Here is a 72,089-nt window from a genome sequence, read left to right on the forward strand (position 1 = left end):
ACCACTCTTCCAGAACGGGTGCAAGTAAACAGACAACTAAGAAGGATAGTGTGACATCTTGTGGACAATCAGAGACTTACACGTGAGAACGAAAGAGAAGGCCATCCAAAGAATAAGGCCCAATCTAACCCGTCTCACCAAGCGGAACCCGGCCCACGAAGGCCTGGGCCCAACAGAGATACGAAGACCTTCAACACGTAAATACATACATTACTTCTTACCCATAAGAGGATATTTCCTGATATGAGGAAATTATTTATTAATGACTGGTATGATATCTATATATTCTTGAGTTAATTCTGGACGGTAACTCATTAAACAAACTTTTCCCGTGGTGCCCCAAATTCCTAATGAGTTAATTGTTACATGAGTAATAATTAAACGTAGTAGGTAATTATTCGATAAATAGCAGTCATCACATTAATGATAGTCATGTCACGGCAACAGTAATTTAATACTGAATCTGAAAGTAAGTTTTCATTGTATGACTACGAACATAAAATCATGCCCTATTTTCTATTACCATGTGGTTGTACAGTATATCTTCCCATTCTGTCCCCAGAGAACAGAGCACTGTAGAGCAGAGCTTACCAGTAAATTGGATTTGAGTAAAAGTTTTTGTATACAGTAAATACAGAATATACAATTTCTATGAATGGTAATATTAATGACGTTGTTTGCAAACCATGTAGCAGTGCTGGCTTGGATCCACTCTAAACTAGGCTTTCAAAATGGATGATGCACATTAGGAATCAACTTCTGTTTGGCATCCAGTCCCCGGGCTTGGCTCAAAAAGCGGCCGCCGTTGTTCGGGAGACTAATGATAAATTATGCACATTTCCTCTTTGTGGCTCTGCCTAAAAGCATTTTTTGCTGTTTTCTTACTTCTCGAGACTGAATCTTTTTTTCCGGCAACGACTTGGAACAGGATCAAAATAAGAATTGGCACAGGAAGTGAAGCAGCAGGCTATTTTACAATTACCTCAATCTTTTGTAGTACAAAAGGGCTGGCAAATATATACTACCATTCAAAAGTTTGGGGTCACTAAGAAATGTCCTTGTTTTTGAAAAAAAAGAATTGTCCATTAAGATAACATCAAATTGATCAGAAATACAATGTAGACATTGTTAATTTTGTAAATGACTTTTGTAACTGGAAACAGCACATTTTTTATGGAATATCATCATAGGCGTACAGAGGCCCATTATCAGCAACCATCATTCCTGTGTTCCAATAGTACGTTGTGTTAGCTAATCTGTCACAAGCGTCGAAAGGATTAGACCAAGGCACAGCGTGTATAGTGCTCATCTTCATTTATTTTGAGAGAACACTTAAACAAAATAACCAAACGACAAACAGTTCCGTAAGGTACACAGACTATACGGAAAACAAACACCCACAAAACCCAAAGAAAAACAGGCTGCCTAAGTATGGCTTCCAATCAGAGACAACGAAAGACACCTGCCTCTGATTGGGAACCATACTCGGCCACACATGGAAAATGAAACATAGAAACAGAAAACTGGAACAAATCCCCTAGAAACAAACCAACCCCAAAACACACAAAACAACCCCCCCTGCCACGCTCTGACCATACTACTATGGCAAAATGACCCTTCTAACTGGTCAGGACGTGACATAATCCAAGTTTATCATTTTAAAAGGCTAATTGATCATTAGAAAACCCTTTTGCAATTATGTTGGCACAGCTGAAAACTGTAGTTCTGATTAAAGAAGTAATAAAACTGGCCTTCTTTAGACTAGTTGAGTATCTGGAGCATCAGCATTTGTGGGTTCGATTACAGGCTCAAAACGGCCAGAAACAAAGAACTTTCTTCTGAAACTCATCAGACTATTCTTGTTCTGAGAAAATAAGTATATTCCATGCGAGAAATTGCCAAGAAACTGAAGATCTCGTACAACGCTGTGTACCACTCCCTTCACAGTACAGCGCAAACTGGCACTAACCAGAATAGAAAGAGGAGTGGGAGGCCCCAGTGCCCTATCGAGCAAGAGGACAAGTACATTAGTGTCTAATTTGAGAAACAGACGCCTCAAGTCCTCAACTGGCAGCTTCATTAAATAGTACACGCAAAACACCAGTCTCAACGTCAACAATCAATCAAATTACAATCAAATGTATTTATAAAGCCCTTTTTACATCAGCCGGTGTCAAAGTGCTGTACAGAAACCCAGCCTAAAACCCCAAAAAGCAAGCAATGCAGATGTAGAAGCACGGTGGCTAGGAAAAACTCCCTAGAAATGCAGGAACCTAGGAAAAAACCTAGAGAGGAACCAGGCTCTGAGGGCTGGCCAGTCCTCTTCTGGCTGTGCCGGGTGGAGATTATAATAGTACATTGCCAAGATGTTCAAATGTTCATAGATGACCAGCAGGGTCAACAGTGGTTGTAGAGGGTGCAACAGGTCAGCACCTCAGGAGTAAAATTAATTTGACTTTTCATAGAAGTTGGCTTTTCAGTGAAGAGATGATTCCGGAATGCTGGCCTTCTAGGCAGAGTTGCAAAGAAAAAAAAACATCTCAGACTGGCCAATAAAAAGAAAAGATTTAGATTGGCAAAAGAACACAGACACTGGACGGAGGACGATTGGAAAAAAGTGCTATGGACAGCCAAATCTAAGTTTGAGGTGTTCGCATCACAAAGAAGAACATTCATGAGACGCAGAAAAAATGAAAAGCTGCTGGAGGAGTGCTTGACGCCATTTGTCAAGCATGTTGGAGGCAATGTGATGGTCTAGGGTTGCTTTGGTGGTGGAAAAGTGGGAGATTTGTACAAGGTAAAAGGGATCTTGAAGAAGGAAGGCTATCACTCCATTTTGCAACGCCATGCCATACCCCGTGGACGGTGCTTAATTGGAGCCAATTTTCTCCTACAAAAACCTGTTTTCACTTTGTCATGATGGGGTTGTGTGTATTGTAGATTGTTGAGAGAAAAAAATATGTAATCCAATTTAGAATAAGGCTCTAACGTAACAAAATGTGGAAAAAGTCAAAGGGTCTGAATACTTTCCGAATGCCCTGTAGATATGACATTTCAGATTTAGATATAATTTTTCATAAGGTAATTTTATGTAATCATCTACTTTTTCAAAGCAACTTTAGTTAATTAATTCAACTATATTTCTCTTTAAGATCGTTTTATAAGTAGTTTTTTTTTGTCATGACTGACAGGGGTTCAATGTAAAAGTTACCATGGTTTTATCATACATTTTCCTTGTCATTTACAGTTGAAGTCGAAAGTTTACATACACCTTAGCCAAATACATTTAAACTCAATTCTTCACAATTCCTGACATTTAATCCTCGTAAAAATTCCATGTCTTAGGTCAGTTAGGATCACCACTTTATTTTAAGAATGTGTAATGTCAGAATAATAGTAGAGAGAACGATTTATTTCAGCTTTTATTTTTTCATCACATTCCCAGTGGATCAGAAGTTTACATACACTCAATTAGTATTTGGGTGCATTGCCTTTAATTGTTTAACTTAGGTCAAACATTTCGGGTAGCCTTCCACAAGCTTCCCACAATAAGTTGGGTGAATTTTGGCCCATTCCTCCTGACAGGGCTGGTGTAACTGAGTCAGGTTTGTAGGCCTCCTTGCTCGCACATGCTTTTTCAGTTCTGCCCACAAACTTTCTATAGGTTTGAGGTCAGGGCTTTGTGATGGCCACTCCAATACCTTGACTTTGTTGTCCTTAAGCCATTTTGCCACAACTTTGGAAGTATGCTTGGGGTCATTGTCCATTTGGAAGACCCATTTGCGACCAAGATTTAACTTCCTGACTGATGTCTTGAGATGTTGCTTCAATATATCCACATAGATGCCATCATGAAGCAGGAAAGTTATTTTGTGACGTGCACAAAGCACTCCCACAACATGATGCTGCCACCCCCGTGCTTCACAGTTGGGGTGGTGTTCTTTGGCTTGCAAGGCTCCCCATTTTTCCTCCAAACATAACGATGGTCATTATGGCTAAACAGTTCTATTTTTGTTTCATCAGACCAGAGAACATTTCTCCAAAAAGTACGATCTTTGTCCCCATGTGCAGTTGCAAACCGTAGTCTGGCTTTTTCATGGCAGTTTTGGAGCAGTGGCTTCTTCCTTGCTGAGCGGCCTTTCAGGTTATGACGATATAGGACTCGTTTTACTGTGGATATAGGTACTTTTGTACCTGTTTCCTCCTGCATCTTCACAAGATCCTTTGCTGTTGTTCTGGGATTGATTTGCAGTTTTCGCACCAAAGTACGTTAATCTCTAGGATACAGAATGCGTCTCCTTCCTGAGTGGTATGACGGCTGCATGGTCCCATGGTGTTTATACTTGCATACTATTGTTTGTACAGATGAACGGGGGTACCTTCAGGCATTTGGAAATTGCTCCCAAGGATGAACCAGACTTGTGGAGGTCTACAATTTTTTCTCTGAGGTCTTGGCTGATTTATTTAGATTTTCCCATGATGTCAAGCAAAGAGGCACTGAGTTTGACAGTAGGCCTTGAAATACATCCACAGGTACACCTCCTATTGACTCAAATGATGTCCATTAGCCTATCAGAAGCTGCTAAAGCCATGACATAATTTTCTGGAATTTTCCAAGCTGTTTAAAGGCACAGGCAACTTAGTGTATGTAAACTTCTGACCCACTGGAATAGTGATACTGTGAATTATAAGTGAAAGAATCTGTCTGTAAACAATTGTTGGAAAAATTACTTGTGTCATGCACAAAGTAGATATCCTAACCGACTTGCTAAACTATAGTTTGTTAACAAGAAGTTTGTGGAGTGGTTGAAAAAACAAGTTTTAATGACTTCAACCTAAGTGTATGTAAACTTCCGACTTCAACTGTACATTCCTCAAAGGGACGTAACTAAACATAATATTGGTAACCAATATTATCTAATCTCAATAATTTACGGTGATGGTTCATCCATTGAGCTATAGGGTTCATCAGATGTAATGTAGACCTTTACTGCCACCTGTAAGTGCTGTCTGGGAACTTGAATGACAATGAATATTGAAAGGAAAGAGCAATGATATATTCCAATATTGGCCAATGCTAAAAATACATTTGAAACTTTTAGGCATCTTATGTGTCAGGTATGCCAACTTGACTATAGTCATATTCTAGCCAGTGGCTGTCTCTATTGAGAGCTAATCATGGTAATTCCTTTTTAAATTATTTTCTCCATTTAAAGGTCATGGTAATTGGGAACACATGTAAATATCAATGAAATCTGTGAAGCACAGTCTTAAAAAAATATATATATTATTTGTTTTTCTATTACATTTTAGTTTTTTTGGTTTATTTTTTACCTTAATTTACCCCTCTCTGCTGGTCACCCTCTTCAGATTTCTACGCACCATATATCTTTCAACTATGCTGTGATGTTTAACATACAATTGAAATCTATCTAATCGAATTCACTGATTGTGAGTTGTAGAAAAATAGTTTTGCTAAGAGTATTAATATATTATAGATTGACAAGGTCTCTCAATCTCCCAACAATGCTATTTTATGGGTTAATTTTAAATTAGTGTTATGCTTTTTTCAGCCATTCCTGAAGACCAGAAGCAGCCTACCTGAGGGCAATACCAAAACAAATGGTCTATTGATTCTGTATCCTCACAACAAAATCTGCAGCTGCGATGGCTGTATGCCCCAACTATTCAACATTCTGTTGGTGGCAAGAATTCTGTCCAATAATTTGAGCTGAAAAGCACAAAGTGTTGAATCTTGCATAATTTTATATATCTGCTCACCCTATTCCATGGAATCGGTACATCAAAAATCTCTTCCAGCTATTTTGCAATCTGTATGGCACAGCTGTCAACATCCTGGTCCTAAAATTAAACTGGTATACTTTCCTATTTATGCAACTTTCATTCCTCTGCCAGTTTTGATCCTTTATATTGGGCAGACAGACCAGTTCCCTGCCTCCCACTGCCACTTGCCTCCTCCATTTTTGGGGTAGTGCTATAATCAATTGGTTGTAATCTTGGATTGAGCAGACCTTATACATTTCCGATAGCTCCATGTAAGACATAACTCCACCATTCAAATTTACAATATAATTTTTTTGTAATACCCTTCTCAAACATATTTCCCATAAATACAGGTATTTTATCAACCACTACATTTGAATTCCACCATAATATTGGTTGTAATATTTGTTCTGTCTTTTCTGGGGGATGACATTTAAATTGTAACCAGCTCTGTATTTCCTGTTTGAGAAAAAGAGATACTTTGAACAAGGTTTTATTTTCAATTAACCAAAAATGAGAAGTGGCAATCTGCATAAAGGCAACAACGGATGGGCTTTTCTTAGTAATCTCCTTGAGAACCATTTTCTGTTTAATTAAAACTGTGCAGCTTTTCGTGAGAGGCTTAGTGCTTTAATATTTAGTAATCTCAGCCCACCCAGTTCAAATTCATTATATAGATAGGCACGCTTTTTCTTGTCTGGCTTAGCGTCCCAGATAAAGTGAAATATTTTTGGCTCATATGATTTGAAAAAGTAGTCATCAGGGGTAGGCAGCGCCATAAGTAAGTGAGTAAACTCAGATATTACTATTAGTTATTAGTGTAATTTTTCCATAAATGGACAGGTATTTACCTCTCCATGGTTGCAGGATCTGGTCTTTTTTTAATGTTCTATTGAAATTTATTTTGGAGAGCTCATTTATATATTTTGCGATACCAATACCAATACCATATGAATATATGTCTCCTTCACCATCAGCCCATTGTATAGGTAAATTGCAGGGTAATGTACAAGTTCTGCCTTTTAAAGATCCAATACGTAATATTGTACACTAATTGGGTTTTAGTCCAGAGAGGCCAGAAAAGTTATTTAGATCTTCAATGAGACATAATTGGTCGTCCAATTATATTCCTGCTGACCACAGTGGCCTCTCCTAAGCCCCGCTGAATACCCCTTTTGATTGCAGTTGCAGAAAACCCTGCACTGACCAATAAGCAATGACAATGGCCCAGCTGCCAGACAACATGCCCAGTAAGCTCTTTGTTTATGTGTTTGGTATGCACTCTATGGCATGCCAGGAGGGTACAACGACACAGACTGAACACATTCTCCTGCCAGATCCATCAGTTTGTTGATTGGCAAACCTGATAAAAAAAGTGTCTAGAATGTGGTTAAGTTACACTTTCAATGTCCATTTTAATGCTGTTAAAAGTTTATAAGCTATTACTTGGTTACAGTTGATACTACAATAACAACATCAACAAAACATGACTATGATATTCTAACAATAATAGCAATAGTAATAATTATATGACATATGGATAGCTGAATTTAATTATTATTATTGTTAATTATTACCAACTAGATGATAACTTTACAAGTAAAGTTGTGGGGCTTGCTAAAGCACTTTAAAATATTTTTTGTGGTAGTAGAAAAAGTTTAAATAGTTTGACTTTAATTATATTTTTCGAATAGTTAAATAATTTCAAATGCCCATCCCTAGTCTGTAGTTTTGGTCAGTCGTAGTGGTCAGTAGTTGTGTGGTTCAGTAGTTGTGGTCAGTAGTTGATTGGTTGTGGTCAGTAGTTGTGTGGTTGTGGTCAGTTGGTTAGGTCAGTAGTTGTGTGGTCAGTGGTTGTGGTCAGGAGTTATGTCTTTGTGGTCAGTAGTTGTGGTCAGTATTTGTGTGGTTGTAGTCATGAGTTGCGTGGTTCAGTAGTTGTGTGGTCAGTAGTTGTGGTTAGTAGTTGTGGTCAGTAGTTGTGGTCAGTAATTGTTGTCAGAAGTGTTGTGGTCAGTTGTTGTGGTCAGTAGTTGTCTGGTTGTGGTCAGGTGTTGTGTTCAGTAGTTGGCCAATAGTTGTGTTTGTGGTCAGTAGTTGTGGTCAGTAGTTTTTTGGTCAGTAGTTGTGTGGTTGTAGTCAGGAGTTGTGTTCAGTAGTTTTGTTCAGTAGTTGTGTGGTTGTGGTCAGGAGTTGTGTTCAGTAAATCAAATCAAATCAAATTTATTTTTATATAGCCCTTCGTACATCAGCTGATATCTCAAAGTGCTGTACAGAAACCCAGCCTAAAACCCCAAACAGCAAGCAAAGCATGTGAAAGAAGCACGGTGGCTAGGAAAAACTCCCTAGGAAAAACTCCCTAGAAAGGCCAAAAACCTAGGAAGAAACCTAGAGAGGAACCAGGCTATGAGGGGTGGCCAGTCCTCTTCTGGCTGTGCAGGGTGGATATTATAACAGAACATGGTCAAGATGTTAAAATGTTAAAATGTTCATAAATGACCAGCATGGTCAAATAATAATAATCATAGTAGTTGTCGAGGGTGCAACAAGCACGTCCGGTGAACAGGTCAGGGTTCCATAGCCGCAGGCAGAACAGTTGAAACTGGAGCAGCAGCACGGCCAGGTGGACTGGGGACAGCAAGGAGTCATCATACCAGGTAGTCCTGAGTCATGGTCCTAGGGCTCAGGTCCTCCGAGAGAAAGACAGAAAGAGAGAATTAGAGAGAGCATATTTAAATTCACACAGGACACCGGATAAGACAAGAGAAATACTCCAGATGTAACAGACTGACCCTAGCCCCCCGACACATAAACTACTGCAGCATAAATACTGGAGGCTGAGACAGGAGGGATCAGAAGACACTGTGGCCCCATCCGATGATACCCCCGGACAGGGCCAAACAGGCAGGATATAACCCCACCCACTTTGCCAAAGCACAGCCCCCACACCACTAGAGGGATGTCTCCAACCACCAACTTACCGTCCTAAGACAAGGCCGAGTATAGCCCACAACGATCTCCGCCATTGCACAACACAAGGGGGGGCGCCAACCCAGACAGGAAGACCACGTCAGTGACTCAACCCACTCAAGTGACGCACCCCTCCCATGGACGGCATGGAAGAACACCAGTAAGCCAGTGACTCAGCCCCTGTAAAAGGGTTAGAGGCAGAGAATCCCAGTGGAAAGAGGGGAACCGGCAAGGCAGAGACAGCAAGGGCGGTTCGTTGCTCCAGCCTTTCCGTTCACCTTCACACTCCTGGGCCAGACTATACTTAATCATAGGACCTACTGAAGAGATAAGTCTTCAGTAAAGACTTAAAAGGTTGAGACTGACTTGGTTGAGGTTGAGACCTTGAAATCAGCCCTTGCCTTAACAGGAAGCCAGTATAGGGAGGCTAGCACTGGAGTAATATGATCAAATTTTTTGGTTCTAGTCAGGATTCTAGCAGCCGTATTTAGCACTAACTGAAGTTTATTTAGTGCTTTATCCGGGTAGCCTGAAAGTAGAGCATTGCAGTAGTCCAGCCTAGAAGTAACAAAAGCATTGTGCTTAGGTCTGCATAATGAGGAAGTAAGGAAATTGGTGCCACGGTGCTCAATAGAACTAGTAGGAGCTGGCAGGGTGAAAAATGCCCTAAAATAAGGCCTGTTTTTTCGTGATTACTTCAAAACTATCGCAAGCAGCTGGGACATATGGTAATATTATGAAACTGGGCTCCACAGTGGATGCAATGAACTAGTTTTTATCAGAAAAAAAAGCATTGTTAAAAATGTCATGTGTCCAGGCTACTATAAAGAGAAAAGTTGATGGCTACTAAAATATCTCTATCTATGTATTGGTAAAAGCTATTCCTACATTTGAAAAGCAGAGAAGGAGATGAAGATTTTATATGCTCTAAGTTTTTGTCTGACTTGTTCGGGGATTGTTAAAAATGGCAGGAAAATGTGTTAATGCAGATACTAAAACAGCTGTATCGTTAGATCAGTAGCGGATATTTTTGTTCCGTGAAACAGATTAGAATAACAAAGACGTAGATGAAGTTCTGATACCCTCTAACTTCTATCTAACTTGTTTCGGGTAAATAGTCAGTAGTTTATAAAAAGTTAGAGAAAATGTTGTTGATGCAGTTACTAAAACAGCTGTAAGTTTTTAGCAGAACAGTGCCTTCGGAAAGTATTCAGACCCCTTGACTATTTCCAAATTTTGTTACGTTACGGCCTAATTCTAAAATGGATTAAATAATTTTTTCCCTCATCAATCTACACACAATATCCCACAATGACAAAGCAAAAACAGGTTTTTAGAAATGTTTGCAAATGTATTAAAAATAGTTTTGGGGGAGTTTATCCCATTCTTCTCTGCATATCCTCTCAAGCTCTGTCAGGTTGGATGGGGAGAGTCACTGCTCAGCTATTTTCAGGTCTCTCCAGAGATGTTCGATTGGGTTCAAGTTCGGGCTCTGGCTGGGCCACTCAAGAACATTCAGAGATTTGTTTTCCGAAGCTACTCCTGTGTTGTCTTGGCTGTGTGATCAGGGTCATTGTCCTGTTGGAAGGTGAACCTTCGCCCCAGTCTCTGTACTTTGCGCTGTTCATCTTTCCCTCGATCCTGACTAGTCTCCCTGCCGCTGAAAAACATCCCCCCAGCATGATGCTGTCAACACCATGCTTCACCGTAGGGATGGTGCCAGGTTTCCTCCAGACTTGATGCTTGGCATTCAGGCCAAAGAGTTCAATCTTGGTTTCATCAGAGCAGTGAATCTTGTTTCTCATGGTCTGAGAGTCCTTTAGGTGCCTTTTGGCAAACTCGAAGCGGGCTGTCATGTGCCTTTTGCTGAGGAGTGGCTTTTGTCTGGTCACTCTACCATAAAGGCCTGATTGATGGAGTGCTGCAGAGATGGTTGTCCTGGTAGGTTCTCCCATCTCCAAAGAGGAACTCTGGGGCTCTGTCATGGTGACCATTGGGTTCTTGGTCACCTCCCTGACCAAGGCCCTTCTCTCCTGATTGCTCAGTTTGGCCGGGTGGCCAGCTCTAGGAAGAGTCTTGGTGGTTCCAAACTTCTTCCATTTAAGAATGATGGAGGCCACTGTGTTCTTGGGGACCTTCAATGCTGCAGACAGTTTTTGGTACCCTTCCCCAGATCTGTGCCTCGACACAATCCTGTCTCAGAGCTCTACGGACAATTCCTTTGACCTCATGGCTTGTTTTTTGGTGTTTGTTTTTTACATGCACTGTCAACTGTGGGACCTTATATAAACAGGTGTGTGCCTTTCCAAATCATGTCTAATCAATTGAATATACCACAGGTGGACTCCAACCAGGTTGTAGAAACATCTCAAGGATGATCAATGGAAACAGGATGCACCTGAGCTCAATTTTGAGTCTCATAGCAAAGGGTCTGAATACTTATGTTTTTTATTTGTAATAAGTTTGCTAACATTTCTAAAAAACAGTTTTTTTGTCATTATGTCATTATGGGGTATTGTGTATAGATTGATGAGAAAAATGTTTTATTTAATCCATTTTAGAATAAGGCCTGAATACTTTCTGAAGGCACTGTGCTGTATTTTTGTTTAGCAGTCAGATTTGAAAAGCAGAGGAAGATTTCATACGCTCTAACTTTGTCTAAGTTGTTAACATTGTGGTCAAAGTATCTGATTTTGTCAAAAGTTGAATTTTTGTATTTACAATGAATGGAATGTTGGAAGTGATGATGTCACATTGGGGCCTTTAAGAATCTTGAGGAAATGTCATGAAAATGAATGAACATGGGCAAAAATAAGCCAAAAAAGTTGAATAGTTTAAGAAGTATAAAATATATAAAAAAGTTGAATACAAGCAACTCAATCCAGACCAGTCTACACGTTTTAAAGTTTGAATGGCATTTTTAGCTTAAACAGTGTAATAGGAGTTGAGTGCTAAATAATAATAATAATAAGTATTTGGAAGATTTAGGTGGGGGCTCTTGCTTCGCAAGTCCCACAATAACAATAAGTAAATTAATCTATCCACATGCATTGTAATACGTCAGATAGCGCGTTGATTCCACCTTGTACTGATCGGTCTCGTAAAGGGTAATGGGATAACTCGAAAGTAGTTTGGCTACAATTTGCTGTCTAACATTCAAACATGTTACGGAGGTGACATTGTCTGCTGAACCCCATTTCTGCCTCAAAACTTAATCTAAACTAAAACAATAAATATGTCAATAATGTTTTTTTCTTTTGGTGAGGAACCTTAGTCGCCCCATTTTATATACACCTAGCAAAGGATTATTGGGCTTCAATGAGCAGTCTTTCTGTAGATTGACTTTGGGCACAAAAGCTAACATAAATTTGTCCAAGCTGAGCCTGTCACTGAAATCATCTTTGAATTAAAGGAAAGTTCACACATTTTGAATGGTATATTGTTTTTGTGCATCTCTGAGTGATGTTCTATTGATTCCCTGGGTCATTCAATGTTTTCATGTATCTGAGTTATTGGCGTTCAAGCAGGCAGAAATCCGGTCAGTATGATTTAGTACCGTGATAAAGTCACTCTCTGGAAGTTAATATGAACACAACATTTAGATCCAGAAAACTTATTTCATACGTCAGATTTCACTACTGGACGATGTCATAACTCGGGATAATGTCTTCTCTCGAATGAGCATATTTTTGTGATATTCCTACCTCGAGAAATGTATAATTTAACAGAGGGGCTAACACATTTTTCCTATTTGTCTAATTCTTTAGTCCAGGGTGCATTGCATTGTGCCGTTGCCAGAGATATTATAGAAAGGAGATAGGAATCCAATGAATGAAGGGACGTATAACGCTCCACCCAGCAGACGTTTTTATTTAATTTTAATTTTAATTGTACCTTTATTTAACTAGGCAAGTCAGTTAAGAACAAACAGCTCGGGGATTAGATCCGATCCAGCAAGCTATTTTCCTCGAAAGTGTGTAATGTCACGATTCCAAAGCAACAACTAAAAAAATCTATATATACGATACTACAGAGAGCAAGTTAATTATCTCACATCTCAGAAAGGATTTGTATTGTTGTACGAAATTCGTGCTAATGTTGGGTCTTTGAGCTAGCGCCCAAGAGTCCCGAATATCCCAGAATACACCACGCAAACCATTGCCGTAGCATGGACAACGTTTCCCCATCTCCTCAAAAGTATATCTGCCGTTGCGAATGTAGATTCCACTCTGTGAGGCACATTATTTTGCAGGTTGAACATGGTGAGATTGTAGACTCCTAAATTGATAGTGCAGTTTGTTTAGGTGATTTTACAGCTAACTAGCTATGTTACAGGCTGATATTGTCTTTGGTATTACTGTGTGTAGCTACGTTTGCTAGCTAGCTACCCCATAGAGAGAGCATTGTATTGTGGATTTTGTAGTCTACTTGAGCTGCAAACTTTCGAGAACGATTTTCCATGGTGCTTCCAACTTTATTATAATGCCAAAATTAAATATTTGTTCACAAAAAATATTGTTCTCACATATTAGTAATTACTATTTAACACTGTAAATTACCGGAATGAGTGGTTTGGGGTGGATTTTCCCTTTAAACGATGCCGCTAACCAACAAGCTAGCTACTTAGTGCTGCACACACAATGTTGAATCTTCCAACAAAAGCTAGCAAGCAAGCTACAGTAGCTAATAGTGCTAATGCTTAAATTATTATGAGTTTTCATGAAGCAGCTGTTCTTCTGTCACGAGTCAGCTGCTGTGCACAGCTGACCCAATGATACGATTGCAGAGAAACAATCTGATCTACGGATTGATTTGAGATAAGTCAGTTCCTCTTAATTGTGGGGCTGCATGTCTAAAACTTCAGGTTAATTTAAACAGAATAAGCAAGATTTTTATGTCAGTGAAAGAGCTATATCCATCTGGCTATGTCAGTAAGCTAGCTAGCTACAACATTTAGCTACACAGTTGATCAAATCACTGCACTGCACAGAATTTGTGCAGGACATAGCCACCGTTTTGTGTTTATTTTCACACAATTGCAAACTATTATATAACTGTCACAACATTTGTGATAATTTAGCCTTCTAGTTATTCTGTCTCTTTCACGAAAAATAATACGTGAGCGCAGTGATAACAAATGAGGAATTATGTTAAACAATTTTGAATTGAGGATGCTCAAAATTTTAATTTGAATATGAGTTCCATGTCCTACAAGACAGATCTGTTGAGGGCGGAGGAGTAACGCCATCTGACATGAAACATGATCCACATGTTTAAATAACAGCCTATTAAATGTGTTATAAGTGTTATAATATATTAGGCATATAATAAGATGTTTATTCAATGGTTTAACTCTGAAATTGATTAATGAACTCGTTTTTATTATTTCATTATTGATTAGGTGCCACGCCCCTCCCAGTCCAATCACATGCCTTGTCCAGGTGCACTCAGTACCAGGCTTGAGCACACTTGAAAGTACATGCTGTACTGGATAAACCATGTTTACAATGAGCAGAATTGTTATTTATTTATTTAACTAGGCAAGTCAGTTAATTAAGAACGAATTCTCATTTACAATGACGCCTACCAAAAGGCAAAAGACCTGCGGGGAGGGGGGTTGGGCACACATCACGACAAGAGAGACACCACTACATAAAGAGAGACCTAAGACAACATAGCAAGGCAATGGGATGGCGAGAAAGAAAGAAATATGGCCAAATACACAAGATAAATGCAATAAGCACTATGATTTTATGAGAACGTGTTTTTAAACCTCCAAGTTGAATATAAAATCTGTTTTATTGTGGGAATATACTGACGTCCTCTAAAGTTCCACCTACGACCATAGTTATCTCTCCCTCATTTGCATATCAATGGTACCGCGCTAACTTAAAAGTGTATTACTTATGTTATTGTATGTGTACGTTATTATTACATTACATATTTGACTTTAAAAGTTATTCATAACGTGTGATATAATGGGTTAGTATGATCATTGTTTACGTTAAATGTTGAGTAACAGCGGAGAATTATAACTTAGTCGCGGTCGTCTTACCTGCTTATCTGTCAGATGGACCAATCAGATGGACCAATCAGATGGACCAATCCCATCTCCTTTTATACATTGGAGGCTATGCAGACAGTGGTTAATTCATCACATTTCTTTTAGAGCGGCGTCATGGGGTCATTAGCCAGCTAAACAGATTTACAGTAGTTGAAGATAGGGAGGGTTATCTAACGGTTAATCTATAACAATTACGCGTCATAAGTTTGTTTGATTGTTATTGTCAAATAAGTCATGGATATATGCAACGGGAGGAGGCGAAAGATAAGAACCCCAAGGAGTCTGAGGGCTTACAAAAGGCTGGTTGAAGCACAGAACGCTACCGCCAACATGACGAAACGGGAGGTGAAACGAGAGGTGTGCAAAGTCCTGAGGTCGCTAGCGGTAGAGAACAACAACGTGGACATCGATGGCCCCATGGAGGAGCACTGTTTCTCTATGAACTTTAGTAAGAACGAAAACCTCGAGGAGCATGCTATGGTTATGGCACCACGCTACAGTCTGTTGCGAGAGGTCGGAAGGGGCAGCTATGGGGTAGTGTTCGAAGCAATTGCACGGAGGACAGGGGCAAGGGTAGCGGTTAAAAAACTCCAATGTAACGCACCTGAAAATGTGGAACTCGCTCTGTCAGAATTCTGGGCTTTGGCAAGCCTGGAGAAGAAGCACGAGAATGTGGTGCAACTCGAGGAATGTGTGCTACAAAGGAATGGAATGGCCCAGAAAATGAGTCATGGAAATAAAAGGTCAAAACAATACCTGTGGTTGGTGGAGACTTCACTGAAAGGTACCTTTTAGCTCATTTTTACCTCGATGAAATCCACTGCCTGATTGGTTCTTGTTGTCACTCTTTAGTAGCTACTATAACTACCTAGATTGAAACAATAAAATTGCTTGCTAAATTAGCTCGCTCTGATCAGTACAGAGCAGGCCAATCAAAACAACATTTGTCCTTATTAACTTTGCTGCTAACTCGGTGTTTGATCCATTGATTGCAAAAAGGAGGCACATTTTTCGAAGTTGCTGATCAGCACATACAAACGAGGTAGATAAGCGAAATAAACCTAAACTTTTTTTTAACCAAATGTAGCATTGTGTAACATGTTATGTTACCTATTGTTTCTTTTTGGTTACTTTGAATGGCAAACAGAATAGATGGGCAGTTATTAGATTCGTTTTAATAGTCACATGTACAGGGTTGCAGACGTAATTATAGGGTACAGTGAAATTGTTGCACTCTGAGCTCTGGCAATGCAGGACAAAGTGAACAAAACAATGGAAATAATATATACATATGAACAGCTGTGGCAATGATACATGTCAATTGGGGGCAGGGTAAATGTCTGGGGGGGGGGGCACACAATGTACAGTCATAATGCTATATTTTGCTTTATTTTCCAGGTTGCTCAGTCTCATACATTTGTTTTTAGGAACAAGATTTCGAAATGCCCATGTGCCACGTATAGGTTAACTGCCATAATGCGCTGTAGGCACAGTGTGCTATTCCCAGCACTTGAGAACATTGTTCTAGTTGGCCATCAATAAACCCTTTCCTGGTTGGCTGCAAATTTGCATACATGACTGAATCAAGCAATCAATATTTTTTGCAATTGATGGTATTAACCCAAGCTATTGCCTCTTATTTATTATTATATTTTCTATTAGTATGAAATGTACGTCACTTGACCTTTTTTTCCCTAGTCAAGCTTATTTGAGCTAAATGTGAAATATGCCAATATTAATTAGGATTAGATTGTTGTTTTGTTTTGAGGCCCACAGATACTGCTGAATCTTGCTTTTAATCTCTAGGCTCACTGTTCAGAGCAGTTAGCCTCAGTACTGCCTTTGCTGGCCATCTTTTTATAATTAGTTATGTAAGTGTCATCATTTCAGGCCATTTCTTTTGTCAACAAATTAATTATTAATCTTGACTTGACATCATTTTAGCCAATATCCATCATTTTTTAAAAAACTAAAGGAGCTTCTCTAGGCTATACAGTCAACATTTTGATTAACATTTAATCATCAATATTTGTCACTTTTTGCACAGCTTTGAAAGCATGGTGTTTTGAAGCCTAGAATGAATATACTGTATGGTGATCATCCTAAACTCAGCAAAAAAAGAAACGTCCTCTCACTGTCAACGGCGTTTATTTTCGGCAAACTTAACATGTGTAAATATTTGTATGAACATAAGATTCAACAACTGAGACATAAACTGAACAAGTTCCACAGAAATTGAATAATGTTTCCCTGAATAAAGAGGGGGTCAAAATCAAAAGTAAGTCCGTATCTGGTGTGGCCACCAGCTGCATTACGTACTGCAGTGCGTCTCCTCCTCGTGGACTGCACCAGATTTGCTAGTTCTTGCTGTGAGATGTTACCCTACTCTTCTGCCAAGGCACCTGCGAGTTCCCGGACATTTCTGGGGGGAATTGGCCCTAGCCCTCACCCTCTGATCCAACAGGTCCCAGACGTGCTCAATGGGATTGAAATCTGGGCTCTTCGCTGGCCATGGCAGAACACTGACATTCCTGTCTTGCAGGAAATCACGCACAGAACGAGCAGTGTGACAGTGTCATGCTGGAGGGTCATGTCAGGATGAGCCTGCAGGAAGGGTACCACATGAGGGAGGAGGATGTCTTCCCTGTAATGCACAGCATTGAGATTGCCTGCAATGACAACAAGCTCAGTCCGATGATGCTGTGACACCACCCCAGACCATGACGGACCTTCCACTTCCAAATCCATCCCGCTCCAGAGTACAGGCTTCGGTGTAACGCTGATTCCTTCGACAATAAACGCAAATCTGACCATCTCCCCTGGTGAGACACAACCGCGACTCGTCAGTAAAGAGCACTTTTTGCCAGTCCCGTCTGGTCCAGCGACAGTGGGTTTGTGCCCATAGGCGACGTTATTGCCGGTAATGTCTGGTGAGGACCTGCCTTACAACAGGCCTACAAGCCCCTCAGTCCAGCCGCTCTCAGCCTATTGCGGACAGTCTGAGCACTGATAGAGGGATTATGTGTTCCTGGTGTATCTCGGGCAGTTGTTGTTGCCATCCTGTACCTGTCCAACAGGTGTAATGTTCAGATGTACCGATCCTGTGCAGGTGTTGTTACACGTAGTCTGCCACTGCAAGGACGATCAGCTGTCCGTCCTGTCTCCCTGTAGCTCTGTCTTGGGCGTCTCACAGTACGGACTTTGCAATTTATTGCCCTGGCCACATCTGCAGTCCTCATGCCTCCTTGCAGCATGCCTAAGGCACGTTCACGCAGATGAGCAGGGACCCTGGGCATCTTTCTTTTGGTGTTTTTCAGAGTCAGTAGAAAGACCTCTTTACTGTCCTAAATTTTCATAACTGTGACCATAATTGCCTACCGTCTGTAAGCAGTTAGTGTCTTAACGGTCATTCCACAGGTGCATGTTCATTAATTGTTTATGGTTCATTGAACAAGCATGGAAACAGTGTTTAAACCCTTTACAATGAAGATCTGAAGTTATTTGGATTTTTATGAATTATCTTTGAAAGACAGGTCCCTTTTTCAGGACCCTTTTTTGTTTATCTGTGAAAGTTTGTTGGACAATAATGCTCAGTTAACACTTCAGCACTGTCTTAACTTGTCTAGGCCAGTGGTTCCCAAATTAGGTGTCGGCATGGGGGTCGTGCCCACCCAGTATTTTTTTTAAGTTTCTCTTGAAAGTTGTAATAGTAGAATGCACAAGGTGCAATTAAGAAATTGGGTAGTGTATCATCAGTTCCTCTTTCCATGTTAGTCATTACATACAGTGGGGGAGAAAAGTATTTGATCCACTGCTGATTTTGTAGGTTTGCCCACTGACAAAGAAAGGCTCAGTCTATCATTTTAATGGTAGGTTTATTTGAACAGTGAGAGACAGAATAACAACAAAAATATCCAGAAAAACGCATGTCAAAAATGTTATAAATTGATTGAGAAGGAGCCAGAGATCAATATAGCCTAACCAGAAGAAAAATAACCCTGTTCCGGACCCTCCTGCGCCAGTTGCTCTCTGCTGCTGGCCTTTGCAGATTCTGCCAGTACGCTCCTGAAGTTGCAGGTAATGGACTACACCAGCGGTCGGCAACTTTTTCAATTTAGAGTGAGAAGTTATCCTACCATTTCTAGTGATCTGCGTGCCAGTTATGATTTTCATATGCACATTTTTGTGGAACAGTTTAATTGATAGTCTTCATATCTCAATCAATGTCATGTGGTTAATCTAAATGAAAATGTTATTTCTATTGCCATTGCCAATATGTAAAAATAGCCTACATAAAGCCAACAAATAAAAACATTGCAGCCTGCAGGTAGAAAATATCCTGAGGAAAATAAATATCCTATAAATCACATTGGCTATGCATGGCCTGTCTGCAAGGAACTTGAAACATTGTATGGACTATTGCATTAACTTGGTCCGACCCGAAGCTCGTGCTAGAAAACGTATAAGTTTGTATAAAATATTCTGCGGCGTTAGTTTCCCCTGCCATTGAGCTCCATAAAGACACAGCTGTAGGCTATTTTGCACAGGGGCTAAGAAGTAATCAGGTAGGCCTATTTTATCACGATTCCACTGGATCAGAGCATTACATTTTTTTCTTCCCCCTTTCATGCTGAGTGGTAATCGAAACAAAGAAAGCTGGGAAGATTTTTCAAATTGACAATAGTTCCTCAATATAGCCTTTCTCAATTGATGTTTACTTGCTGTTTGAGGCGAAGAAACATTTTTCTTTAAGAAGCTCAACAGAGACGGTGAGTTACGATTTCTGATTGTCTTATCAGATCCCCAAATGGGCACACTTATAGACCTACATTTTCCCGAAGGCCTGGTAGACTAGTCCTACTTCTATATGCGTAATCAGGTGAGTGTTCTTACTCAAGATTGACAGGCGCGCTCCAAACAGAAGACAATGAATAAATTGACAACTAGTAAATGGAATGAAATAAACCAACTTGTTTTTTCTCACAAGTGTAGCCTAGGTTGTGAGCTCTGCAAACGTGTCCAACTACTACGATGACAACAGTAAGACCGTCGTAGTAGTAATAATGTTTTCAATAATATTATTATTATTATTATTATTATTATAATTAACAGAAATGACCCTAACCAAACAAACATTGTAGATGAGAAATTCTGGGAACATTGTGGGGCACAGACAGATTAGCTGTGCTCTTTGGACACAGTCCCAGAGACCCTAGCCAAGATCTGTGCATTGATGATTAGGCTGTGTGCAACAGCGCAATGTTCATGTGTGTAGATTGCCACAGTTTATTTGAGAAACAAGTCCCGTTTGTTTTCATAGCCATCATTGCACATGATGTGGAAACCCCCTTTCCACATCATGTGCAATGATGGCTATGAAAACAAACGGGACTCCTATATTCTTTGCCGACTGTCCAAAATATATACTTACATTTTTTTTATTTTTTTTTATTGTGCAAACTTAAACGACTAAAACCTGATATAAAGTATGTAGAAAAGATAAAGGAGCTAGACAGAATCTAAAATTAAAAACATGGCAATGGGCCTCCATTGATTTTATAATGTTTGAGGCACTCAGATGGCATAAGTCATGGCAAAATGCGTAGAATTGCAGGAAATTGGCTTTAAAACATCCAGATTTAGTCTGCGGCCAAGATGACAGCCTTTAAGATTGGCGAGGTTCCATTGGTTTTGCCACTCTTAAATGCTGTTTTGTCTGTCTCTTTCCCTAGGTGAGCGAATTCTGGGCTACCCGGAGGAGCCGTGCTACCTGTGGTTCATCATGGAGTTCTGCGAGGGCGGGGACCTGAACCAGTACATCCTTTCGCGACGGCCCGATCCGCGCACCAACAAGAGCTTCATGCGCCAGCTGACCAGTGCCGTGGCCTTCCTGCACCAGAACAACATTGTGCACCGTGACCTCAAGCCCGACAACATCCTCATCTCCCAGAAGTCAGGGTTGCCTGTGCTCAAAGTGGCTGACTTCGGCCTCAGCAAGGTCTGCGCAGGCTTGGGCAAAGACGGCAATGAGCACCCCAAAGCTGGAGGCGGCGGAAACAACGTGAACAAGTTCTGGTTGTCGTCAACATGTGGCTCAGACTTTTTCATGGCACCTGAGGTGTGGGAGGGCCACTACACGGCCAAGGCAGACATCTTTGCCCTGGGCATCATCATCTGGGCCATGCTGGAGCGGATCACCTTCATCGATGCCGAGTCCAAGCGCGAGCTGCTGGGCACCTACGTGCGTCGGGGCACTGAGATTGTGCCAGTGGGTGAGGCGCTCCTGGGGAACCCCAAGATGGTGCTCCACATCCCGCAGAAGACACGCAGCACCATGTCTGAGGGGGTGAAGAAGCTTCTGCAGGACATGCTTGCGGTCAACCCCCTGGACCGGCCCGACGCCTTCCAACTGGAGGTGCTGGTGAACCTAGTCACGTGTGCAGCGTGACACCGCTCCCCTCCCATTCCCCTTTCCAAACCATGGCCAGTAAGAGAAGGGTCTGCTTTTTTACCAGGTAGGTTTTCCTCACATGGACGACATGGGTTGTTCCATATGATTTCAATCACTTTCTGACTGGACCCCTTTTGATTTGAACAAGACCTTTCATACATGTTTGCTAGGGCTGTGACGATACCAGTATCACTTTTTTTTTCTCCCCATGGCAAATATGAAACCACGACGGAGACAAGTCTTTGGACTTTTTAAAAACCTGCTGTATGTAAAACATGTGCTATAGCCTGGAAAATGAATGCATAAATCTAATCAAATTGTATTGGTCAGTGCAGTAATATCTAACAAGTAATCTAACAATTCCCCAACAACTACTGAATCCACAAAAATCTAAAGGGATGGAATAAGAATATGTACATATAAATATATGGATGAGCGATGGCCGAGTGGCATAGGCAAGATGCAATAGATGGTATAAGGTGCAGTATATACAGTTGAAGTCGGAAGTTTACATACACTCAATTAGTATTTGGTAGCTTTGCCTTTAAATTGTTTAACTTGGATCAAACGTTTCGGGTAGCCTTCCACAAGCTTTCTACAATAAGTTGGGTGAATTTTGGCCAATTTCTCCTGACAGGGCTGGTGCAACTGAGTCAGGATTGTAGGCCTCCTTGCTTGCACATGCTTTCACTTCTGCCCACAAATTTTCGATAGGTTTGAGGTCAGGGCTTTGTGATGACCACTCCAATACCTTGACTTTGTTGTCCTTAAGCCATTTTGCCACAACTTTGGAAGTATGCTTGGGGTCATTGTTCATTTGGAAGACCCATTTGCGACCAAGCTTTAACTTCCTGACTGATGTCTTGAGATGTTGCTTCAATATATCCACCTAATTTTCATGCCTCATGATGCCATCTATTTTGTGAAGTGCACCAGTCTCCTGCAGCAAAGCACCCCCACAGCATGATGCTGCCCCCTCTGTACTTCACGGTTGGGATGATGTTCCTCGGCTTGCAAGCCTCCCCCTTTTTCCTCAACATAACGATGGTCATTATGACCAAACAGTTCTATTTTTGTTTCATCAGACCAGAGGACATTTCTCCAAAAAGTACGATCTTTGTCCCCATGTGCAGTTGCAAACCGTAGTCTGGCTTTTTTATGGCGGTTTTGGAGCAGTGGCTTCTTCCTTGCTGAGCGGCCTTTCAGGTTATGTCGATATAGGACTCATTTTACTGTGGATATAGATACGTTTGTACCTGTTTCCTCCAGCATCTTCACAAGGTCCTTTGCTGTTGTTCTGGGATTGATTTGCGCTTTTCGCACCAAAGTACGTTAATCTCTAGGAGACAGAACGTGTCGCCTTCCTGAGCGGTATGACGGCTGTGTGGTCCCATGGTGTTTATACTTGCTTACAGATGAGTGTGATACCTCCAGGCGTTTGGAAAAAGCTCCCAAGGATGAACCATTTTTTTTCTGAGGTCTTGGCTGATTTCTTTTTGATTTTCCCATGATGTCAAGTAAAGCGGCACTAAGTTTGAAGGTAGGCCTTGAAATACATCCACAGGTACACCTCCAATAGGCTAATTTACATAATTTGAGTCAATCAGAAGCTTCTAAAGCCATGACATGATTTCCCAAGCTGTTTAAAGGCACAGTCAACTTAGTGTATGTAAACTTCTGACCCACTGGAATTGTGATGCAGTGAAATAATCTGTCTGTAAACAATTGTTGGACAAATCACTTGTGTCATGCACAAAGTAGATGTCCTCTTCGACTTGCCAAAACTAGAGTTTGTTAACAAGAAATTTGGAGTGGTTGTAAAACAAGTTTTAATGACTCCAACCCCTAAGTGTATGGAAACTTCTAACTTCAACTGTACGTATGAGATGAATAATGTAAGATATGTAAACATTATTAAAGTGTTTAGTTCAAACTGACTAGTGAGTCTCTGTGTAGGCAGCAGCTTCTCTGAGTTAGTGATTGCTGTTTAGCAGTCTGATGGCCTTGAGATTGAAAAACAGATTCTGTCTCTCTGTCTCAGCTTTGCTACACCTGTACTGACCTCGCCTTCTGGATGGTAGTGGGGTGAACAGGCAGTGACTCAGGTGGTTGTTGTCCTTGATGATCTTTTTGGTCTTCCTGTGACATCGGGTGCTGTAGGTGTCCTGTAGGGCAGGTAGTTTGTCCCAGGTGATGCGTTGTGCAGACCGCACCACCCTCTGGCGAGCCTTGCAGTTGAGGGCGGTGCAGTTGCTGTACTAGACGGTGATACAGCCCGACAGGATGCTCTCAATTGTGCATCTGTAAAAGTTTGTCAGGGTTTTAGGTGACAAGCCCATTTTCTTCAGCCTCCTGAGATTGAAGATGTGCTGTTGGTTCTTCACCACACTGTCTTTGTGGGTGGACCATTTCAGTTTGTCTGTGACGTGTATGCCGAGGAACTTAAAACCACTAGCTCCACTACTGTCCCTTCGATGTGTGTGTAGGGGGGTGCTCCCTCTGCTGTTTCCTGAAGTCCACGATCATCTCCTTTGTTTTGTTGACGTTGAGTGAGAGGTTGTTTTCCTGACACCACGCCTCCTCCCTGTAGGCTGTCTCGTCGTTGTTGGTAATCAAGCCCACTAATGTTGTGTCGTCTGCCAACTTGATGATTGAGTTGGAGGCGTGCTTGGCCACGCAGTCATGGGTGAACAGGGAGTACAAGAGGGGGCTGAGCACGCACCCTTGTAGGGCCCCACTTTTGAGGTATTGTTTCCTACCTTCACCACCTGGGGTCGGCCCTTCAGAAAGTCCAGGACTCAATTGCACAGGGTGGGGTTGGGACCCAGGACCTCCAGCTTTTAATGATGAGCTTGGAGGGTACTATGGTGTTAAATTCTGAGCTGTAGTCAATGAACAGCATTCTTACGTAGGTATTCCTCTTGTCCAGATGGGACAGGGGGCAGTGTGTTGGTGATTGCATCGTCTGTGGACCTGTTGAGGCAGTATGCAAACGGAAGTGGGTCTAGGGTGGCAGGTAAGGTGGAGGTGATATGATCCTTGACTAGTCTCTCAAAGCACTTTATGATGACAGAAGTGAGTGCTACGGGGCATTAGTTATTTAGTTCAGTTACCTTTGTCTTGGTGGCCATCTTGAAGCATGTGGGGACAGCAGACTGGGATAGGGAGCGATTTGAATATGTCTGTAAACACAGCAGCCAGCTGGTCTGCGCGTGCTCTGAGGACGCGGTTAGGGATGCCGTTTTGGCCGGCAGCCTTGCAAGGGTTAGGTCGTTTAACTGTCATGCTCACGTCGGCCACGGAGAAGGAGAGGGGGGGGGGGCCCCGTGGTCCTTGTTAGCGGGCCGTGTCGGTGGCACTGTATTATCCTCAAAGCGGGCAAAGGTGTTTCGTTTGTCTGGAAGCAATACGTCTGTCCGTGACGTGGCTGGTTTTCTTTTTTGTAGTCCGTAATTGCCTGTAAACCCAGCCGCATATGTTTCGTGTCTGAGCCGTTGAATTGCAACTCCACTTTGTCCCTATACCGACATTTCGCTTGTTTAATTGCCTTGCGGCGGGAATAACTACACTGTGTATTCGGCCATATTCCCAATCCTCTTTCCATGGTTAACCTGTTATGGCTAGGGGGCAGTATTTTCACGGATGGATAAAAAACGTACCCGATTTAATCTGATTAGTACTCCTGCCCAGAAACTAGAATATGCATATAATTATTAGCTTTGGATAGAAAACACTCCAAAGTTTCTAAAACTGTTTGAATGGTGTCTGTGAGTATAACATAACTCATTTGGCAGGCCAAAACCTGAGAAGATTCTGTACAGGAAGTACCCTGTCTGACCATTTCTTGGCCTTGTTGATTATCTCTATCAATTACAGGGGATCTCTGCTCTTACGTGACACTTTCTACGGCTCACATGGACTCTCAGAAGGCGGCAAAATGCTGAATCGTGGCTTTGCAGGCTCTGGTTGAAACAAAGTAGCGCGTTTGGGTAGTGGCTGGTTACAGTACTGTGAGACTCAGGCTCGTGCCCGCGTCGACCGAAAGCTTTGTTTACTTTCCTCTGTTTAGCTAAACGGAGATTCCCGGTCGGAATATTATCGCTTTTTTTACGAGAAAAATGGCATAAAAATGGATTTTAAACAGCGGTTGACATGCTTCGAAGTACGGTAATGGAATATTTAGAAATCTTTTGTCACGAATTGCGCCATGCTCGCGACCCTGATTTACCATTTCGGATAGTGTCTGGAACGCACGAACAAAACGCCGCTATTCGTATATAACGATGGATTATTTTGGACCAAACCAACATTTGTTATTGAAGTAGCAGTCCTGGGAGTGCATTCTGACGAAGACAACAAAGGTAATGAAACTTTTGTAATAGTAAATCGGAGTTTGATCAGGGCTAAACTTGGTCGGTGTCTAAATGGCTAGCCGTGATGGCTGGGCTATCTACTGAGAATATTGCAAAATGTGCTTTCACCGAAAAGCTATTTTAAAATCGGACATATCGAGTGCATAGAGGAGTTCTGTATCTATAATTCTTAAAATAATTGTTATGTTTTTTGTGAACGTTTATCGTGAGTAATTTAGTAAATTCACCGGATGTTTGCGGGGGTATGCTAGTTCTGAACGTCACATGCTAATGTAAAAAGCTGTTTTTTGATATAAATATGAACTTGATTGAACAAAACATGCATGCATTGTATAACATAATGTCCTAGGGTTGTCATCTGATGAAGATCATCAAAGGTTAGTGCTGCATTTAGCTGTGGTTTTGTTTTTTGTGACATTATATGCTAGCTTGAAAAATGGGTGTCTGATTATTTCTGGCTGGGTACTCTGCTGACATAATCTAATGTTTTGCTTTCGCTGTAAAGCCTTTTTGAAATCGGACAGTGTGGTTAGATTAACGAGAGTCTTGTCTTTAAAATGCTGTAAAATAGTCATATGTTTGAAAAATGGAAGTTTTCGGATTTTAGAGGAATTTGTAATTCGCGCCACGCCCATCATTGGATATTGGAGCAGGTGTTCCGCTAGTGGAACGTCTAGATGTAAGAGGTTAAATGCGGTGGTTCGCACTTTAATTTTTGTGCGAATGCCGCCATCTGTGGTTTTTGGTCTGGGTATGTTTTATTAGTCACAGTGGGTACAACATCTCCAATGCACTTCCTTATAAACTCACTCATTGAGTCAGCATACATCGATTCTCTGAAGCTTCCTGGAACATTTCCCAGTCCGTGTGATTAAAAAAATCTTGAAGCGAGGATTCAGATTGGTCAGACCAGCGAGGATTCAGATTGGTCAGACCAGCGTTGAATGGTTATAGTCACGTGTACATCCTGTTTGAGTTTTGCCTATAGGACGGTAGTAGCGAGATGGAGTAGTGGTCGGATTTGCCGATGGGAGGGCGAGGGAATGCCGCGTATCCGTCGCGGAAGTTAGAGTAGCAGTGGTCCAGTATATTGCCCATGTTGCAATCAATATGCTGATAGAATTTAGGTAGCCTTGTTCTCAAATTTGCTTTGTTAAAATCTCCAGCTACAATAAATGCTGCCTCAGGATATATGGTTTCCAGTTTACATAGAGTCCAGTGAATTTCCTTGAGGGCCGTCAGGGTATCTGCTTGAGGGGGTATATACACAGCTGTGACGATAACTGAAGAGAATTCTCTTGGGAGATAATATGGTCGGCATTTGATTAAGTAATTCTAGGTCAGGTGAACAGAAGGACTTCAGTTCCTGTATGTTATGGTTACACCATGAGTCGTTAATCATGAAGCATACTCCCCCATAAATGTGACTCTCGATAACAACATACTGATGTTTATAACATTAGGGCTGTTGTCCTGAAGAAGTTAAATTCGCTCCGTGTTTTGTTTCCTTGCCATGATACTAACGAGTATCGCGATACTGGTCTCACCTGGCCCTAATGTTTGCCCAAGTAACTTTTTGGACCTGAATGCCAAAACATAGAGGTGCTTGAAGTTGACCCATTTTCCATACCACACGCTACCATGACACATCCATGTCTTCATCACTGAAATTGATAAATGTAGAATTTTATATACTTTGAAAGCTTGCAAACAGGGTTGTCAAACTATTCTATGATTTCATGAAATAAAGTTAAGTTCAACGTCATTGATCTTAAAATGCGTAAACTCATATTTGTCTCATTTTCACAAATGTTGTAGTTTAGACCCTATTTTACATAATCTGAAGTGTTTGTTGTGCCCGTCATCGGTTGAGACATGCTATACTCTTGAATTCAGGGTGGGTGTCATTCTGATCATAGAAATATAATTTATAGGATGGACCTATCCCTTCAGACCCTTGCAATTTAGCTGGTACACATCAGATTATTGTTCTTCAATAAAACAGTTTGACAACCCTGTTTGTAAACTTTCAAATGTATATCAAACTCAACCGTTTATCTATTTCAGTGATGAAGACCTGGATGTCTCATGGTAGGGTAGGGAATGCAAAATGGGTAAAGTTGGAGAACCTCAAGCTCCTGAATGTTTTGGCATTCAAGTCTAAAAAGTCACTTTCTGAGAACTTCTACCATGGGAAAACATGAGCTATTCTCCTCACTGCCAGATTGACTTTAATCTGAGGTAAACTGTTTTTGACTCAGTAGAGGCTTTGGCCTCCCTTCTCTGTTCAGTCAGCCAGCACAGCAACACAGGAGTAGGAGAGGGACTAGTAGGCTGGTAATGCCTTGATGCGCTGTCTGCCGTTTTCAAATACGAACATGCAGAGTCCAGACAGGTAACTAGAGACCCCTAGCTCAGTCTCTTACCACTCGTTGTTTGTCTGCTTATTCAGCCAACCCCTCACCCTCTTTCTCGCTCTCTTTTGCTCTCTGGCTTTAATCAAAACCATGCTACTTGCCCAAGGGCCAAAATGTACCCTGTAAAGTTGCCAGTACCCGTCCAAACTCCACCCCTCCCCCCTCTCTCTCTGGCCCACTTTTCATTCTTTCATAACACTCTCCTACTCTGACAGATCATCACCGCAGGGGCCTTTAGTTTAGCACTTTGTATGCCTGTAGATGAGCAGATCAGCTGGGCTCATCACCTTTCCCAAGGCAAACCCAGCCCAGCCAAACCCAGCCCTTCCTCCTCCTCTGTGAGAGAGATGGTATCTGTAAACAAGCCCTATTATTCCTGGGCTAAATTGAGTGACAGACGCCCTTTGCCTTACCTGTCAGGTACACTACATCACACCCCACCCATGTTCACTTTTTCAACACCACGGGTTGGCCTGAACTCATTGCCCTGCGGACTATACCTTGTTCCTTCCTTAAATCCTGTTTTTTTTTATCATGACATATGGTCATTTCCTGGTAGGCTGATTAATTCCTCGTAGGGCATTGTGCCATGTCAGTCTTTGGGCCGGGGTTGTCCTCACCTTGTTTCTCTAAGAGACTATTAAGACTTGTTATATCTCAGTGGATGACTCCCAGTGACTGTGTGGTTGGGCATAAGGCACCAGTGTTCAAATAGTTGCTTTTTTGTCTTCTTTAAAATACTTGATCTGTGCCCACTCAAACTGACATTTACTCCTGAGGTGCTGTTGCACCCTCTATAACCACTGCTTATTATTTGACCCTGCTGGTCATCTATGATGATCTATGAACGTTTGAAGATCTTGAACGATCTGGCCTTAATGCCCATGTACTCTTATCTCCATCCGGCACAGCCAGAAGAGGACTGGCCACCCCTCAGAGCCTGGCCCCTATCTAGATTTCTTCCTAGGTTCCTGCCTTTTTGTAAAGTTTTTCCTAGCCACCGTGCTTTTACATCTGCACCGTCCAATCTGTCGCTCTGAACCAGAGGGGGTGAAAATGGGGGGTTAATCCTGTGTTAAATACTAATCCTTTCACTGCTCTCAAGTTAGTGCAAGAGGATTATGCAGAACTGAAGGTGAGATCATCATCTCAGTCCAGTACCAACTCCACCAACCACTGCTGTGGGCATCCTCCATCGCTGTTGTTGTGTACACACACACACACTACACTTGCGCACTCTGAGAGCAGTCCATGGTTAGTGTTAGCGTCCCCCACCCTCCCACCTCTGGATAGCAGCACAGACTTCAGCTGCCAGTCTGATGCAGGGTTCAGGAGCCCTCCACTCTCCATTCTCCCTCCCTCGCTCCACCACCCCTCTCCCACTGGTAGACAATGAGGCTGCTGCTCCTTCTCGGTGGGGGCTTACTGAGGCTCACGTTTGGAACATTTTGTCCTCTGTGTCTCTACCTGCCTGCCAGCCTGTGTGTCTGTCTGCCTCTGTACCCAGATAAACCAGACCAATGCGCATTAGCTTTTTAAATAATGTTTTGACGATGTAAATACTGTAGTAGGATTTTGTATGAACTGGGGGATTTAGAGTGTACTGCACATGGTGCAAAGTGACATGTCACGTAAAAGGCTTGTCTAATGAATGTGTTTTAACTAAGTCCGTGACATCAACAAGGAGCACTGACTCTAGTGCTTTACATAAGTATTTTTATGTGCGGTGTATGGGTCCCATACAGAGTCTAGTTCAAAACTTGCCCAGGGCACACAGTACACTTTAGGCGAGCAGAAGAACGTGTTGAAACTTGAACTCGCTCACACACTTTACTATGGTCTCTATGGAAATAGTTTTAACGCAGTGGTTTGGCTGTATGGTACAGTATGTACTATATGTGTTCTGTGGGCGTGTCTTACTCTATGGATAGAGGCTTGCTATCAGGGGAAACTGGTCAGGGAGTGGGAGGGTGGGGATGACTGAAGTCAGCAAAAGCTAAACACAATATTAGAGTTGACTGAGAAATGCCAGCAGGAGGGCACTTTTTTTTTTATATCGGATTTTGGGTGAGAAAAGGGTGGGTGTTGAAGAATGAGAGCATTTTGGATTAGTTATGTAACGGGGTGTGTTGAACTGAGTAATAGGGGTTGTAAAAATGATTAAAGACCCTTGTAATGAAAGGGTCTTTAAGGAAACCTGCCTGAAACTTGGGTTAACAACCCAAAGATAAATTTGTTGTGAGCTTCACAGGTCGTATGGAAAGTCAGGTTTCCATGAAAGCTGATAGTCGAATCACCTGGTTGTGCTAGTAATACTAGGAACTATTTTATTTTTTTTATTTTATTTTTTTGTGCACATCCACACCTCGGCATTGTTCTTTGGCTACACCCCCCACCCCCTTTGCTGTGTCACTGTAATAACTGGAGGGCCTTTGCCTTTCTGCTCCTCTGCCCCCAGTCAAACAGCACGGTTGGCTGGTGATGTAATTGACTCTAATGGATCTGCTTTTGTACGCACCCCTCAGGGTCTAGTCTCGTGTTGCCTTAGACTCTGTCTATATCACTGTCTGGTCGCCAGTGCTATGGCAGTGCTAGGGTTCTGCGTAGGCATAGAGTAGTGAGTCTCAACCATATCAGTGCTCTTTGGTGCCATGTTTGGTTTAAATCACTTTATTTTGTCAAACACTTATTTCTGAAGCTCTGTCTTTCAGCGTTGTTCTGCTGATTATGGTTGGAGCCTTTTAAACTCTAATTGATGGATGAGAGATGCATGATCAGTTAATGTTGTCGCGAAAAGCAGTTGAGCTTGCTCTCAAGGATGTTTTCCACTATGATCATTTTAGATAAGTGTCACTGCGGTAGCTTCACTGAGAGTCTCAAAGATCCACACACTTTGCCAACCTCAACCAAGCCATAAACCACCACCACCTTCCCACAAATCCTCAACTCACGCTAGTATTTAATCACTTAAGATGAGTGAATTACTTGAGATGAATTCCTCCCAAACCTGAAATCAAACACACAGGCACAGCTAACCTCGGTGTCAGTTTGGGCATTGCATAAGTGTGTCAGTTTCTCTGTTGCGCTTTCCATTCCTTAAGCTCTATTTAATGCTTTTCTATGGTGCGGTTGTGGTTTGTACAAAGCTAGTTATAACCGGTTTTGGTGAGGACCAGACTCCCCTCCTGGTTTTAATTGCTATGCTGAACGAGGCCTGCCTGCATTTTTCTCTCTATCCCCCTCTCTTTTTCTCTGGAGAGGGTAAAGGCATCTGTATGCTTCCCAGCCGAAAGAGTTTGTGCATACATTATGACATTTTGTGACGTTTTTGTTCGTTTTGGGCTTCAGTAAGTTTTTTTTTTTTTCGGCTGTTTGGGGGCACATTTTTTCATCATGCTAACCGAGGTCTACGCCCTTTCGCCAGTGGTTGGTCAACAGTAGGGATACTTCAGTAAAGTCTTTCAGTCAACGGGAGACGACTTGTTTTCATGCAAAAAAAAATCATTTAGAAATACTGCACCAAACATCTTAATTGTGCTTTTTTACATCCAACTAAGATCTCCTTGGCAAAAACGTCCAAATGAATGACAGATTTCTCGAGTTATTTCTTGGAGAAAGTGTATACTTGCTGCGGCATCTCAGAATGGACGAACAGTACTATTTCTTCTTTTTTCTCGTTTTTCAAGAGAATGTCCTTTTAAGTGAGTATGCGACCACACTCGTTCGGGTAGCCGCCAGCCTAACTGAACCATACTGACGCCGTAAGAGTGAAATGTTATCTGTCACGCCTTGTTGTCATATAATTACTGAACTTGTCTGGCAGTGGTGGGTGGACTCAGGCTTTTCAGCCTTTTCAAATGCAGGAGCATGAATAATTCCAATTAGTTGAGTATCTAAAGAGAAGCTTAAATGAGACGGGAACTTACTGGTTTATTAGGAAGTGACTCCTTTGATTTCCCATGTAATTCTATGGTGTAAAATGTAGCGGTCAACCTGTTGCTTACAGCCCCGTTATTCGGCATAGACCCATGTTGGCATCTGCATTCTTAGGCCTACTTGCATAAATCATCGTATCAATCTTTAATAGAGTACAAGTGAAGTGCTTTCTGTGTAAAAGCTACACGAATTGTTCAGTGCTACCAAACCAAATTTACCACTGTTTTTCAACTCTATTCACACCCAGCCAGCGAGGGTCATGCATGGGTTTGGTTAACACAACCACTCGTAAAAATATGAATGTTATTTTCCTAAACTCGAATGGTAAAGAGTTGCATGTATCCCGGACTTAGAGGAAGCCCTCTTCCCCCACGTCTCCACTGAAGATACCAGTCTCTACTGGTTTTAACAAGGTAGCCCTTTTGGGGGAGCATGTTACGCAACACGTAGTGGGATGGTTGAAGAATTACAATGTGGCTCAGTTTCACCCTGCAGCCCCTCTTGTTCATGTGATGTTTGCCTCGGGTTCTAGCAAACTGTGCACCCCTTTTTCCAGACCAACAACAATCAAACCAACAATAGGTTAGCTAATTTAAAACATTAGACTTTGGATTTGTTTGATTCAATTTGACACTTAGTGTAAAAAAGGGGGGGGGGGGGGGTTCAATTGGGTGCCTAAAATGGCAAAAGGTTGCAAGAGTCTTTGTAGTTATGCAATCTTACATGTTTGAGTGGCGGTATGGGAAGCATGCTAGTGGCATGGGGGAGGTTGTTTCAGCAGTCTTTAAATGGCCCTGTGCTCAGAGTAGGTGTCTCCCACCCAGAGTCTGGACAGGACCTTTCAGCTGGCTCGTGTTCATTCGGCTCTAAACAGAAGAAACCGCACAGGAACTGGTGTAACTTGTTCAATAAGAAACGCACTTCTGTTTTTTTGTTGAAAAACATTTGAAAGCATTTTCTGTTGCTTGTCCTAAGGACCGTGACCCTGGTTCATGGCAGCGTGCATCCTCCTCAACAAGCCTGCACATGACTTAGAGTGGGAGGTGAAGTCGGCCACCACCGCCGAGCTTAAGAGCAATCAATAATGGCTGGCATTTAGCCTGTCCTTGTCAGCTGCTGTAGGGCCCTTACAGCAGCTGAGAGCAGGGTTAACGAAGGAAAGGGGCCCTTTTGCTTGAGGAACCTCAGGCGCTGCAGTGGTTGCTGCATAAGAGGGGCGATTTAATGGGGTTGTGTAGACTGCCCCAGTGGAGACCACCGTAAAGAATTTGTTGTAGTGAACCTGAGGGTATTTATACCATGAAACAATCCGTGACATCAGACATGCCAGTCGGGGTCGCATAATGAATCCCACCAATCATGCACATCTGAAAGGTCTTGCATATTGGCACAATTCTATAGGCTTCATTTTGTATGCACAGATATTGTTTGCTGGTTCAGTGAAATGCACTGGAGTTCCACACTACACTAATAGCACTGCCTAAAGAAAAATGATACTAATAACCTGTAAGCCTCTAATTTCATATTGGCTGACATTCAACCATCTTATTTTCTCCCCTCTCTCCAGATGTTTACGAACTCAATGTGGGACCCCAAGTCTATACAGAGGTGGAAAAAGGGACTCTGATCATCTCTGAACTGTAAAACCTCTGTGATTGAGGTCCGCACTTCAAAAATCAGGACACCATCATAGGAGAAGCTATGCAATCAAGTCGTATGGAAAGTCAGGTTCTCTCCCCGCATCTTCTATTTTAAATTTGGAAGGTTGTCACCAAAAAGCCCGAAAGACATTCACCAATGTATGATGGTCAGCTATGCCAGAACAGTGCTCCCTTGCACACCTGGTTTGAAATGGCCCGAAGGAGTAATCATTAAGTTATATTTATATTTGATATGCTGGTCTTCAAAATACATTTTTTTCTCAATGTTTTTGTTTTTTCTTTGGTCCGGTTATGGACGGGTTCTTCCTTCTCCTCCAATGTTGACGTGTTGTTGGATGGGGCCACAGGCTAGTATGAATGGATAATCTGTCATGTATGGACTGGAGAGGCTAACATGTTGCGCTGTGGACCCTCTATCCAAGAGGTTTAAAAAGTATTCCTAAAATGACCGATGATAATAATGTAGAAGAAGGGACTTAGAATTAGTACTAGGATGGACATGAACCTTATAATGGGATAAATGTCATACATTTTGGTCAGGGAGTTGGTTAACCATGGATTGCCAGTACTATGATACGATATTCTGAAAATAGAATTTAACTGTACTGCTGACAAACATACAGTGCCGATACAATAACGTATCTGCACTGTCTGTTTATTAGCTAGCCAGCCAGATTTAGACCCATTTTTTTAAAAACATTTCTGGAATAATTTAACTGCCAATAGTCTGAATCTATTCATGTAATAATAAGGAATTACCCTCGACCACGCCCCACAAACATCCTTCTCCAACCCCCCCCAGTGTAAAGGAGCAAACTTTGTTTTTCCTATGGCCGAAAAGCTGCTGTGTTGTTCAATGTACATGTAACCAGATCTGAAATCCCGGCCTACGGTTAGTAACGCTCCCACGTAGGGAAATGGAGCCCTGAGGCTTCAGGCTATTCGGCGTGGGAAATGTGGGGACCCAGTGTCCAGGTAGGCTACATGTATCTGTGTGTGGAAAACATTTCATCACAGGTAAGACATTGAACTTGTTCAGTATAGTCTGTTTAGCACCACTCACTACTTGTAGCTGTATCGTCTGTTTGTTTGTGTTGTTGGTCTTGGCTAGCTTAATGTTCCAGTCGGTAGCTACCTAGCGCTCACTCTATTTATGTAACCTTTATATTATCACGGAGTCATACTGAGACACGGGTCTCTTTACAGATGAGCCCTGAATTACATAAGTTACAGAAAATACACATCAAAATGCGAGCAGAAAGACAGTCATTAAAAAACAAACACATTCATCAGTAATGAAGCCCTCCTGCAAGGTAATTATGTAATGACATAAGGTCATGTGGCTGCTAGCATCGTCATGAAAAGGGGCTTGCGGGAAGCCCTACAATATTAAGTAGTGAGAACACTCAGGAGCAGGCAATGTTGAAAAGTCATCTTTAGATGTGTACTTTGCTTAAATGTAATTGACTGAAGCTAGCAGACAAAAATAAAATTGTGTTTGGAAAAGGCCAAGTATTTGCTGTGAGCCAATGGGGTAACCACAGGTTGTTTTCCCCTCAGGCGGGCTGGGTTGTGATGGGCTGGGTTCTAATAACAATTGGGTCTATTTTAGCAATAAGGCTCGAAGAGGTGAGGTATATGGCCAATATACCACGACTAAGGGCTGCTCTTAGTCACAACGCAACGCGAAGTGCCTGGACACATCCCTTAGCCATGATATATTGGCCATGTACCACAAACCCCTGAGGTACCTTATTGCTATTATACACTGGTTACCAATGTAATTAGAGCATTAAAAATGTAAGTTTTGTTGTACCCGTGGTTTACCGTCTGATATACCACGGCTGTCAGTCAATCAGCATTCAGGGCTCGAACTACCCAGTTTATAAACGCCGATATTCCATTCATACAATGCAGTCAATCCACAGCCATACACTGGCTGAAATTGATGATAGGACTCAGACAAGTTGTAAATGCAACAGGTATTGACTGATATCGTATCATATAATAGCACTCCCAGCTTTCCAAGAAAACTTATGGTCTGTTTTTAAAGGCTATTGATACAGAAAATTGCTATTAAACCTAAATGGCATTTATAATTATGACTATATTTTACGTTGACAAGTCTATTACACAATTTCTGATATGCAGGAAGATAAAAGCCATTTGATAAGTAAAATCAGGATTATTCCTCTACTGCCATCCATTCCAATTAGACTGGTTTGGCCAATATGGTTGCTATTTTCACCCCATTCTGTAACTTTGAGAGTTTATGACATAGCCCCGCTAGTAATTTAATAGGATCTCTATGACTTGTATACTGGGAATGGGAATTAAATTCAATACAACTTTATTATACAGACAATTAAGAATGGTGGGTTAGGCCCTTTTTATTGGGTGGTTGGGTAAGCAGTTCCCCATCCTCAATGTGGACTCAGACCTAGTATCAACCAAGCTGCATCAACACCCCTGTTTTCCTCCCTCTACACCCTTGTGCCTTATTTTACCTTCATCAAATGGAGGGGTAACTCATTTGATTCACAAAAAAAAAACATATTTTTATAAAAAAAACTGTTTTGATGCAGAATATAATTTGTCCCTGGTAGCAGGCCTATATCAGTTGATAATATGTTGTGCATTTGAAGACAGAACTGTTTGTCTCTCTATATATGAGATTATAAAATGGTTTTAGGGGCATTGCTTTAACCAAATTGTCCCAAGAGTTTTGGACACTGGTGTCACAATGTAATATTGGGCTAAATCTAAATTGATTATATTATTAACTCCCAACTTTTGACTGGGTAGCTAGTAATTACTATGAAGTCTTAGACGTGTATATTGTATGTCACGTACCATTGTTTTTGAACTTGACAGTCATATTTTCTACAAGAATTTATTAAAGTGAGCATTTTATGGTTTCAATGTGAGATGTGCATGAAGATTCAGGACCCTAACCAAGTGAATTGTATTCTAGCTACTCAGACTCACTTTGCAGTCTAATGCCAGTTAAGGGAAAAGCGGGAACCTTTTGAGTGCTTTTTTTAAAACTCATTTACTTATTTGACTTTGGATACTGTTAGAATAAAATTAGCCATTAAATTGTGTAAATAATGCTATGGAATGGGATCGAAAGGACAGTTGGAATCAATATCATCTGATCTTTGTGATTTGAGTGGTTATTGAATATCTGTTGTGGAGGTACTTCCGTTTAGGAAGTCTGTATGGGATTGGTAATAGTTCCCCAAGTAAGACCAAGACGAGGTTAGAAACACCTTTCCAAAATGGGTCCACTTTAGCCCACCAGAACTGCCTAGCTGAAACCTCTTCTCTTAATGAAAGTGTCTCCAAACTGGCAGAATGTCATGTTCAGTACACAGTAATGCTCTGTATTACATGTTGAGCCATCAGTTGGTTTCCTGTCTGTGTTCTTGCCCATTTGTGTCATGTAACTTTTCAGTGAATAATGCATGGTGCCATGTTCCTTGCTTACCATTGAGTCGGTTTTAGTTGTTTCACTTCACACGGTAAACAAGAGGTGTGTGTGTGTGTGTGTGTGTGTGGGTGGGTGGGTGGGTGGGTGGGTGGGTGGGAATCGCAGTTGAATGGACAGGTATTATACACCCCAGATGTACACAACCCCCCCCCTCAGATAGTTGTCGTCAACGTTTCTCAAACACTACACTTTGAGGAGGCTACCTTCTGGATTATGAAGTCTCTTTCATTTTTTTCTTCTTTTTACCCCCTCAGGTAATGGTTGACGGTCTAAAACCAGGGCTGGATCATTACAAAAGCTCATTCTTGATTGCTGAATGTGGACTATTCAACAAAGAGTTGAACCGCAGTATATTGGGCATATTGTCCACTGTCTAATTACTAGCTTTTGTTTTGTTTGAAGTGAGCACGGTAGTTGCTGATTGACTCGTAAACGTGCTTCCAGGATTCATTTGAGACAGCAGCTTGTGCTGCCCCATCACGGTCGAGACAATCCATTCTCTTTATTTATTAGCCTAGTGTAGCATCCTGTTTTTACCTTTTTTTAGTTTACAGCTATTGACAAACTCGATCTGTATTTGCTAGTCCGGTCCTACCGCAGTCTTCTACTTCTCTGACAGTTGTCTTTCACTAGATCGTTTCAGTAGATTCATTCTAAACTGTTTTCAGTCTAGACCTGTGTTGCATTTGCAAAGCTTTAGACCTGAGACTGTTTGTTTCTCTTTACCATAATCCAACCTCACAGGTCAAACTCCTCAAAAGCTTCTCGATGTGATTTTTCATTTAGCTACTTTTATTGCCGTTTTGACATTTTGAATACTTTCTTAAAGCTTAGCTGCAGAAAATATTTGGCTTTTGCCTTTTTAGAAATGTTTTTGAGTAACACACCTCTCTCTTTGATACCTCTGTTTTAATGTTACAGCCTGTACATTAACCAGGATTCCTCATACTCAGCTTTACCGACTGGACCAGTTTGTTACCTGGAGAACCTCTTGTAACCTCTGACCTTTTTCACAGTGTAATCAAGTATGTGAGCGCTCCATTTAAACAACATAGCAACATCAACTGTCACATGACCACCCTACTTTAATGTCGAAGCACCGCCACAACGAAGCTCTTTCTGCCACCTACTTGTTCATTCATGACATCGTATCTTGTTGGAGTAGTGAAGATGTTGGCGTGTAGGTTAAATTACCGTCTTCATTCCACTTAAAATCCAACACTCTATGCAACCTTCTCACTGTACACATTGCGTAAGGAACCACAGCATTTCTGCTCTGCTTTATTCTCCTGAACTACTACTTTCTTTCATCACATTATGTTAGTGTTCATACAGTACGTGTCTTTACAATGTCATATAAAATATGAGCTTTCTGTTGTTCAAGAAGCTGACTGGAGCATTGTGTTTTAGCAAAGTATTGTTTTTTTGCTGTAAATAATGTTTGACAACTTCTGTTTCTCTTGAAATAAATGATCCAAAATACAAGTCTTTGTTTGGTTTTAATATCATCAACCCAATTCACTCATTAGACATGATAAAAGTAGCTTTTGTAATCTACTCCAACAAATACTTCTGTTCTTGTACAGTGGCCTCCAACCAACCTCTGCTAGCAGTCTTTAAATCAAATTGTATTTGTCACATGCGCCGAATACAACAGGTGTAGTAGACCTTAGTGAAATGCTTACTTACAAGCCCTTAACCAACAATGCAGTTTTAAGAAGTGAAGTGAAGAATAACAAATAATTTAGATCAGCGGTAAATGACAATTGTGGGGCTAGATACAGGGGATACCGGTACATTGTCAATGTGCGGGGGCACTGGTATTGAGGTAATATGTAGGTTGTTATTAGATAACAGAGTAGCAGCGGTGTAAAAAAAAAAAAGGGGGGGGGCAATGCAAATTGTCTGGGTAGCCATTTGATTAGTTGTTCAGGAGTCTTATGGCTTGGGGGTAGAAGCTGTTTAGAAGCCTCTTGGTCCTAGACTTGGTGCCCCGGTACCACTTGCCGTGCAGTAGCAGAGAGAACAGTCTACTATGACTCGGGTGGCTAGAGTCTTTGACAATTTTTAGGGCCTTCCTCTGACACCGCCTGGTGTAGAGGTTCTGGATGGCTGGAAGCTTGGCCCTGGTGATGTACTGGGCCGTATGCACTACCCTCTGTAGTGCCTTGCAGTCGGAGGCCGAGCACTTACCATACCAGGCAGTGATGATCCTTTTATGAACTGGTTGAACCCCACTTAGTAACCACCCAGTTCATGGCACAACAGTAGAGAAGTGATCCTTTGCAGCTCTATTGGTAGATAATGGCGCTAGCAACGCTACAATAGTGGGTTAAATTCCTGGAACCAATTCCTGGGATCCAAAGTCAATTCCTGCACACATGACTAAGTCACTTCGGATAAAAGCATCTCATAAATGGCATACATTATATTAGATGGTGTGATAGATTTTTTTGCTACTCCCAATTTGAGAACTATTCTGACCAATTTGGTCCTAGTCTTAAAAATGTAATAAATGATTGTAGTTGTCAGCATCTCTGACAGTGCCAGCTATTATGTTTGCTGTCTGTCAACCAGCTTAATCGAGCCCCCAACTGTCTCTGTTAGTCTGGTGCTCATCTGAGCACAACTGATCTGCATCAGACTGTGATGCCTATATATTGGTTTTACTGCTGCCATCCCCTGTCACTGTATATTTAGTAGAAGCCCAAATGGACAAACTTGTTTCCCACAGCCGTTAATAATCCTTTCGATCAGAGCGGCTGTTTTCCCTCAAGGATTATCCCTCACTACCCTAACACCATTGTATTCCTCTAAAAGAACACTGTGTATTATATACTGTATGTACAAACTGTGCAGCAGCCATCTGATGAATGAAAAGAGACCTCTGTTTCAAAACACCAAAAAGTTTAATGACATTTCGAGATTGCCAAACCAAGCCTTTGATACTGGGTGAGCCTACAAGGTAGGGACTAGGGCTGTCCCTGTTTTGGTCGACCGAGAGTTGTCTTTTCTTTCGACCAATACATTTTTTAAATATGCATTTTTCCATAGGCTTATAAAAACAGCGTGTTTTAATCAAATCAACTACAGTATATGCACTGAGCTTGCCTGATATTTTAAGCACAGTGTTGATAAAACAATTAAGACACAAATGACTTGAGGGAGCCTGACTGCCATTGATTTTGGGCCAGGCTCATACTTGCCAGACTGTGTTAAAAAAACAAAATGTGCAGAGTCCCTGTGTGACTGCCGCACGTTCTCTCCCTCTCCTCCCTGCTGTGGTGACCAGGGACCATAGCATAGCAACAGTGTTTTTGCGCTGTCTGTGGTGCTGAAGCGGCAACATAATTAGTAATTTCTAGTTTCTTGTTTTTTCTCTCACTGAACATTTAAGTTACCGAAATCCCTCGTTTGTTTTGGAAAAACATTGCCTAAACCCTTGCTCTTTTTACATAGCACATGTATCGCATGCATGTGACCAATAGGGCCTGACCTACTGTATAGCATATCATAATCACATCAATACATTTGTTATAACAAACTCCTACACCGTAACACACGTGATAGCATAATGGATGCGGAGGACGTGAAAATAAACTTTAATGTTTAGTGGTTGCTCAGGAAGGAAAGGGGAAGTCCGATGTATGGAAGACATTTGACTTAGTTGTAGAAGCATACAATATTTAAAAAAATCGGACCATTTGGAATAGTGTAAAGAACACTAAATACATTATAATTGTACCAAAGAGTCTTGTAACTACTTTTTTTAAAAGTCTTTATTACTGCAAACACTAAAGACAGACGCATCAGCGCCAAAACAAATCCGTTTTTTTTTTTTTTTTTTTCATGGAGGTGCCAACAGCCTTTATTATTGAGATGTAAAAATGCAACTTATACAATGGATGGGCTTAGAATTAGAATTCCCATTGTTATAGAGCATTTCAAACCCGTAATAAAATGCACAACATAGGTCTGCATACCCATGTTGACGTGGACTGTTGGCGATCATAGGCTTCCTCATTCATGGTACATTGATCTCTTAACTTCAGCATCATGGACAGCTCTATATATTTGCATCATACATGGCCTACTACATGAAATAGCGAAATACAGTATGAATTCAATTAAATGTGACTACTTTTACTAACAACTGAAGCTGTTCACATCGATATCACCATTATAATGCACTAACATGGTGACCACACCCCTCGCGTTGCAAAATAAATGTACACACACGTGTTATTCAATCATTGCTCCCACACTGCTCGCGAGCATCTGCATAGCCAGGTGCTAAAATAGAACTTGGTTCTATTTGTGACGTTTAACACACTCTCCCATCTCCTCATTGGTTTTTAGGAGCATATACCCACGTGGGTGATTTGAAAGGCACCTAATACCATACCCCATTCAAAGGCACTTAAATAGTTTGTCTTCCCCATTTACCCTCAATGTCACACATACACAATCCATGTCTCAATAAATCCTTATCTAACCTGTCTCCTCTCCTTCATCTACACTGATTTAAGTGGTTTTAACAAGTGACATCAATAAGGGATCATAGCTTTCACCTGGTCAGTCTGTCATGGAAAAAGCAGGTGTTCTTAATGTTTTTTTTTATAGTCATGTAGGGGGCACGGTTGTAAACATGGTTCATCCCTGTGAAGTTTTGACTGAAACGTCTCCAATAGGGATATATTATCTGACGTCTTGAACTGTTGACTGTACTGTATAGCTCAATATTCACAGCCGCGCCATTTAGCTACATTTACGTCTAGGAACAGCCAAGGGCCATATTCACCACTTTCCTTGAACCAGAGAGTTCACATTGACGGGAAACATCTTCATCCACCGGCATCCAGTCTCAAGCTTGTTCCAGAGGGGGTAGGACACCCTGGTGAGAATAAGAGGAATGAGAGTAAAGTAATTAGTCACAATGAGAACTAACCCTATCTCAGATCATAGGTCACTTCCACCCCCCAGTAAGTGTAAAAAAACTAAACCCAATGAAAGCCTACCAGACTACCTTTGACCTCCCTCTCCTCAGCCCTATTGTCTGTCTGACCTGTATTATTTAGATTAGAATAGGAACTGGGGTAGTGGGGAACCTTGCCGAACTCCCCTAATTGGCCCCATAGGTAGAGCGCTATTATCACACTATTACCCTGGAACATGCTAACCGGCTCGCACTGTCTCTGAGAATGTATATGAGACACACGAGTGCACACACTCAGCAGACAATGTGTCACTGTCTCATGTTCCCATGTTCAGCTGGGTACACGATGTATTGAGAGTATTGTATATGGAGCGGGGATGATGAGGGGGAGATTTGAGAGGCGCAGCAGGGTGGCGGGGGCTGTGAAATAGAGCTAAAGGGGATTGAGGGAGGGAGACATTCAACAGGGAAGGAAGAGAGGGCTGGGGTAGTTAATGTTTAGACCACAGCAGCTCTGACATGGTAATGACTCGATAGGAAGACTGGCGAGAAAGCGTCATGTCCAAAAGCACCGAATACACTTGTCAGGGATATTACAGACTAATGCATCATGTTATGGGGCAGCCGTTGGTATTATTCTTTTTTTAAAGTTATTTGTAATACTTTGGAATTTTACAATTTATGTGGTGGTGCAATTTAATTATATGATTAGAAGAATTATGGTATTCTATTGTCAAATTGTGGTTTTCTGTGACATGTCTTTACAAAGGAGATTACATTCAACGGGTTACAGGTGCACTATGCAGAAATCGCTCAGCCATTTCCTGGTTGCTAAAATTCTAATAGTTGGCTTGTTTTGTCACAAACTGAAATTAGGCAATCTATAGTGTAGTGAATCATTGTACAATCTAAACCGCTGTGAAATATATTTTCAATATCCAAAAAGATTGTATTTTCAGCTTTTTGAAGCTTGTGTACAAAACCGAAATAAAGACGTAAAAACAAAACTTAAGAACGGGAAGCATATGAATAGAGAACTTAGAACAGGTCTACTTCTTAGACTTGCTTTCAATGAATGACAGATCTATAACACACACTTCTATGTGAATTTGGTCGGTCACCCAAAAAGTTGCTTTTAAAAAGGGATTTGGGGAGGATTCTTAATTTATGTTCAATATGGGATGGATTTCTAAGATCATGTAGACAGCTGCTGCTGTATATTTTGTCCTGTTCAAGTTCAGTTCTACCTAAAACACCTTGCTAGGAGTACAACATTAAATAAATATTGTGGTCACAAAGCAACTGCAGTTCGGTCAACAGTACAGAAGCCACAGAAGTTGTAGGGCGAGAAACTGACATCTGGAGTTGTGTGTCACAGGTTTGCATGTTTTCACCAGGTGCAATAGTTTATTTCCCTCTGTGTCACCTGTGTCTATATACAGTGTAGGCTATAGAGATGCATAACACAACAGCGTATGATATACATACAGTATATGCATTGCAACTACTTTCACATTGTCTGATCAGTCAGTAAAGTAATCAGAATTCGCTTGGGAAAGCATTTGTCTTTTTAAGCAATATATTTTTTTTGTTCTTCATTCTAATTCAAATTACAATTTTTTTCATCAGACAAACTGCCACAAACCATAGGAGTCAATGAGTTCACACCATTTTATTAACTATTCTATCTTCCGCTCTTTTTTATTTTAATTTTTTTACGAAATTGGTTGAGAAAGCTAATGACTCAGCAGCACTCAGAAGGGTGAAAATAGAGGTCGGGAAGAGAGAGAGCTTTGACTGTGTACAGCTGAGAGATAAAACAGGAAGCGAGAGTTGCCTATAAAACAGAGGGGCAGTCTTTAACGGGAACGTGCCGGTGTACAGCGTGAAATTTAACATGGGCTATAGGAAGGGATGGGAGGGGGAGAGAGCGAGCGCTAGAGATACGTAACCGTATTTGAAAAGGAGAGAGGGGAGGGGTGAGAGTGGATCTTGCTATCCCCATGGAGCTGCAGAGAGAAAGAGAGTGAGAGAGGGTCAAAAAGCAGGTATAGGACAGCTGAGTAGATCGTCTGGGTCGCAGTGATGTCAGTGACACGTAGTTGAATACACACCCCACCCCCCTCGCAGTAGGAATGCAAACACTCTCACAAACGCATGTGCAGACATGTCAATGGATATACTGACATACACATCTTCACATGTACACCAACCCACATACTCATGGAAACAATGAGACTTACAAGCTTGCATAACACACACTAACGGACCACAACCACACACATCCACCTCTGCACACATTGGTTACAGTTGGTTACACGCTGTATGCTTTTGTATGGGTTGCATACAGGCCATACATACAGTAAATACTTTACCTGAAGGGGAATAAATACAATGGAATTAGAGTAGGGAGTTTCAAGTTCCCACTCTTACTAGGGCTGTAACGTTCTCACATATGAAATACCCTGCAGGAGAAGCATGTTAGATCAGGGGATGTACAGTAAAGCCACCCAATATAGAGGCTACACTGCACTGTTATGAAAGTGACAAAACACCTGTCACTCACAGCCAGTGCCCCTGTGACAACAACTTTGGACCCCCTTGTGGCCCCCCTAAATGTGGAGTATGAAATAATTTTTACATAACTGATTTTTGCTATCGTTCTTTTTTTTACATCCGTTATTAGACAGTGGCAACGCGGAACACAAATGATTATGAACATGGTCTTTTGCCTGCTAATGCCTGCAATGCAGTAAAGAAAACGATATGACAACAATAACGTCTAATGTAACTGGCCCCTCTAACACTACAACTGGCCCCAGCTTGGCCCCCCCAGTTGAAATGGTCTAGAACCGCCACTGCTCACAGCAGGTCATAACAGTTGTAGAACGTGTGTCTGATATAATAGTACTGTGGCACACGGAAGCTTCCATGTAAACTTGCATTGTAAAAAAGTATTCACACCCCTTGACCTTTTCCACCTTTAAAATTGATTAAATTGAGATTTTCTGTCACAGGCATACACACAAATGTTTACAAATTATTTCAAATGGAAAAGAGTAAATGTCTTGAGTGAATAAGTATTCAACCCCTTTGTTATTGCAAGCCTAAATAAGTCCAGGAGTAGAACGTTGCTTAATGCTACAATATTTAACGTTTTTGGCGACCTGACAAAATTCTCATAGAAATGTGCTATAGATCTGTAGTTCTCATTTAAAGCAAGTATAAGAAGTGGTAGATCTGTTCTATGAGTGCTATTTCTATGCTTCACATTCTCAAGTTTTGTTTTTGCGACATTTACTTTTGTTTTTGTACACCAGCTGAAAACACAATATTTTTCATAATAGAAAAGATATTCCACAGCGGTTTTACAATGATTCTCTACACTATACTTGCTTATTTTTTCACATAAACTGAAATTATGCGAACTATTAGAATTTTAGCAACCAGGAAATGGCCAAAGGGATTTCTGCATAGTGCATCTTTAACAAGTCACATAATTAGTTGCATGGACTCACTCTGTGTGCAATAATAGTGTTTAACATGATTTCTGAATCACTACCTCATCTCTGTACCCCACACGTACGATTATCTGTAAGGTCCCTCAGTCAAGCAGTGAATTTCAAACACAGATTCAAACACAAAGACCAGTTAGATTTTCCAACGCCTTGCAAAGAAGGGCATCTATTGGTAGATGGGTAAGTAAAAAGAAAAACAGACATTGAATATCCCTTTCAGCATGGTGAAGTTATTAATTGCACTTTGGATGGTGTATCAATACACCCAGTCACTACACAGGTACAGGCACCCTTCCTAACTCAATTGCTGGAGAGGAAGGAAACTGCTCAGGGATTTCACCATGAGGACAATTGTGACTTTAAAACCAGTACAGAATTTAATGGCTGTGATAGGAGAAAACTGAGGATGGATCAACAACACTGTAGTTACTCCACAATACTAACCTAATTGACAGAGTAAAAAGGAAGTATTCTTAAAAATATTCCAAAACATGCATCCTGTTTGCAACAAGGCAATAAAATAATACTGAACAAAATGTGACTAAGCAATTAACTTTTTGTCCTGAATGCAAAGTGTTATGTTTGGGGTAAATCCAATACTTTAATGAGTACCACTCCATATTTTCACGCATAGTGGTGTCTGCATCATGTTATGGGTATGCTTGTAATCGTTAAGGACTGGGATAGGATCAAAATAAATGCAATGGAGCTAAGCACAGGCAAAGTTCTAGAGGAAAACCTTTTTCAGTCTGCTTTCCACCAGACACTGGGAGACGAATTCACCTTTCAGCAGGACAATAACCTAAAGCACAAATATACACTGGAGTTGCTTGCTAAGATGACATTGAATGTTCCTGAGGGACCTAGTTAAAGTTTTGACTTAAATCTTCTTGAAAATCCATGGCAAGACTTGAAAATGGCTGTCTGGCCATGACCAACAACCAACTTGACAGAGCTTGAAGAATTTTAAAAGAACAATGTGCAAAAATTGTACAATCCAGATGTGAAAAGCTCTAATAAACTTATGCAGAAAGACTGTCAAAGGTGATTCTAACATGTATTGACTCAGGGGTGTGAAATAGTTATGTAAATGAGATGTTTATTAGAATTTCAATCAATTAGCTAAAAAAATCTAAAAACATGTTTTCACTTTGTCATTATGTGGTATGTGTGTGTGTGTGTACATGGGTGATAATTTAAATTCATTTAATGCATTTTGAATTGAGGCTGTAACAACAAAATGTGGAATAAATCAATGGGTATGAATACCTTCTGAAGGAACTGTATATGTTTTACATTAATTTGTTGAAGTGATGTATGAGTAATACCATTCATATGTTCACCAATAAGCCCATATCCTCCGTTTTGACCAATCACTATTGGGCCAAGAGCTGATCTATGATGACTTTATAGAGAGGGGAGTTTAGCATACCAGTAAAGGCTAAAGAGGGCGAATCCCAACTTTCACTTAAGTCAAATTTGTACTTACTCTCCCTTTGACGTCAATGCATAACTAAGAGAAAAATTGACTTGAGTGGCACTTAGGATTCACCCCTTTACCTGCCTCTTGATTGGTATCTTCCACTGCAGAACCGTTTGTATAGTATTCCAATGTGGTCTCAGGGCAATTCGTATTATTCTGTGACATTCCATTTAGTATGATATATTACATTATGTTTGGTTACATTATGATAGGAATAACAGTCATACAATATCATAAAATGTTTATGACGTATAGTATCATACATCTTGGAGGACGAATACTATTACACGTCTTTCTCTAAGACCAGGTTGCTTGTTGCACAAAAAAAAAGAGATTTATGGAGAAAATGTACCTTGGTGGTTCGGGGAACTAACAACAAAGGTTAGGATAATATTACGTAAAAGGTTAGGAGAACTAAAACGACATAGGTTAGGTGAATTTACGTAGCAGGTTAGGTGAATTGGATTAAGTTTAGAATAAGGGTTAAGGGAAAGGTTAGCTAAAATGCTACAGTTGTCCCCCGATGCGACTCGAAAACGCAACCTTTGGATTGCCAGACAGTCGCGGATTACGCCAACCCATCCGCCCCGACCCACCTCCCTACTTTTGTTTCTGTCTAAAGTAACTACACATTTAGAAAAATAATATGCTATCTAGAACCTAAAAGGGTTCCCTTTCCACAAAGGGTTCTACATTTGTAAAAAATACAATCATTTTTCATTTAGAAGACACTCTTATCCAGACCGACTTACAGGAGCAATTAGAGTTAAGTGTCTTGCTCAAGGGCACATCAACAGTTTATTCACCTAATCGGCTAAGGGATTCAAACCAGCTAACTTTCGGTTACTGGTCCAATGCTCTTAATTGCTAGGCTACCTAGATGGAACCCAAAAGGGTTCTCCTTTGGGGACAGCCAATATCCCTTTTGTATACCATTAGTACAGTAGGTAGTACCATACATCTTGGTGCTTAGAAATATGTAAGTATGTTTTGTATGGCTCAGAGGCCAGGCTGAGTATTCGAGTGGAAGGGGCTGTTGTGCGATAAGGCCTTGGCCCTTGTGCCAATAGAGGATCAGTAACATGTTGATACCACCAACATTGTTCTACAGCCTCCTGTGGCTCAAATGGGTGGGAATTAAAAAATAAACAGGTTTTGTGAGAGACAGACAGGGGAAGAGGGGACTTCTGTGGTCTGGACATGGCACGCGCCATGAAAGCCTTTGACAAAAAAATCATGGTTAGGACAGAGAGTACTGTAGACTGGCACACACGCACAGGTACGCACACACAAACATGCAGGCCCATAGATAGACAGGCAGACACCACCAACAACACTATTGTGGGGTTTGAAACTCCTGTGGCTTTTTAATGCTTCAACATATAACTTCCTCAAACATCTCTCCAAAATGTTAGTCTGTGACGCATTCGACTATGTGACATATCACATTTGCTGCTATAACAGCCTTCACTCTCTGGAAAGGCTTTCCATTAGATGTTGGAACATTTCTGCGGGGACTTGTTTCCATTAAGCACAAAAGCATTAGTGATGTCGGGCACTGATGTTGGGTAATTAGGCCTGGCTCGCAGACGGTGTTCCAATTCATCCCAAAGGTGTTCGATGGGGTTGAGGTCAGGCCAGTCAAGTTCTTCCACACCGATCTCAACAAAACATTTCTGTATGGACCTCGCTTTGTGCACAGGGGCATTGTCATGCTGAAACAGGAAAGGGCCTTCCCCAAACTGTTGCCACAAAGTTGGAAGCTGAGAATAGTCTAGAATGTCATTGTATGCTGTAGCATTAAGATTTCCCTTCACTGGAACTAAGGGACCTAGCATGAACCATGAACAACAGCCTCAGACCATTATTCCTCCTCCACCAAACTTTACAGTTGGCACTATGCATTGGGGGAAGTAACATTTTCCTGGCATCCGCCAAACCTAGATTAGTCCGTCGGACTGCCAGATGGTGAAGCGTGATTCATCACTCTAGAGAACATGTTTCCACTGCTCCAGAGTCCAATGGCGGTGAGTTTTGTGCCACTCTAGCCGACGCTTGGCATTGCGCATGGTGATTTTAGGCTCGTGTGTGGCTGTTCGGCCATGGAAATCCATTTCATGAAGCTACGGACGATAGCGCTCCCATTCTGTGAGCTTGTGTAGCCTACCACTTCGCGGCTGAGCCGTTGTTGCTCCTGGATGTTTGAACTTCACAATAACAGCACTTACAGTTGACTGAGGCAGCTCTAGCAGGGCAGAAATTTTACAAACTGAGCTCTTCAGTCAGGCCATTCTGCTGCCAATGTTTTCTATGGAGATTGCATGGCTGTGTGCTCAATTTTATACACCTGTCAACAACAGGTGTGGCTGAAATAGCCGAATCCACTCATTTGAACGGGTGTCCACATACTTTTGTATATATAGTATATAAATGAGTCCAGAATGTTGAGTATGCTTTGAGGACATGGAAGTTATAAAATCGCTATTCAATACAATCGCATAGGACTGGCTTATGTAAAATATTATGGTAAAGTGGATGAAGAATTGGTCCATCTGGTATGTTCCACACCACTCATTTACAGTCTCTACAACAGGGTTCAACAGGGTTTGACTTTCAGCTAAATCAGCAGACAATCATTCCCCTCCCTGTGACAACTGGGCTCCTGAGTGGCGCAGCTGTCTAAGGCACTGCATCTCAGTGCAAGAGGTGGTATTACAGTCCTTGGTTCGAATCCAGGCTGAATCACATCCAGCTGTGATTGGGAGTCCCATAGGGCGGCACACAATTGGCCCTGCGTCGTCCGAATGCACCTAAAACACAGTCACAAACTGAAAACCTGATAGGTTGATTATTTGAATCAGGTGTGTTAGTGACGGACTGAAACAAAAAACTCCAGTAGCCCTCCAGGAGCAGAGTTGAAAACCCCGTCTGGCCAAGAGCCTCACAAACTTCATACCCCTGGCTAAATCTAAAGCAAGGATTTTTGAGGGGGTGAGAGAGATTTAGGACATGCCTTTAGGGCCCAGACAACACAGAACAGGACAGGACAGTACAGGATGTCCCGAATAAAGAGCTCTGCACAGCTGTGTTTAGCCGCCTACAGCAGAATCTCTCCCTCTCTCCACTGGACTAAGCTGACCCACTTGTTAAATTTAGTTGCTCCGTTTCGTCCCAGCACGTGTCCCAGACGGACAGACTGGGTAACATCATCTCCAGGGCCGTGGGCAGATAGGACTGTTTACATTAAACTACAGGCCCTGTTGGAATAGTCTTGAAGAGTATCCTTCTTTCTTCCCTTCCTTGATGTAATCACTGATCTGATATATGATTGGTGACATAAGGTGGAAGCTTTGCTCACACCTATCAAAGTATTCAAGCCCCAACAAGGACACACACCCAGGTTATTGCGATGGTCAGTCCAACACCTTAGCATTTACACCAAAAGATCAGAACCTCTTGATGAAGTTGTTAGGTGTTTACTAAAGTCACTACATTATAGATCAGTAATTACTACAAGGAAGATAGGAAAGAGGCATGCATTGTAAGAGTATTCAAACAGGGACAGTGCTCCTCTTTTGACTGTTAATTTGACGACAATTGTGATTGAGAATGCTGTTTATTTTGAGCAGGGAATTTTACCACACATTCCCGGTGAGACTTCTTGAATAGCACTGTCTTTAGCTATTGACTGTGTGTTATGTACAGGGCATTCAAAAGAATTCAGACCCATTGACTTTTACACATTTTATTACGTTACAGCCTTATTCTAAAATGTATTAAATTATTTGTTTACCTCATCAATCTACACACAATACCCCATAATGACAAAGCAAAAACAGGTTTTTAGACATTTTTGCAAAAAAAAAGAAAAAGAGAAATACCTTATTTACGTAAGTATTCAGACCCTTTGCTATGAGCATCAAAATTGAGCTGAGGTGCATCCTGTTTCCATTGATCATCCTTGAGATGTTTCTACTACTTCATTGGAGTCCACCTGTGGTAAATTCAACTGATTGGACATGATTTGAAAAGGCACACAACTGACTATATAAGGTCCCACAGTTGAAAGGTCCCACCGGTGGAAATCTGTCTTTTGGTCTGATGAGTCCAAATTTGAGATTTTTGGTTCCAACCGCAGTGTCTTTGTGAGATGCAGAGTAGGTGAACATATGATCTCTGCATGTGTGGTTCCCACTGTGAAGCATGGAGGAGGAGGATTGATGGTGTGGGGGTGCTTTGCTGGTGACACTGTCAGGCACACTTAACCAGCATAGCTACCATATAATTCTGCAGCGATACGCCATCCCATCTGGTTTGCGCTTAGTTAGGACTATCATTTGTTTTTCAACAGGACAATGACCAAACTCTAGGCCGTGTAAGGGCTATTTGACCAAGAAGGAGAGGGATGGAGTGCTGAATCAGATGATCTGGCCTCCACAATCACCCGACCTCAACCCAATTGAGATGGTTTGGGATGAGTTTGACAGCAGAGTGAAGGAAAAGCAGGCAACAAGTGCTCAGAATATGTGGGAACTCCTTCAAAACGGTTGGAAAAGCATTCCAGGTGAAGCTGGTTGCCGAGAGTGTGCAAAGCTGTCATCAAGGCAAAGGGTGGCTACTTATATATATATATTTTGTTTTGTTTAATACTTTTTTGGTTACTATATTATTTCATATGTGGTATTTCATAGTTTTGATGTCTTCACTATTATTGTAAAATGTGGAAATAGCAAAAATACTATTTGGCTGGTACTGTATGTAAATAAGGTATTTCTGTTTAAAAATTGTAATGCATTTGCTACAATTTCTAAAAACTTGTTTTCACTTTGTCATTATGGGGATCTGTGTGTAGATTGATGAGGGAAAAATGTATTTGATCAATTTTAGAATAAGGCTGGAATGTAACAAAATGTGGAAAAAGGCAAGGGGTCTGAATACTTCCCGAATGCACTGTAACTACTTTCTGACTTTTTCTCACTATAACTACGAGTCTCATCTATGTATCTAATTTCGTGGTCTAGAACTAGCTCTCCATACATACACTGTAGGACAATTTTTACCTACAGAAGTGAGTCGTAGCATATGTGTTTTTTTGTCCTGATGCCGTTGAATGTCTTTGACAACAATCTGATAACAATATTGCATACAGCACCTTACAAAAGTATTCACCCTCCTTGGCATTTTTCCTAATTTGTTGCATTACAACCTGTAATTTAAATGGATTTTTATTTGGATTTCATGTAATGAACATACACAAAATAGTCCAAATTGGTGAAGTGAAATGAAAAAAATTACTTGTTTCAAAAAATTCTAAAAAATAAAAAACGGAAAAGTGGTGCGTGTATACAGTTGAAGTCGGAGGTTTACAAACACTTAGGTTGGAGTCATTAAAACTCGTTTTTCAACCCCTCCACAAATTTCTTGTTAACAAACTATAGTTTTGGCAAGTCGGTTAGGACATCTACTTTGTGCATGACACAAGTCATTTTCCAACAATTTCTTACAGACAGATTATTTCACTGATAATTTGCTGTATCACAATTCTAGTGGGTCAGACGTTTACATACACTAAATTGACAGTGCCTTGAAACAGCATGGAAAACTCCAGAAAATGATGTCATGGCTTTAGAAGCTTCTGATAGGCTAATTGACATCATTTGAGTCAATTGGAGGTGTACCTATGGATGTATTTAAAGCCCTACCTTCAAACTCAGCGCCTCTTTGCTTGACATCATGGGAAAATCAAAAGAAATCAGCCAAGAGCTCAGAAATAAATTGTAGACCTCCACAAGTCTGGTTCATCCTTGGTAGCAAATTCCAAACACCTGAAGGTACCACGTTCATCTGTACAAACAATAGTACGCAAGTATAAACACCATGGGACCACGCAGTCATCATACCGCTCAGGAAGGAGATGCGTTCTGTCTCCTAGAGATGAACGTACATTGGTGCAAAAAGTGCAGATCAATCCCAGAACAACAGCAAAGGACCTTGTGAAGATGCTGGAGGAAACAGGTATATGGAGGAAGTATCTATATCCACAGTAAAACGAGTCCTATATCGACATAACCTGAAAGGCCGCTCAGCAAGGAAGAAGCCACTGCTCCAAAACCGCCATGAAAAAGCCAGACTGCGGTTTGCAACTGCACATGGGGACAAATATCGTACTTTTTGGAGAAATGTCCTCTGGTCTGATGAAACAAAAATAGAACTGTTTGGCCATAATGACCATCGTTAAGTTTGGAGGAAAAGGGGGAGGCTTGCAAGCCAAAGAACACCATCCCAACCGTGAAGCACGGGGGTGGCAGCATCATGTTGTGGGGGTGCTTTGCTGCAGGAGGGACTGGTGCACTTCACAAAATAGATGGCATCATGAAGCAGGAAAAGTATGTGGATATATTGAAGCAACAACTCAAGACATCAGTCAGGAAGTTAAAGCTTGGTCGCAAATGGGTCTTCCAAATGGACAATGAACCCAAGCATACTTCCAAAGTTGTGGCAAAATGGCTTAAGGACAACACAGTCAAGTTATTGGTGTAGCCATCACAAAGCCCTGACCTCAATCCTATATAACATTTGTGGGCAGAACTGAAAACTGTCAGGAGGAATGGGCCAAAATGTACCCAATTTATTGTGGGAAGCTTGTGGAAGGCTACCTGAAACGTTTGATCCAAGTTAAACAATTTAAAGGCAATGCTACCAAATACTAATTGAGTATATGTAAACTTCTGACCCACTGGGAATGTGATGAAAGAAATAAAAGCTGAAATAAATCATTCTATCTACTATTATTCTGTCATTTCACATTCTTAAAATGAAGTGGTGATCTTAACTGACCTAAGACAGGGAATGTTACAAGGATTAAATGTCAGGAATTGTGAAAAATGGAGTTTAAATGTATTTGGCTAAGGTGTATGTAAACTTCCGACTTCAACTGTATATATTCACCCCCTTTGCTATGAAGCCCCTAAATAAGATCTGCTTCAGAGCCACATAATTAGTTAAAAAACAGTCAAATCAAATCAAATGTATTTATATAGCCCTTCTTACATCAGCTGATATCTCAAAGTGCTGTAAAGAAACCCAGCCTAAAACCCCAAACATCAAGCAATGCAGGTGTAGAAGCACGGTGGCTAGGAAAAACTCCCTAGAAAGGCCAAAACCTAGGAAGAAACCTAGAGAGGAACCAGGCTATGAGGGGTGGCCAGTCCTCTTCTGGCTGTGCCGGGTGGAGATTATAACAGCACATGGCCAAGATGTTGAAATGTTCATAAATGACCAGCATGGTCAAATAATAATAATCATAGTAGTTGTCGAGGGTGCAACAAGACATAAACTCAAGAGTAAGTGTCAGTTGGCTTTTTCATAGCCAATCTTTGAGAGTCTCTCTCTCCTGCTGTCTCTAGAGAGTTGAAAACAGCAGGTCTGGGACAGGTAGCACGTCCGGTGAACAGGTCAGGGTTCCACCAGGTCTAGGACAGGTAGCAGGTCCGGTGAACACGTCAGGGTTCCATAGCCGCAGGCAGAACAGTTGAAACTGGAGCTGCAGCACGGCCAGGTGGACTGGGGACAGCAAGGAGTCATCATGCCAGGTAGTCCTGAGGCAAGGTCCTACTGCTCAGGTCCTCTGAGAGAGAGAAAGAAAGAAAGAAAGAAAGAAAGAAAGAAAGAAAGAAAGAAACAGAGAAAGAGAGAATTAGAGAGAGCATATTTAAATTCACACAGGACACCGGATAAGACAAGAGAAATACTCCAGATGTAACAGACTGACCCTAGCCCCCCGACACATAAACTACTGCAGCATAAATACTGGAGGCTGAGACAGAAGGGGTCAGGAGACACTGTGGCCCCATCCGATGAAACCCCCGGACAGGGCCAAACAGGCCACCTGTTCTGCAATCTAAGTGTCACATGATCTGTCACATGATCTCAGTATATATACACCTGTTCTGAAAGGCCCCAGAGTCTGCAACACCACTAAGCAAGGGGCACCACCAAGCAAGCAGCACCATGAAGACCAAGGAGCTCTCCAAACAAATCAGAGACAAATTTGTGGAGAAGTACAGATCAAGGTTGGGTTATAAAAAAATATCTGAAAACTTTGAACATCCCACGGATCACCATTAAATCCATTATTAAAAAATGGAAAGAATATGGCGTCACAACAAACCTGCCAAGAGAGGGCCAACCACCAAAACTCACAGACCAGGCAAGGAAGGCATTAATCAGAGAGGCAACAAAGAGACCAAAGATAACCCTGAAGGAGCGGCAAAGCTCCACAGCGGAGATTGGAGTATCTGTCCATAGGACCACTTTAAGCCGTACACTCCACAGAGCTGGGCTTTATTGCTTAAAGAAAAAAATAAGCAAACATGTTTGGTGTTCGCCAAAAGGCATATTGGAGACTGCCCAAACATATGGAAGAAGGTTCTCTGGTTAGATGAGACTAAAATTAACATTTTTGGCCATCAAGGAAAACGCTACGTCTGGCACAAACCCAACACCTCTCATCACCTCGAGAATCCCATCCCCACAGTGAAGCATGGTGGTGGCAGCATCATGCTGTGGGTATGTTTTTCATCGGCAGGGACTGGGAAACTGGTCAGAATTGAAGGAATGATGGATGGTGCTAAATACAGGGAAATTCTTGAGGGAAACCTGTTTCAGTCTTCAAGAGATTTGAGACTGGGACGGAAGTTCACCTTCCAGCATACTGCTAAAGCAACACTCGAGTGATTTAAGGGGAATCATTTAAATGTCTTGGAATGGCCTAGTCAAAGCCCAGACCTCAATCCAATTGAGAATCTGTGGTATGACTTAAAGATTGCTGTATACCAGCAGAACCCATCCAACTTGAAGGAGCTGGAGCAGTTTTGCCTTGAACAATGGGCAAAAATCCCAGTGGCTACATGTGCCAAGCTTATAGAGACATGCCCCAAGAGACTTGCAGCTGTAATTGCTGCAAACGGTGGCTCTACAAAGTATTGACTTTGGGGGGGTGAATAGTTATGCACGCTCAAGTTTTCATTTTTTTTTGTCTTATTTCTTGTTTGTTTCACAATAAAAAATATTTTGCATCTTCAAAGTGGTAGGCATGTTGTGTAAATCAAATTAGGAATGAAACCCCCGAAAAACAAACCCCCGAAATACAAACCCCCGAAAAATCTACTTTAATTCCAGGTTGTAAGGCAACAAAATCGGAAAAATGCCAACCGGGGTGAATACAAGCAAGCCACTCTAGGCTGAAGCATAGCTCTGTCACATGTCATTGTGCACCCACCTCACTGTACAAAGTTGGATCTGCACCACTGTGAATGGACAGATAAACCGTTATCAGCCTCTAGCTCCTCTTGAAGTGTGATATACATACACTGGGCTGCCTGCCATGAGTACTGCCACCTGTAGGGCTTTGTTGATACATGAAAAACAAATGCTTATTATTGCTTATGTGATAAACTGTGTTATTTTCTTTTCCCAAATCTCAACTCCAAACAGAGATACCTGGGTTGTGTTTTATAATGTTGTGCTACATTGTGCCCTAAAGAACACAACCCTGTTTTGGACTTCAGTGCTGTATTGTTGCTCTCTGGGTTTTGGGACAGGGCGCTGATTTATGTGTTAGCCTCCCCCCCACACACACACGTCATTTCTTGTCCTGGTTCTCATTCACACGAGGACTGGTTATGTCTGGACACAGGTAGATTACTAATCCTAATCCAATATACGTAGCTGTAATCTGAGGAGAGGACAGGTCCTGCTGAACACACTGTGCCCTGGGAGAGGTGATGCAGCAGTAGCAAACATGACAGTACATGTTTACTGTACACGTATGCACACACACACACACACACACACACACACACACACACACACACACACACACACACACACACACACACACACACACACACACACACACACACACACACACACATAGGAACAGCCGGTGACAGCAATGCGGAGTGCCTGGACACAGCCCTTAGCCGTGGTATATTGGCCATATACCATAAACCCCAGAGGTGCCTTATTGCTATTATAAACTGGTTATCAACATAATTAGAGCAGTAAAACTACATGTTTTGTCATACCCGTGGTATACAGTCTGAAATACAGTACCACAGCTGTTAGCCAATCAGCATTCAGAGCTCGAATCAACCAGTTTATAATAGTATTTAAATTATGTGAAAATGTGGATATTCTGAAGAAAAGGTCTGAAGAAAATTATGATGGGCTGTCAGTGGCTAATAAGGGTATCCTCAGGCGGTTTGTGAATCTGGGGACCAAGCTCTGCGGGCTGCAGTGCAGGGGGCTTCATATCAGGGCCTCTATGATAAATGGGCAAGGAACAAGGCTAAGCGCATCATAGATGACCCCACACACAATCTTGACCAATGTTATGAGCTGCTGCCTTCCAGCAGGAGATTAATGGTTCCACTATTCCGCAAGGATAGGAGCAAGGCAAGTGTCATTCCATCAGCCATCAGGCTGCTGAACAGTGTAACGTACGGTAAGACAGATGCAGGCCCAATACACATCAGACAGTTGGCCGCAGACTTTGAATATGTGAAAATGTAAATGTCTGACTTGTGTACTAACTTTCCAGTTTTCCGTGCTGCATGGAGTATATTGTGTTGTGTATTTCAATGAATTTCCATGTAAATGGACAATAAAGTATATCGTATTGTATGCCAATCAGTGATTTTTTTAAACTACACACTACAATACACAGACAAAGAAACATATGTTCACTAGTACAATATGTTCACTAGTAATTAGAAAACTATGTGCTGGAAGCTGGGCTGGAGCCAGTGGTTAGAGTGATGTCTATAAGCAGTTCGCTACAGACCACTTGACCCACACACGATGCTGAACTGACAGATGCATTACTGCCCTCTATGAGCCATCACAGGCATTGTATCCGTTCCTGCTACGCACTTCTCTGTTCTGTTGTTATGAGCTGATGTTGATATGACATTTGAAGTTGTAAACATACACGCACCCACACAAATTGGAATAATTACCCAATCCTAACCCCAGAAGCTAAAAGCCTCTGGTCTAGATGGCCATTGGCTCATACAAGCAGGAGAGGAGACAACTCTATGAATGGATAAGCCTTACAGAGAGGACTGACGCAGTGAAAAGAGTCCATTGACTAAGCAGTGTTGCTATAAAATCAGCACTCTTTAATCTTAGATTAGGAATTGTTAGGGTAATTGAATTGTTTTCCCCTGTGCAGCAAACTGACTGAAACGTAGCATGTAATTGCATTGTTGCGTAACCCTCCTGAAAAAGGGCAATGTGTAGTAATTTAGACTAAATATGGAACAGCCCATCTGTGCTTGCGTGCACACACACACACACAGGATTAAAATCTGAAAAAGATTAGTGAGAGTGAAGAGGAATAGTGATTTTGCAATGAAATAGTAGACAGTGTGTCAGTACACCACACAATAAGCACGCCCTCTTTGACCTCTGACCTTGTGTGAACAGGACCTATGACACCTATTAGATGTGACATGGCACCCCTGTTACTAATCCTCTCTGGTGTGTTTACTTACCTAAAGTTAATCTACTCTGTGCATCATTTATAGATTGTGTCACAATCTGCATCCTTTGACGTGTCCATTCAGACTTTATTTGATGGTGAGCCAAAAAAGCCTGGTGTGATGTGCATCTGTCACCAAAAAGGTCCTGAGAGAAGAAAGGGGTTGTTTGTAATAAGGAGTAGCGCCATTTAATTAACTGGTTTATGTTAAGAATACCCTCCAGGACCAGACTTCTTCTAATCCTTTGCCCACAGGACGCTAATCACCTGGTTGCTGTAGGCCAGAAGAGGTAGACCAGTCAGCGCCTTAGCCCAGATAAGGAACAATAGGATAGGGCCTATCCAATGCACTGGGCTCTCACCATTGGAAGGAATGAGAACAATGAAAGGGGTCAGGGATGTAGAAAGGGGGCCAAGGTAAGGAGAGCATATTTACGTTTACATTTTAGTCATTTAGCAGAGTGACATCCAGTTGGGGGAGGGGGGATTATTTAAAATACTCTTTGAAGATCCTTTCGGGAAGATGGGCAGGCAACCATGTCACCCAGCAACCATGTCAGTGTGCACTGCGCCCGGCCTGCTACAGAAGTCACTAGTGCGCAATGGGACAAGGATATCCCTGCCGGCCAAACCCTCCCCTAACCCGGACGACGCTGGGCCAATTGTGCGCCACCCCATGGGTCTCCCGGTCAGGGCCGGCTGCGACAGAGCCTGGACTCGAACCCAGAATCTCTAGTAGCTCAGCTAGCACAGCGCCTTAGACCACTGCGCCACTCGGGAGGCCTAACTACACCTTCTGTGTGTCCTCCATCAATTCACTGTCTGCCCTGCCCCTTTTAAACTGGGAGTACACTACATGATTTTGGCCCCGATTTAGCTTTCCCAGACAAGTTTTTAAGATTGCAGAAAGAAATCTCCATGTTGTTTTGTACTCGGGGCGCGCAGCCGTCATTGATGCTCGTTTAATGTGAGCAGGTCAGAGACGCAATCTGAGGGCTACCAATCCCATCTTTGAGGCGTTCCACACATCCTGATATTTAATTTTTTGGGATTTTATCAGCACAAAATCTGCAATTTTAGTGTGAGATCTGCAATGACAAGTTTTGAGAACGGTGTTCAGCTATAGCCAATGAGAGCTCGCCGAGAAGAAGCAAAAGATGATCAAGTTGCATTACATCACCAAGAATGTGTAGACTCTCAAGCAGGAGCGATGACTAGGCCTTCTACTAGTATGTGTTTGTACTTGTCTTTTAACCAAAGCCAAAGTGTCAACTCGTTACAGCTCTAGAGTTCACAGGCAATGTTATTCAATTCAAAATGTACTGGCTAGATATTTCAACTCTGTATGGCAAGCATGCATATCTATCTGAAAACATTTATGAGGCTGCTTTGAGTCACAGCTCGTTCTAGCTACATTTACAATCTGTTCACACAATCACATCATTGTTTTCGCGAGACAGCGTGGTACCGAGAATCCCAATGACCAATTGACGAAACGTGTAGCGTGTGACACCCCGTATGTGCCAGATTGTTTAGTGAGTGCACCACTACGTTGACAAAAAAAAAAAAGACAGAAAATAAGGATGTTTAATGTGAGAAGCTCAGCGATGTTAGGATTTCTGAAGTCGTTTAGTGTACGCCCGGCATTAAAGGGATAGTTCAACCAAATTACAACATGACATTGGTTTCCTGACCTTATAAGCAGTTTATGCTTTGTTTTAGTTTCCCTGGCATTGGTTCCACATGCTGACATTTCAAGTAACAGGACCAATATTAGCATATTTCGAACATTATGTCCAATCATACCGGTCCCATGACTAGAATGTGATATGTGCCACAAATGCTAAAATGTTAGTATGTAGAGACAATGCCAGGGAAACTAAACCAAAGCATGGATTGCTGTCATACCTTGTACATAGATTGCTTACAAGGTTGGGAAAACAATGTCATTTTCTAATTTGGGTGAACTATCTTTTAATTGCTTTAACATCAAGGAAGACCAAAAACTGAAGCTTAAATGCAAAAATATAAATTATTTATATGGTCATCTTGATGCCAAAAGACTGCATACTGCAAAAAGGTGCATAAAAGAAAGGTGAAAAACGAAATACAAGTTTCAGCTGAAATCATGCCATCTTCAGTGTACTTGGAAGGCTTCTATTTAAAGGTTAGTTACATATGTCACATGATCAAGAAAGAAAATCAGGAAACCAGTACCTAGTACTATTTAATGCATGATCTATACATCAATAATTATTACGTTACATACTGTCTTCAGAAAGTATTCATACCCCTTGACTTATTCCACATTTTCTCACCCATCTACACACAATACTCCATTATGACGAAGTGAAAACATGTTTTTAGATTTGTTTGCTAATTATTGAAAATGGAATACAGAAATATCTCATTTACGCAAGTATTCACACGTTAGAATCACCTTTGGCACTGATTAAAGCTGTGTCTTTCTGGGTAAGTCTCTAAGAGCTTTGCAAACCCAGATTGTACAATATTTGCACATTATAATTTTTTTAATTCTTCAAGCTCTGTCAAGTTGCTTGTTGATAATTGCTAGACAGCCATTTTCAAGTCTTGCCATAGATTTTCAAGCTGATTTAAGTCAAAACTGTAACCAGGCCACTCAGGTACATTCAATGTCATCTTGGTAAACAAATCCAGTCTATATTTGTCTCCCACTGTCTGTTGGAAAGCAGAATGAACCAGGTTTTTCTCTAAGATTTTGCCTGTGCTTAGCTCTTTTCCGTTTCTTTTAATAAAAAAAAGTCCTTGCCAATGACAAGCATACCCATAACATGATGCAGCCACCACCATGCTTGAAAATATGAAGAGTGGTACTCAGTGATGTGTTGTGTTGGATTTGCCCCAAACATAACACTTTGTATTCAGGATATGAAGTTTATTTCTTTGCCACATTTTTTTGCATTTTTACTTTTGTGCATTATTACAAACAGAATGCATGTTTTGCAATATTTTTATTCTGTACCGGTTTCCTTCTTTTCACTCTGTGTCACGACTTCCGCTGAAGTCGGTCCCTCTCCTAGTTCGGGCGGCGTTCGGCGGTCGACGTCACCGGCCTTCTAGCCATTGCCGATCCACCTTTCATTTTCCATTGGTTTTGTCTTATCTTCCCTCACACCTGGTTTCAATTTCATCAATTACATGTTGTGTACTTAACCCTCTGTTCCCCCCATGTCCTTGTCCGGAATTATTTCTTGTAGTGCTTGTGTACGTTATGCTGGTGTATACCGAGTTTTGTTTGACCCATTCATTTATTGTTCTCTTTACGGTGGTTTCTATGTCTATTAAACGACACCATTGTAAATCAGTTTTCGCTCTCCTGCGCCTGACTTCTCTGCCGCCAGTACGCACCCCATTACAGATTTCCGGACCGAACCTATGGAGTCAGCAGGACCAGGTACACCGGGTATAGGGGAGGAGACGCGCGTCCGGGAGCACGCAGCAATGCTCCACCATCTTGGCACTGCCATGGACCGCGTTGTCCAGACAATGGACCGCTGGGAGAGACAGGTAGTTCTCCCATCGCCTCCACCAGCACAACCGGGGTCTCCACTAAGCACTCCTCCTTCTCCTGGTCCCAGTGGGATTTGCCTCTCCCTGCCCCAGCAATACGATGGGACGACTGCGAACTGCCAGGGGTTCCTATTACAACTGGACTTGCACCTGGCAACCGTCCACCCGGCTCCTTCGGGCCGTGAGAGGGTGTCCGCCCTCGTCTCGTGCCTTACCGGGAAAGCCCTGGAGTGGGCCAACGCTGTGTGGAGAGTGGGAGATGCGGCGCACCCCCTCTCCGATACCCATGGAGCTGGGAGGGGCGGTGCGCAAGGACCCCGGAGGGGGTTCCAGCTCGTGCACCATCTGTGGCCGCAGAGGTCACACTGCTGGTCGGTGCCGGGTTGGTTCCTCTAGGTATTGAGGCTGCAGGCAGGGCGCTCTGGCGTCACCCCAGGTGAGCCGGCACCATTCTCACCCAGAGCCCTCTGTTGCACATATGTTTGTGTATGTCACTTTCCCGGAGTTTTCCCCACATTCCCAGCATTAGGCACTCGTCGATTCAGGCGCGGCTGGGAATTTTATTGATAGAGCGTTCGCCCATAGTTTAGGGATCTCCATTGTTCCCGTGGCTGTGCCCTTCTCCGTTCACGCCTTAGATAGTCGACCATTAGGGTCATGGTTGATTAGGGAGGTCACCGCTCCTCTGGGCATTGTGACGCAGGGGGGTCACAAGGGGAGAATTAGTCTCTTCCTTATTGACTCTCCTGCGTTTCCCGTGGTGCTGGGCCTACCCTGGTTAGCTTGTCATAACCCCACTGTTTCTTGGCCACAGAGGGCTCTCACGGGGTGGTCGTGAGAGTGCTCGGGGAGGTGTTTAGGGATTTCTGTTGGTGCTACTACGGTGGAGAGTCCAGACCAGGTCTCCACCGTGCGCATTCCCACTGAATATGCCGATTTGGCTCTCGCCTTCTCCAAAAAGAAGGCGACTCAATTACCACCCCATCGACGGGGCGATTGTGCGATAAATCTCCTGGTAGATGCTGCACTTCCCAGGAGTCACATGTATCTCCTCTCACAGGTGGAGACGGAGGCTATGGAAACATATGTCTCCGAATCCCTGCGTCAGGAGTACATTCGGTCCTCCACTTCACCCGCCTCCTTGAGTTTATTTTTTGAGAAGAAGAAGGAGGGAGGTCTGCGCCCGTGTATTGACTATCAGGGTCTGAACCAAATCCCTGTGAGGTATAGTTACCCGCTACCGCTCATAGCCACAGCGATTGAGTCAATGCACGGGGCGCGCTTCTTCACCAAACTAGATCTCAGGAGCGCTTACAACCTGGTGCGTATCCGGGAGGGAGACGAGTGGAAGATGGCTTTCAGTACCACCTCAGGGCACTATGAGTACCTAGTCATGCTGTACAGATTGATGAATGCGTCATCAGTCTTCCAAGCCTTTGTAGACGAGATTTTCAGGGACCTGCACGGGCAGGGTGTACTGGGGTATATTGATGACATTTGATATACTCCACTACACGCGCCGAGCATGTGTCCCTGGTGCGCAGGGTGCTTGGTCGCCTGTTGGAGCATGACCTGTATGTCAAGGCTGAGAAATGCCTGTTCTTCCAGCAGTCCGTCTCCTTCCTAGGGTATCGCATTTCCACCTCAGGGGTGGAGACGGAGAGTGACCGCATTTCAGCCGTGCGTAATTGGCTGACTCCCACCACGGTAAAGGAGGTGAAGCGGTTCTTAGGGTTTGCCAACTACTACTGGAGATTTATCCAGGGTTTTGGTCAGGTAGCAGCTCCCATTACCTCATTGCTGAAGGGGGGCCCAGTACGCTTGCAGTGGTCAGCTGAGGTGGACAGGCTTTTTAGTCACCTGAGGACTCTGTTTACCTCGGCTCCCGTGCTGGCCTATCCGGATCCCTCTTTAGCGTTCATAGTGGAGGTGAACGCGTCCGAGGCTGGGATAGGAGCTGTGCTCTCTCAGTGCTTAGGTACGCCACCGAAGCTCCGCCCCTGTGCCTTCTTCACAAAGAAGCTCAGCCCGGCGGAGCGAAACTATGACGTGGGGGACCGGGAGCTATTGGCTGTCGTCAAGGCCTTGAAGGCGTGGAGACATTGGCTTGAGGGGGCTAGACACCCTTTTCTCTGACCACCATAATCTGGAGTACATCCGGGCGGCGAGGAGACTGAACCCTCGCCAGGCAAGGTGGGCCATGTTTTTCACCCGTGTTGTGTTTACCCTTTCCTACAGACCAGGCTCCCAGAACGTGAAGGAAGACGCATTGTCTCGGCTGTATGACACAGAGGAGTGGCACATGGATCCCACTCCCATACTCCCCGACTCCTGCCTGGTGGCGCCGGTAGTGTGGGAGCTGGACACGGACATTGAGCAGGCTTTACGTGCAGAGCCCGCTCCCGTCCAGTGTCCCGCTGGGCGTCTGTACGTCCCGTCTGCTGTTCGTGACCGGTTGATCTATTGGGCCCACACATCACCCTCCTCTGGTCATCCTGGGATCGGTCAGACAGTGCGCTGTTTGAGCGGGAAGTACTTGTGGCCTACCTTGGCTAAGGACGTGAGGGTTTATGTTTCCTCCTGGTCGGTGTGCGCCCAGTGTAAGGCTCCTAGGCACCTGCCCAGAGGTAAGCTACACCCCTTACCCGTTCCACAACGGCCTTGGTCGCACCTGTCGGTGGATCTTCTGACCAATCTTCCACTCTCACAGGGTAACACCACGAGGATCGTTTCTCTAAGTCCTGTCATCTCCTCCCTCTGCCCGGTCTCCCTACGGCCCTACAGACTGCGGAGGCCTTGTTTACGCACGTCTTCCGGCACTACGGGGTGCCTGAGGATAGTGTCTGATCGAGGTCCCCAGTACACGTCTAGGGTCTGGAAGGCGTTCATGGAACGTCTGGGGGTCTCGATCAGCCTTACTTCAGGGTTTCACCCCGAGAGTAATGGGCAGGTGGAGGGAGTAAACCAGGATGTGGGTAGGTTTCTGCGGTCCTATTGCCAGGACCGGCCGGGGGAGTGGGCGGCGTTCGTGCCCAGGGAGGAAATGGCACAGAACTCGCTTCGCCACTCCTCCACTAACCTTTCTCCCTTCCAGTGCGTACTGGGGTACCAGCCGGTTCTGGCGCCTTGGCATCAGAGTCAGACCGAGGTTCCTGTGGTGGACGACTGGTTCAGGCACGCAGAGGAGACATGGGAAGCTGTCCGTGTTCACCTTCAGCAGGCCATGATGCACCAAAAGGAGAACATAGATCGCCACCGCAGTGACGCACCGGGGGACCGGGTCTGGCTCTTGACCCGAAACCTGCTCCTCCGCCTGCCCTGCCGGAAGCTGGGTCCGCGGTTTGTGGAGCCATTTAAAGTCCCGAGGAGAGGTTTGTTAAAGGTTACAACTTCCACCCGATTACCGTATTAACCCCTCGTTCCATGTGTCTCTCCTCAGGCTGGTGGTGGCTGGTCCGCTCCAGGAGTCTGAGGTGCGGGAGGTTCCTCTGCCCCCTCTGGACATCGGGGGGGCCCCGGCATACTCCGTTCGCTCCATACTGGATTCGAGGCGCTGGGCGAGGGGCCTTCAGTATCTCGTGGAGTGGGAGGGGTACGGTCTGGAGGAGAGGTGCTGGGATCCAGTCGAGGACGTGTTGGACCCTTCAATGCTGCAGGAGTTCCATCGTCTTCGTCCGGATCGCCCTGCGCCTCACCCTCCGGGTCGTCCCCGAGGCCGGTGTCGGCACGCTGCTGGAGCCGCGCGTCAAGGGGGGGGTACTGTCACGACTTCCGCCGAAGTCAGTCCCTCTCCTAGTTCGGGCGGCGTTCGGCGGTCGACGTCACCGGCCTTCTAGCCATTGCCGATCCACCTTTCATATTCCATTGGTTTTGTCTTGTCTTCCCTCACACCTGGTTTCAATTCCCTCAATTACATGTTGTGTATTTAACCCTCTGTTCCCCATGTCCTTGTCCGGAATTGTTTCTTGTAGTGCTTGTGTAGGTTATGCTGGTGGATACCAGGTTTTGTTTGACCCATTCATTTATTGTTCTGTTTACGGTGGTTTTTATGTCTATTAAACGACACCGTTGTAAATCAGTTTTCGCTCTCCTGGGCCTGACTGCCGCCAGTACGCACCCCGTTACTCCACAATTCTAACCTAAATGACAGAGTGTATCTACAATGTTGTTGATCCATCCTCAGATTTCTCCCATCAAAGCCATTAATCTCTGTAATGTTTTTAATGTCACCATTGGCCTCCCAGAGCGGTTTACTTCCTCTCCGGCAACTGAGTTAGAAAGGATGCCTGTATCTTTGTATTGATACCATCTGGTTGACCTGGTGACTGTATTTGCTACATTATTAAGAGAATCATCAAGCCATTCTTTAGGGTATGAACAAGCCTCAAACTCTGTACATTATCATAGCCTCATTCTTAAAGTTGATTTCTGTAGTACAATGCGCTTTCTAAGTATTCCTCTTTTTTTATACCTACTCACCTAGAACTGGCACTATTTAAAAAAAAATAACCTTTAAAGAGCGCAGACAGCCTCTCATCATTTCAAACTTCAAGGGCCATATTAGATAACTCTAGTCTAAAATGAATATGCCAAGTACCAAAATGAAAGTGCAATTATCACAGTTATCTATAACCTGTGATACCTGGAGGTTTGAGCATTACCGTGTATAGTTCAACAGGTTGGTTATATAACCAACCCCCCACCCTGGGCCACAAACATGGTCTATCCACAACAGACAAAGACATGGATGAAGTTGCACCACATATGAATTCTTCTACCTGTGAATTTAGTTGAGGAGTGGTCGTCTTTTAGTCTCTCTCTTCCCTTACAGCTCCAGTTAGTCTTCTAATCTCTGAGTTAGCTGCCCATGGCTCAAAAGACAAGGACTCCAAACACATCACCCACATCGAAGCCGACGGACAGATGCGTAATAGAGAATCCAGGCTAGTTTTGTCACTGTTTTTCATGGGACTCGGGCCCTGGTATAAATTATCACTGTAAGGTTCCAGCTCCATGGTGTAGGAGGATGGCAAAAACATATATTTATGGTGTCAAAAGAGGACTATGGTGACTAATAGGCCTATGCAACAGCTATATTGCCTGTACCGTGTGTCCGTGTCCATCTATAATGTGGACAACAAAGAGAGTGTCCTTCAGTTGATTTAATGAGCACTACATCATCGAGCCAGCATTGTTTTTTGACACAATCTTCTCTAAGGAAAGTGCATGGATCATTCTTCAACATTTAAAATAGTGCCTCCTGTTGTTCAAATTAGTGGCAATGAGAGAAAGCTCACTGAATGGGTGTCAGGTCAGAGTTGGGGCATACAGTAAAAATTGCTTCAATCACTGAACAAAACCAGTGCTTATTCGAGACAGGCTTCTATTTGAGCCAAGAGTCTATTTCCTTAACACTAGAAAAGTCGGGCCTCGATACCCCCGTACTTAAGTCAATGTCTTCTTGACGTCAACATTCTAACTAGAGGTCGACCGATTATGATTTTTTCAACGCCGATACCGATTATTGGAGGGCCAAAAAGGCAGATTAATCGGCCGCTTTTTTAAAAAGTATTTATTTATTTGTAATAATGACAATTAGAACAATACTGAATGAACACTTATTTTAACTTAATATAATACATCAAAATCAATTTAGCCTCAAATAAATAATGAAACATGTTCAATTTGGTTTAAATAATGCAAAACAAAGTGTTGGAGAAGAAAGTAAAAGTGCAATATGTGCCATGTAAGAAACTTAACAATTAAGTGCCTTGCTCAGAACATGGGAACATATGAAAGCTGGTGGTTCCTTTTAACATGAGTCTTCAATATTCCCAGGTAAGAAGTTTTAGGTTGTAGTTATTATAGAAATTATAGGACTATTTCTCTCTATACGATTTGTATTTCATATACCTTTGACTATTGGATGTTCTTATAGGCACTTTAGTATTGCCAGTGTAACAGTATAGCTTCCGTCCCTCTCCTCGCTCCTACCTGGGCTCGAACCAGGAACACATCGACAACAGCCACCCTTGAAGCAGAGTTACCCATGCAGAGCAAGGGGAACAACTACTCCAAGTCTCAGAGCGAGTGACGTTTGAAACACTATTAGCGCACACCCCGCTAACTAGCTAGCCATTTCACATCGGTTATACCAGCCTAATCTTGGGAGTTGATAGGCTTGAAGGGGTGGGTATAATTTGTAGAACGTTCCAACAGGAATCTGTTCCAAAAAACGTAAAGTAAAAGGTTGCCAACCAACAATGCATTCAAAGTAGCAACGCATACAAACCTAGCTAACTAGCTGCCGAATAGGCATCAACTCACCACGTAGCTTATTCTTAATGTTTGTCCATAGGCAACCAGAGTGAGGACAGACATTTTTCGGAATAAACGTGATGAGTGAAAAACGCAATGAAATAGACCACTCCCTACCCGATTTCTGCATAAATTGGTCATCAAATTTGATCTGATCCTCATCTATAGACAAACATAGTGTGCTTAAATTAATAACACACACAATTTTTTTTCTTGTCTATATTGAATACATAATTTAAACATTCACAGTGTAGGTTGGAAAACGTATGTTAACCCCCAGGCTAATGACGTCTCCAAAAGCTAATTGGAGTCAGGAGTTTACTAATCACTGGCTCTGACTACCATCATTACGCAACCCTGGCACCTTTGTTACGCGCACCTGCGCCTCATCATGAGACACACCTGGACTCCATCATTTCACTGATTATCTCCCCTATATCTGTCACTCCCTTAATTCCATTCCCCAGGCAGTATTTATTATCTGTTTCATGTCTAGACGCTACTCTTGTCTTCTATTATTCCATGTTCATTATATTATTAAACTCACCACCTGCTTCTCGACTCCCTCTACATTACAGAATACTGCCTCGACAAATGGAAGCAGCAGGAACACAGGATATCTCCCAGACGGTCGACGGACAGGGATACCTACTTCGTCAGCACCACGATCAGCTGGCGCAGCTGGGGATGGCTATGGAAGAGGTTCTTCGCAGTCTTCAACGTCTCGAACTGCCTTCCACTAGCGGAGGATACTCTACCACCAGCGGGCCAGCACACCAGTCCATTCAGCAGTCCGCCCAGGTCAGTAATGCCCATTTGACCCTCCTGGATAAATAGGACATAACCCCATCTAAATGCCCTGGCTTCCTACTCCAGTGCTCCCTCTATTTTCCAAGGTCCAATGTTGCCACGGTTATTTCTCAGCTGACTGAGCGGGCGTTAGATTATGCTACTGCCATCTGGGAGAGAGGAGAGGAGGAGCTGGCTTTGTATAGGGGGGTTCATGGCTCTGTTCAGAGGTATCTTCAATCATCCACCGGAGGGCAGAGGGAGGGGTGAGCGCCTACTCCAACCACAGCATCCAGCGGATGGAATGAGCCGGCACTCCGTTTGCTATTCAGAAGAGGACTGCCCGAGGAGGTCCAAACGGAACTGGCATGTCGTGACGACAACCTCTCCTTGGATGCACACATCGCAATTCCCATCCATTTGGATAACCTACTTCGGGAGCGTCGGTTCCCACATCGCTTCTCTCCCTCCCTCAGTGAACATTCTGTATCAGAGCCTGACCCTATGGAGGTAGGGGTCACACGACTCCCCACGGTGGAGCGAAGCAGACGGAGACTGCTGGGGCTCTGTCTTTATTGTGGTCAAGGGGGGTACCAGCTTCAGCAGTGTCCGGTAAGTCCCAACTCGGTTTCCACGAGAACAGAGGGATGGTCATGTGATCTTCCTGTGATCTTCCTGCTGGGGCAGGTGTGAGTATCTCATCTTCATCATTTTCTGCCAAACCCTTTTTAGTGTCGATCATACTAGCTGGCTGTCCCTCATGTGCTGTTTCTACAGTGCTGGTGGATTCCGATGCCACTGGGAACTTTATTGACCAGACCCTTGCCTCCTCTCTGAACATCCCCTCATACCCGCTCTCCTTTCCGTTTCCGGGTTCAAGCCCTTGATAAACCGGCCACTAGGATCCGGAACCATCACACACATCACCACACCACTCACCCTCACATGGAGGCCATTCATCAGGAAACAATTCCCTTCTTCATCATTAGTGCACCAGCTCACAAGATCATCCTCTGCCTCCCATGGATCCAACAGCATAACCCCACCATCTCATGGTCGAGGATGAGAATCACGGACTGGTCACCCGAATGCCGGTGGACCTGTTTTCCTGTTCCCTCTCGAGCCGTAGCCCCTGTGGTCTGGGACGTAGATGCAGATATTCTCCAGGCTCTGGAGAGGGAACCCGCACCCCCTACCTGTCCTCCTGAGCGCATCTACATTCCCACGGGGATAAGAGAGAGGCTGACCTGGGCACACATAGTTGTCGTCGCTGGACATCCTGGAATCACCCGTACTATACAATCATTCTCCTGGAAGTATTGGTGGCCCACCTTGGCGCAGGATGTTATTCGCTACGTCGACTCCTGTGTGTGCCCAAACTAAGTCCGCCCAGCATGCTCCAGCAGGGAAACTCCTTCCCCTTCCCGTGCCTCAGTGTCCCTGGTCTCATCTATCCATTGACTTTGTCACTGATTTCCCCTCTGACGGTTTCACCACCATTTTGGTGGTTGTGAATAGATTTTCCAAATCATATCATTCCATCCCTCTCTGATCTCTCCCTACTGCTATACAGGTCGCTGAGGCACTGTTCCAGCAGGTCTTCCGGCATTGTGGCCTTCCGGAGGACATTTTCTCTGACCGTGGCCCTCAATTCACAGTATGGAGAGCCATCATGGAGAAGCTTGGTCACGGTCAGCCTCACTTCCAGGTATAGGCCTCAGTCCCAACAGGCAGGTGGAGAGGATGAACCATGAGCTGGGGAGGCTCCAGTGTTTCATCCTGGTGATTGCGCCTGGCTCTCCACCAGGAACCTCCCACTCCACCTGCCCTGTAAGAAGCTGAGCCCCCGGTTTGTGGAGCTGTTTAATGTTCTCCGGAGGGTCAACGAGGTGACGCATAGATTACAGCTCCCCAGTGACTGCCGTATCTCACCTTCCTTTCATGTCTCCCTTCTCAGGCCGGTGGTTCCTGGTCCCCTGGCTGAGGCTGTCCCCCACGACACCCATCCGCCTCCCCTAGATGTCCATGGTGGTCCCGCCTATGCTGTCAGATCCCTACTGGACTCCTGACGTCATGGGGGTCAGCTCCAGTACCTGGTGGACTGGGAGGGGTACGATCCAGAGGAGCGGTGTTGGGTTCTGGTGGAGGACATTCTGGATCCATCCGGGATTTCCACCTTCACCGTCCGGAACGGCCCGCTCCTCGCCCTCGAGGCCGTCCCCTTGGCTGGTGTCGTCCTGCCGCTAGAGCCGCGTGTCGGGGATACTGTCACGTCTACTCCCTCTCCAGCACTCAACGTTTCCGGTTTACTAATCACTGGCTCTGACTACCATCATTACGCACACCTGGCACCTTTGTTACGCACACCTGCGCCTCATCATGAGACACACCTGGACTTCATCACTTTACTGATTACCTCCGCTATATCTGTCATTCCCTTAGTTCCATTCCCCAGGCAGTATTTACTATGTTTTTTTATTTCTAGACGCTACTCTTGTCTTGTATTGTTCATTATATTTTTCAACTCACCAACTGCTTCTCGACTCCCAGCGTCTACGTTACACATCCCTCCTTCCACAAATGCATAATAAGCCTACAGTTTTTCCAGGTGCGGGACTTTCTTCAACGGTTTCAATCATGCTTCAAATATATATAGCGCTCTTTTTTCATAAATCAGATCACAGCAAATGGTAGACAATATTTGGAGGAAAAGAGGAGGGTTATTATATTACTTAGTGGCCAATCCTCAAAGGGCTTTAGTTTTTGAGATTCCCCTACATGAGGAATAACAAAGCACAA

At 42.9% G+C, this 72,089-nt stretch overlaps 1 protein-coding gene across 1 annotated transcript; it reads left to right on the plus strand.

The window, feature by feature from the left end:
- The first annotated feature begins 14,724 nt into the window (after positions 1–14,724).
- LOC106566942 (serine/threonine-protein kinase 35) lies at positions 14,725–38,634 on the plus strand. The gene is made up of 3 exons (XM_014135608.2): positions 14,725–15,602; positions 20,551–21,333; positions 33,563–38,634. The coding sequence occupies exons 1-2, from the start codon at positions 15,053–15,055 to the stop codon at positions 21,264–21,266; spliced, it is 1,266 nt and encodes a 421-aa protein (XP_013991083.1). The 5' UTR covers positions 14,725–15,052; the 3' UTR covers positions 21,267–21,333; positions 33,563–38,634.
- Positions 38,635–72,089: the final 33,455 nt, after the last annotated feature.

The sequence above is a fragment of the Salmo salar genome, chromosome ssa13, assembly GCF_905237065.1.
Source record: "Salmo salar chromosome ssa13, Ssal_v3.1, whole genome shotgun sequence".
In the NCBI taxonomy this organism is placed as follows: Eukaryota; Metazoa; Chordata; class Actinopteri; order Salmoniformes; family Salmonidae; genus Salmo; species Salmo salar.

Excerpts from the sequence above, each read along its gene's own strand:
- LOC106566942 (XM_014135608.2), top strand. The coding sequence starts at position 15,053 with ATGGATATATGCAACGGGAGGAGGCGAAAGATAAGAACCCCAAGGAGT. Across the intron at positions 15,603-20,550 it reads GGTGGAGACTTCACTGAAAG|GTGAGCGAATTCTGGGCTAC; the intron begins GTACCTTTTAGC and ends CTCTTTCCCTAG.